This window comes from Chiloscyllium plagiosum, unplaced genomic scaffold (genome assembly GCF_037043375.1).
Source record: "Chiloscyllium plagiosum isolate Xiang-an unplaced genomic scaffold, Cpla_swu_hap1 HiC_scaffold_8, whole genome shotgun sequence".
Lineage (NCBI taxonomy): Eukaryota > Metazoa > Chordata > Chondrichthyes > Orectolobiformes > Hemiscylliidae > Chiloscyllium > Chiloscyllium plagiosum.
In genome coordinates this window covers 35978809-36039756 of record NW_028270146.1, presented here as the reverse complement: position 1 = coordinate 36039756, position 60948 = coordinate 35978809, and the positions used below count along the sequence as shown (strand labels likewise).

At 40.5% G+C, this 60948-nt stretch overlaps 1 long non-coding RNA gene across 5 annotated transcripts; it reads left to right on the top strand.

Annotated features, from left to right (window-relative positions):
* The first annotated feature begins 15931 nt into the window (after positions 1–15931).
* Positions 15932–39365, top strand: LOC122553455 (uncharacterized). Of its 5 annotated transcripts, none has more exons than XR_015757855.1 (5): positions 15932–16345; positions 17659–17796; positions 36592–36634; positions 37665–37779; positions 37862–39365. It is a non-coding gene; the product is annotated as an uncharacterized LOC122553455 (long non-coding RNA). The 5 variants fall into 5 exon arrangements; XR_015757854.1 differs by having other exon boundaries at positions 15932–16432; XR_015757857.1 differs by lacking the exon at positions 15932–16345 and adding an exon at positions 24085–24206 and having other exon boundaries at positions 17422–17796.
* Positions 39366–60948: the final 21583 nt, after the last annotated feature.

The following is a 60948-nucleotide window of genomic DNA, read 5'->3' as shown; positions in this document are numbered from 1 at the left end:
TCTCTGGGTGAAGAAGTTTCTCCTCATCTCTGTCCTAAATGGTCTACCCCGTATTTTAAGCTGTGTCCTCCGGTTCGGCACTCACCCATCAGCGGAAACGTTTCCTGCCTCCAGAGTGTCCAATCCTTCAATAATCTTATATGTCTCAATCATATCCCCTCTCAGTTTTCTAAACTCAAGGGTATACAAGCCCAGTCACTCCAGTCTTTCAGCGTAAGGTAGTCCCGCCATTCCAGGAATTGACCTCGTGAACCTACGCTGCACTCCCTCAATAGCCAGAATGTATTTTCTGAAATTTGGAGACCAGAACTGCACACAGTACTTCAGGTGTGGTCTCACCACGGCCCTGTACAGCTGCAGAAGAATCTCTTCGCTTCTATACTCAATCCCTCTTGTTATGAAGGTCAGCATGCTGTTAGCCTTCTTCACCACCTGCTGTACCTGCATGCTTACCTTCATTGACTGGTGCACAAGAACACCCAGATCTCTTTGTACTGCCCCTTTACCTAAATTGATTCCATTTAGGTAGTAATCTGCCTTCCTGTTCTTGCAACCAAAGTGGATAACCATACATTTATCCACATTAAACTGTATCTGCCGTGCATCTGACCACTCACCTAACTTGTCCAGGTCACCCTGTAATCTCCTAACATCCTCATCACATTTCACCCTGCCACCCAGCTTAGTATCATCAGCAAATATGCTAATGTTATTACTAATACCATCTTCTATATCATTAACATATATTGTAAAAAGCTGCGGTCCCAGTACTGATCCCTGCGGTACCCCACTGGTCACTGCCTGCCATTCCGAAATGGAGCCGTTTATCACTACTCTTTGTTTCCTATCAGCCAACCAACTTTCAATCCAAGTTAGTACTTTGCCCCCAATACCATGCGCCCTAATTTTGCTCACTAACCTCCTATGTGGGACTTTATCAAAAGCTTTCTGAAAGTCCAGGTACACTACATCTACTGGATCTCCCTCGTCCATCTTCAGAGTTACATCCTCAAAAAATTCCAGAAGATTAGTCAAGCATGATTTCCCCTTCATAAATCCATGCTGACTCTGACCTATCCTGTTACTACTATCCAGATGTGTCGTAATTTCATCCTTTATAGTAGACATCAGCATCTTTCCCACCACTGAAGTCAGACTAACTGGTCTATAATTTCCTGCTTTCTCTCTCTCACCTTTCTTAAAAAGTGGGACATTAGCCATCCTCCAATCCGCAGGAACTGATCCCGAATCTATCAAACTCTGGAAAATAATCACCAGCGCATCCACGATTTCTCGAGCCACCTCCTTCAGTACCCTGGGATGTAGACCATCAAGTCCCGGGGACTTATCAATCTTCAGACCTAACAGTCTTTCCAACACCAATTCCTGGCAAATATAAATTCCCTTAAGTTCAGGTCCTTCAGCCACTGTTACCTCAGGGAGATTGCTTGTGTCTTCCCCAGTGAACACAGATCTGAAGTAACAATTCAATTCTTCTGCCATTTCTTTGTTCCCTGTAATATATTCCTCTGTTTCTGTCTTCAAGGGCCCAATTTTAGTCTTAACCATTTTTTTGCCTTTCACATACCTAAAAAAGCTTTTACTATCCTCCTTTATATTTTTGGCCAGTTTACCTTCGTACCTCATTTTTTCTCTGTGTATTTCCTTCTTAGTAATCCTCTGTTGTTCTTTAAAAGCTTCCTAGTCCTCTGTTTTCCCACTTATCTTTGCTATGTTATACTTTTTCTCTTTTAACTTTATATTTTTCTGAACTTCCCTTATCAGCCACGGCATCCCATGCCTCCTCCTGGGATCTTTCTTCCTTTTTGGAATGAACTGACCCTTCATCTTCTGCATTATACACAGACATATCCGCCATTGTTCCTCCACTGTCATCCCTGCTAAGGTATTGCACCATTGAACTTTGGCCAGCTCCTCCCTCATAGCTCCATAGTTCCCTTTATTCAACTGAAATATTGTCACTTCCGATTGTACCCTCTCCCTCTCAAATTGCAGATTGAAGCTTATTGTATTATGGTCACTACTTCCCAATGGCTCCTTCACTTCGAGGTCCCTGATCAATTCTGGTTCATTGCACAATACCAGATCCAGAATTGCCTTCTCCCTGGTAGGCTCCAGCACCAGCTGTTCTAAGAATCCATCTCTGAGGCACTCCACAAAGTCTCTTTCTTGAGGTCCAATACCATCCTGATTCTCCCAGTCTACCTGCATGTTGAAATCCCCCATAACAACTGTAGTAACATCTTTGCGACAGGCTAATTTCAGCTCCTGATTCAACTTACATCTGACATCCAGACTACTGTTTGGGGGCCTGTAGATAACTCCCAAGAGGGTCTTTTTACCCTTAGAATTTCTCAGCTCTATCCATACTGACTCTACATCCCCTGATTCTAGGTCCCCCCACGCAAGGGACTGAATATCATCCCTTACCAACATGGCCACCCCACCCCCTCTGCCCGTCAGTCTGTCCTTACGAAAGCACATGTAGCCTTGAATATTCATTTCCCAGGCCCTGTCCACTTGAAGCCACGTCTCAGTTATCCCCACAATATCGTATCTGCCAATTTCCAAAAGAGCCTCAAGCTCACCCATCTTATTTCTAAGCAACATTCAAGCTTGGGCTGATAAGTGTTAAGTGTCAAGGCCGTACAAATGCCAAGTAATGACCATCTGCACTGACAGAGAGAGTGTCGAACCACCTTCCTTTGACATTCATCAGCAATAGGCAAAAGTGGGTACTGCAGATTCTGGAGATTAGAGTCAAGATTAGAGTAGTGTTAGAAAAGCACAGTAGGTCAGACAGCATCCAAGGTGCAGGAAAATCAATGCTTCGGGCAAAAACCCTTCATCAGGAATTCCTGAAATGCCAATTTTCCTGAACCATTGGTTGGAGTACAGTTACAGATTGTAGCACACCATACAGTACATTCATCTCTGAGTGTAGTGCAGCTAGTATAGAGGTTGTGCATGTGTCTAAAACGTCAATTTTCCTGCTCCTCGGATGCTGCCTGACCTGCTGTGCTATTCTAGCTCTACTCTATTCAACAGCAATATTTCACTGAATCCCTCTATCAACATCCAAGGAGTCACCATTGATCAGAAACTTCACTGGATCAATTATATACATTCTCCAGCTACCTGAGAATTTGTGTTCCCAAGAACACATTTTTAAAATGTGCATTCAGTGTGCATATGTGTGTGGAGACTGCATGTTGGGGCCAGTTTCTTCTGACTTTGGACTGAGATATGATGACAAACCTGGACTGTAACATTTATTTGTCGAAATGGAATTAGAGATGAAGTGTCAAGACTGATGTCAGAAGATTTCAACTGGAACAGAGTTTTCTGTCTTCATGTGGTGCATACATTCGAAGACAGCTATTGGTATCCATCCATGCCAAGTTACATGAAATGCTCACATGTGATGATAAAAACTGGTGTGTAAATGATGACATTGTATGGCCTGGCATAACAGGGTACTTTACTCACTACCCACTCACTAAATTCCATAAAATGTTTCCATTACTTCATAATAATGTCGTAACCAGATATTTTTGATTTCCCTTCACTGTAACCCTGGATTCAATTTACTTATGTTTTTAAAAATGTCCTCTCCAAACTTTGCTTTTTAAAAATGTTTTAGAATGTGTTATTCCCATGATAACTATTAAAAAATCCTCCTATTACCTCGAGAGGTGTACTCCTGGGAATCACAAATTAACTTGCCAGTTTTCTTTCTCCTGAAGGGAAGTGTCATCATTCTATGTAATATTCCAAATGGAAATTAAATCAAGTCTGCTGAAGCTGATTGAGATTTCATATCATTTCTAATTCCTTCCAGATATCCTCAGATTGCAGTTTGGAATGGCATATATTTTACATTCTCTCATGTTCAAATAATATGCTTCCATTTTCAAGGACCTAAGTCCCTTTTCAACTTTTACAGATGCACCATAGAAAGCATTCTATCTGGCTGTTTGGCAACTGAAGTTACAGAATTACAGAAAGTTGTGTGCACAGCCCAGACCATCACAGAAGCCAACTTCCTGTCCATGGACTCCATTTACATTTCTTGTTGCAATGGGAAGGCTGCTAGCATCATCAAAGACCCCTCCCACCCTGATAATGCTCTCTTCCAACCTCTTCCGTTAGGCAGAAAATACAGAAGCTTAACACACACACCAACAGATTCAAGAACAGCAGCTTCCCTGCTATTGGTACATTGCGAAATGAACCTAATTTCAAATAATGTTGATCTTGCTTTGTGCACCTCCTATGCTGTTGTAACTCTGTCTACCTTACTCTGTCTAAGCACCCTATGATCTTTATGTCCTTGTTTGATATGATTTGTCTGCACTGCTCACAAAACAAAGCTTTACACTGTACTTAAGTATATGTGACCACAATAAATTAAACCAAATCATATCAAATTTATGGTTGTTATTAGTTGAAATTGCATTAAAGGCAGTAGATTCTACTCATTTGGATGAATTATTTTGGTGGTTCTAAGTCGATGACCACAATAGTCTCCTGAAGACAGCTTGATTGTTTACAGGAATTGGGAAATATAAGATAGAATTCTCAAAATATCTCCAGAATTGACCTCAATTTGTTATCCAGCTGATTGCATTTCTGGGGCAGGAATGGTTTTAATGGTGGAAACAACTACACCACACAGATGGGTCCACCTTGATAGATCAACTTGCCTTTCAATAAATTTTATGTATTTGGTATAATTTAGATCAGCTAGGAAACGTTATATCCAGTCCACCAGAATTCAATTTTTTAAAGATAGATGTGACAATGTCAACCAGTGCCTTCCAGCATCGCACTTAAATACTTCTGCTTTTCTTTTTCAAGTTGCATGGTAGTGTCTTCCAACCCTGGCCTGAAAACCTCAGTGCATTGCCGATTATTACTATGTACTGTTTTGCTATTAATCTTAAGCTAAAAATCACACAACACCAGGTTATAGTCCAACAGGTTTAATTGGAAGCACACTAGCTTTTGGAGCGATGCTCCTTCATCAGGTGATAGTGGAGGGCTCGATCGTAACACAGAATTTATAGCAAAAATTTACAATGTGATGTAACTGAAATTATACATTGAAAAATTGATTGTCTATTAAGCTTTTCATATGTTAGAATACAGTGATAGTTTCACTTCTTTCGTATGTAAATCACAAAACCTTTTTTTAAAAGTTGCATTCTCGGATTAGCTGTTAACAATGGTGATAGCTAGACAATATGTTGAAGGTGTTGGCCCCCTGTGTTCTCTGTCTATGCCATGATGTTTAGATTGATTCTAATCTAAAAAGTGAGATAACGGAGTTTTACATAAATTCATGCAGTTTTTGAGCTCAGAGTTCTACATGAATGCATGCAGTTTTTAAGCAAAGTACAATGTAACTCTGCAAGTACAAATTCACCCCACAAAATATATGTGTGCATGTGGGTCTTTGTCTGACTGTTTGTGTCTATCTGTCTGGGGTAGGGGTTGTAAGTGTGTGTGTGTGTGTGTGTAGTGAGTGCAGAGTGTCTTAAGTCTGTGAGGGGGTGCATGTGTGAGTGTGGGAGTGTTTGTGTCTATACGGGTGTGTGTGGGTGTCTGTGTGCCTGTCTGTGTGTACCTGTGTCCATGTGTATGTGAGAGTGTGTGTGTGTGTAGGAACATCTGTGTGTGTACAGTGCAATGGTGATCACCTGTAATATGACATGAACACAAGGTCCAGGTTGAGGCCCTCCCTACCTGTAATGTGACATGAACCCAAGGTCCCGGTTGAGGCCCTCCCTATGGGTACCCACAGGGAGGGCCTCAACCTGGACCTTGGGTTCATGTCACATTACAGGTGATCACCATTGCACTACACACACACAGATATTCCTACACACACACACTCTCACATACACACGGACACAGGTACACACAGACGCACACACAGACACCCACACACACCCTTATAGACACACACACTCCCACACTCACACATGCACCGCCTCACAGACTTAAGACACTCTGCACTCACTACACACACACACACACACACACACACACACACACACACACACACACTTTCTCACACTCACAACCCCCACCCCAGACAGACAGACACACACAGACAAAGACCCCACATGCACACATATCTTTTGTGGGGTGAATTTGTACTTGCAGAGTTACATTGTACTTTGCTTAAAAACTGCACGCATTCATGTAGAACTCTGAGCTCAAAAACTGCATGAATTTATGTAAAACTCTGTAATCTCACTTTTTAGATTAGAATCAATCTAAACATCATGGCATAGACAGAGAACACAGGGGGCTAACACCTTCACCTCCAAACGGACCCCACCACCAAGGATATATTTCCCTCCCCTCCCCTATCAGCATTCCGTAAAGACCACTCCCTCCGTGACTCCCTCGTCAGATCCACACCCCCCACCAACCCAACCTCCACTCCCGGCACCTTCCCCTGCAACCGCAGGAGGTGCAAGACTTGCGCCCACACCTCCCCCCTCACCTCCCTCCAAGGCCCCAAAGGAAACTTCCATATCCACCACAGATTCACCTGCACCTCCACACACATCATCTATTGCATCCTCTGCACCCGATGTGGCCTCCTCTATATTGGGGAGACAGACTGGCTACTTGCGGAGCGTTTCAGAGAACACCTCTGGGACACCCGGACCAACCATCCCAACCACCCTGTGGCTCAACACTTCAACTCCCCCTCCCACTCCACCAAGGATATGCAGGTCTTTGGACTCCTCCATCGCCAGACCACAACAACACGACGGTTGGAGGAAGAGCGCCTCATCATCTGCCTAGGAACTCTCCAACCACAAGGGATGAACTTGGATTTCACCAGTTTCCTCATTTCCCCTCCCCCCACCTTGTCTCAGTCAAATCCATCGAATTCAACACCGCCTTCCTAACCTGCAATCTTCTTCCTGACCTCTCTGCCCCCACCCCAGTCTGACCTATCATCCTCACCTTGACCTCTTTCCACCTATCACATTTCCGACACCCCTCCCCCAGGTCCCTCCTCCCTAGCTTTTATCTTAGCCTGCTGGACAAATTTTACTCATTCCTGAAGAAGGGCTTATACCCGAAACGTCGATTCTCCTGTTCCCTGGATGCTGCCTGACCTGCTGCGCTTTTCCAGCAACACGTTTTCAGCTCTGATCTCCAGCATCTGCAGACCTCACTTTCTCCACCTTCAACATATTGTCTAGCTATCACCATTGTTAACAGCTAACCCGAGAATGCAACTTCTAAAAAAAGGTTTTGTGATTTACACATGAAAGAAGTGAAACTATCACTGTATTCTAACAGATGAAAGGCTTAACAGACAATCAATTTTTCAATGTATAATTTCAGTTACATCACACTGTAAATTTTTGCTATAAATTCTGTGTTACGATCGAGCCCTCCACTATCACCTGATGAAGGAGCATCGCTCCAAAAGCTAGTGTGCTTCCAATTAAACCTGTTGGACTATAACCTGGTGTTGTGTGATTTTTAACTTTGTACACCCAAGTCCAACACTGGCATCTCCAAATCAATCTTAAGCTAGTTATCATTGTTCTTTCTACTCAGCCTTGCATGAGTGTGAGTATGCAATTTACATCCATTGTTTTTGGTTCTTGATGTTCATATGAAATGTAATTAAGTTGCTTTCAGAGAGACGATGCAGTTCTGATGAGTCGAAAGGGTTCTTCCTGTGCTGCTAAATTCTACATTTATGACAATAGACAATAGACAATAGACAATAGGTGCAGGAGTAGGCCATTCAGCCCTTCGAGCCTGCACCGCCATTCAATATAATCATGGCTGATCATTCCTAATCAGTATCCTGTTCCTGCCTTATTTCCATAACCCTTGATTCCACTATCTTTGAGAGCTCTATCCAACTCCTTCTTAAATGAATCCAGAGAGTGGGCCTCCACTGCCCTCTGGGGCAGAGCATTCCACACAGCCACCACTCTCTGGGTGAAGAAGTTTCTCCTGAGCTCTGTCCTAAATGGTCTACCCCGTATTTTTAAGCTGTGTCCTCTGGTTCGGCACTCACCCATCAGTGGAAATATGTTTCCTACTGCCAGAGTGTCTAATCCTTTCATAATCTTATACGTCTCAATCAGATCCCCTCTCAACCTTCGAAACTCAAGGGTATACAAGCCCAGTCGCTTCAGTCTTTCAGTGTAAGATGGTACATGTTGTGCCCAAAATGACTTGGTGATTACCAACAGCAGTACAAAATATAGTACTTATAGAGGGAGCTGATGGCCTAATGGTACTATTGCTGAACTGTTAATTCAGAAATCCAAATAATGTTCTGTGGTCAAGAGTTCATATCCACTCCCCACCCATGGCAGATGGTGGAATTTGAATTCCATGGCCATTAAATGATTGTTGGAAAAACCTACCTGGTTCACTAATGTCCTTTAAGAGAAGGAAATGCATCCTTACTTGGTCTGGACTACATGTGACTCCACACCCACAGCAATGTGGTTGACTCTTCCCTGCCATCTGGGATGGGTGATAAATGCTGGTGATGCCTTCATCCAGTAAATAAGTGTTTTAAAGCAACTATATGCAGGTTAGGGTTGAGTGGCAATGAGATGAGAAAAGGTTGTTGAAAGATTTTTACCTCTTGTCTCACACATCCAAAAATGGTTGCACTTTCAGGAATTAGAAAAAGGCTTGCTATTCATTTTGCAGTTTTAAAAAATTTACAAGGACACATGCACAACCTCTATACTAGCTGCATTATACTAGAGATGAATTAACTGTATAGTGTGCTACAATCTGTAACTGTACTACAGCCAATGAATTGGCAATGGTTCAGTGTGTTTGGCAGTGAAAGCAAGAATATCTAAGGAAAATTGTATCCTTGGGTCAGGGTTGCAAACTTAAATGTTACAGCTGAATTAGTAATTATATGTAAGTGCAGAAAATGGGAAGTAATTTAGTTTACTTGAATTCTACACACAAATGCATTTACATCAAGCTGAGTGTATTTAGAAAATCCATAATTTTCTATTTGTTCAAATGTGAGTCATCCTTGGTATGATAACAGAATTTCTATTTGTAGCAAATGCTTACATTGTAGCTATGGTAAAATCTATCAACCTTGTTATCACCTCGTGTGTCACATCTCAGGTACAACACAGACTATCCAACTATGTACAGTTCTGAAGAGCATTTTAACTATGAAAAGGAGAACAGTTATGATTTTGTTTTAGGTGAACTAATGATTGTATCTGGCTTTATGAGGAGATATCATTCGGCAACATTGCACTTTCAAAGCTGCAGCCATGAAATGTGCTAGACATTCGGTGAACAATGAGGAACTATTTAAGGGACAACATGCTTCATAATTTATGCCAACAGGAACATTTTTAACTGGTTGTTTTAGGTTTTTGCAATGGAAATCTTCTCTACCTAAGTAAGGATTTTCCAATTCTCACTTTGCAGAAATGTGTTTGTCATTATTATAAGCTCAATCACTGAAATTGTTATTTGTTCAACTGTTGATGTTTTGATTGGCTTATTTGATCTATCATCACAGTTGTGATATATTTGAGCCATTTTTGAAATGTCTTGTTTGAATACAATTATTAGGGTTGAATGAGAAATTATTTTATCTAAAATCTTTCAAGAAACTTGAAACAAACAAATATGAAGCAGTAAATTAAAATGGAGAACAGCCATTTATCCAAGACCGACTCACATTCCAGGTTGTTTTATGAAGATAGGGCAGTAGGGATGCTGTGACTTAGTTATTGAATGTCACATAGAAGCAATAATGGGTTCAAACCTGCCATTGACCAGCTTGAGCAAGACCTTACAGTTAGTTACTATCCAGTAAATTGTGATTGGTTTAATGGAAATTGAGCATGTTTTATAATGCAAAGTTCTGTGTTTCCACTCTTAATCTTCCTTTTTCAGCTATTTGCTGCATTATTTTCAGTGAATACTAATATGTAGAAAAGGAGAAAAATATACAGCTTAAAGAATTAAAGAATTAATGGCTTTTCTATAGAACACTAGTCTGTCTGTTTATGGTCTTGAGCATTATTTTAGGTACTGGATTCATTGAAAGGAATTGGTGCCTTTATTTGATGAATTCTTTTATTAGCAGTCCTCGTACATTTTTTTACTTCATTTGACATTTTTGCTGTTTTACTACTAGTGATAAAACTACAGATCATAAAGCTCAATCCTATCTTAACAATTAAGCAAAATGTACAAAGAAATGGACACCACCATTCAAACTAATAAGGATAGTCAAAAAAGAGGTCAGAAGATAAGAATAGTAATGAGAAGCTGGCCACAGCACAACAGAAAGCAACAGGAGGAAAGGCAAGTTAGTAGAGTACTGAGGTGGGGAAAAGCATTGGAGAGACAGAAGATACAGTTATTTAATACTGAAGTTCTGGCCTGAATAATAATTGAAAATGTTCTATGATGCATAAAAAAACTGACAAAATACAATGACTGTCAGTGGCAGAGGGAATGTTGGTTGTTAAGGGATTAGAATTCCTGTTATCTGACTTGGATGGGTTCTTCACAAAAACTATGTGCAGAAAGAGGCTGGCCATGTTACCCACTGCCTTCCTCTTCCTCCAACTTCTGCTCCTGTTCTTCAACAGGTTGCCACATAGCTAGAGGCAAGGGATAGCATGGCAGAGTTGAGCAACATATAGGCGATCACAAATCTTGATATCTGTCTATTGAGCACTGCAAGACTCCTCCAAAATGGTCCAAGCAGTGAAGTCATTGCTCTTGCAAAGCAATGGTCTGCTCTATTGCATTTTATGCAACTTGACTATTATTGTACACTTACTGGGTGTGGGTATACAGTTGTCACTGAGGGAAAACAGTCATGTCATTGACGACCATCCCTAGTTGTTCAGAAGCCAGCCAAAATGAATGCATCTTGACTACTATCAGGACCCTGGGCATGGCCTGCATGATTTAACACCTATGGTCCTGCATCATCTGGAATCCCTTTTGGTTCTGGTGTTGAATAGAGTTGATATGTAACACTCAATCAGCAATACATATATAATCACCTATCACCACAGGAAAACTTGAAATCTAAGTGAAGTCACATGCTCACTCCACTTACTTCTCTCTGGCAGTAGAACATATAAGCATATGTATACATTAGGAGAAGGTGCAAGCCATTTGGCTTCTCAGCTTCCTCTCCCCATTCAATTATCTCATGGCTAATCAGATTGTGGTGTCAACTTCACATTTCCACTTACTTCCAATCACCTTTGAGTCCCTTGTTAGTCAAAAAACTACCTATCTCTGCCTTAAAATAGTCAATGAATCTGCCTCCACAGCTCTCTGGGGAAATAAATAAAAATACCTTGATTTGAATAAAGTTAAAAATCACACAACACCAGGTTATAGTCCAACAGGTTTAATTTGAGGCACACTAGCTTTCGGAGCCTTGCTCCTTCATCAGATGGTTGTGAGTAGTGACAACCACCTGATGAAGGAGCGGTGCTCTGAAAGCTAGTGCTTCAAATTAAACCTGTTGGACTATAACCTGGTGTTGTATGATTTTTAACTTTGTACACCCCAGTCCAACACCGGCATCTCCAAATCTTGATTTGAATAGACTGTCTCAGTGACCTACCTCCCTTACACAAAAGTAAATGCTAAATTGTATGTTAATGCAAATATCTCAAACTTTAGTCTAGAAGGAGCTCGATGCCTGAGGTTTCATTTTTATGGACATCTTCACAATAATGACCATGTGATTCACATTCCCTGCACTGATGGTACAGTTGTGGCTGCAGAAGGTAACAGTTTTCAGTTGCGGGATCATTAATGAAACATAAATAGTTCACATATTGTTTTTCACCGAGGTTTAGTTGTGAGAGTTGCTTCCTGAACAACAGGAATGTGTATGGCTTCTACTGAGAACCCTACTTCTTCCTCTCTCCTCTACACGTCCTGTCCCTGGAAGATTCCCTCCAAAACCTTGCCCACCACTGATGTTAGGTGCACTGTTCTATAGTTCTCTGGTTTGTTCTTACTACCCTTTTTAAACAGTGGCACCACATTAGCCAACTCCAATCTTCTGGCACCTCATCTGTGACTATTAATGATACAAATATCTTAGCATGGGGCCCAGCAATCACTTCCCCAGCTTCCCACAGAGTTCTGGAGAACACCTGATCAGGTCCTGGGGGTTTATCTACTTTTATCTACATCCAGCACTTCCTCCTCTGTAATATGGACACTTTTCAAGATGTCACCATCAATTTCCCTACATTCTATATCTTTCATGTCCTTTTCCACAGGAAACACTGATGCAAAATACTCATTTACTATCTCCTCCATCTCCTGTAGTTCCACACAAAGGCCGCCTTGCTGATCTCTAATGGACCCTATTCTCTCCCTAGTTACCCTTTTGTCCTTAATGTATTTGTAAAAATCCTTTATACTCTTCTAAGGATTCACTCGATCTATCTTGTCTATACCTGACATATGCTTCCTTCTTTTTCTTAACCAGCCTTTCCTTTCACTGTAACAGAAATATACAGTATCTGGACTCTCGTTATCTCATTTCTGAAGGCTTCCCATTTTCCAGCCGTCCCTTTACTTGCGAACATCTGTCCCCAATCAGCTTTTGAAAGTTCTTGTCAAGAGTGTGGTTCTGGAAAGGCACAGCAGGTCAGGCAGGAATTCCTGATGAAGGGGTTTTGCCCGAAACATTGATTTTCCAGCTCCTCGGATGCTGCCTGACTCTAAGCGAGTCAAACAGTCAGGGCAGACACAGACAAAGCAGAGAACAAGGTAGGACTGATAAATTAAACTGCATTTATTTCAATGCAAGAGGCCTAACAGGGAAGGCAGATGAACTCAGGGCATGGTTAGGAACATGGGACTGGGATATCATAGCAATTACAGAAATGTGGCTCAGGGATGGACAGGACTGACAGCTTAATGTTCCAGAATACAAATGCTATAGGAAGGATAGAAAAGAAGCAGGCCAGGCAGCATCCGAGGAGCAGGAGAATCGACGTTTCAGGCATAAGCCCTTCTTCAGGAATTCAGATTCTTGAAGAAGGGCTTATGCCCGAAATGTCGATTCTCCTGCTCCTCGGATGCCGCCTGGCCTGCTGTGTTTTTCCAGCACCACATTTTTCAACTCTGGTCTCCAGCATCTGCGGTCTTCACTTTCTCCAAGGATAGAAAAGAAGTCAAGAGAGGAGGGGGAGTGGCATTTTTGATAAGGGACAGTATTACATCTGTACTGAGGGAGGATATTCCCGGAAATACATCCAGGGAGGTTACTTGGGTGGAACTGAGAAATAAGAAAGGGATGATTACCTTATTGGGATTGTACTATAGACCCCTAATAGTCAGCAGGAAATTGAGTTATGTGTAAGAATAATAGGGTGGTTATGGTAGGGAATTTTAACTTTCCAAACATAGACTGGGACTACCATAATGTTAAGGGTTTTAAATGGAGAGGAATTTTCTGAGTCAGTATGTTAATGTTCCTATGAGAAGTCTGTGGGAAACTAGGGAAGTGATTGCTGGGCCCCTTGCTGAGATACTTGTATCATTGATAGTTGCTGGTGAGGTGCCGCAAGACTGGAGGTTGGCTCATGTGGTGCCTCTGTTTAAGAAAGGTGGTAAAGACAAGCCAAGGAACTATAGACTGGCGAGTCTGATGTCAGTAGTGAACAAGTTGTTGGAGGGAATCCTGAGGGACAGGATGTACATGTATTTGGAAAGGCAAGGACTGATTAGGGATAGCCAACATGGCTTTGTGCATGGAAAATCATGTCTCCCAAACTTGATTGAGTTTTTTGAAGAAGTAACAAAGAGGATTGATGAGGGCAGAGTGGTAGACGTGATCTATATGGAATTCAGTATGGCGTTCGACAAGATTCCCCATGGCATACTGGTTAGCAAGGTTAGATCTCATGGAATACACGGAGAACTAGCCATTTGGATACAGAACTGGCTCAAAGGTAGAAGACAGAGGGTGATGGTGGACTGTTGTTTTACAGACTGGAGGTCCGTGACCAGTGGAGTGCCACAAGAATCGATGCTGGGTCCACTACTTTTTGTCATTTATATAAATGATTTGGATGAGAACACAAGAGGTATAGTTAGTAAGTTTGCAGATAACACCAAAATTAGAGATGTGGTGGACAACGAAGAAGGTTACCTCAGATTAAAACGGGATCTTGATCATAGGCCAATGGGCTGTGGAGTAGCAGATGGAGTTTCAGTTAGATAAATGCGAGGTGCTGCATTTTGGGAAAGCAAATCTTAGCAGAACTTTGACACTTAATGATCAGGTCCTAGGGAGTGTTGCTGAACAAAGAGACCTTGGAGTGCAGGTTCATAGCTCCTTGAAAGTAGAGTCGCAGGTAGATAGGATAGTGAAGAAGGTATTTGGTATGCTTTCTGTTATTGGTCAGAGTATTGAGTACAGGAGTTGGGAGTTTATGTTGCGGCTGTACCCAGGATATTGAATAGGCCACTTTTGGAATATTGTGTGCAATTCTGGTCTCCTTCCTATTGGAAGGATGGTGTGACACTTGAAAGTGTTCAGAAAAGATTTACAAGGATGTTGCCAGGTTTGAATGATTTGAGCTAAAGGGCGAGGTTGAATAGGCTGGGGCTGTTTTCTCTGGAGCATCGGAGACTGAGGGGTGACCTTACAGAAGTTTATATAATCATGAAGGGCATGTAGAGGATAAATAGACAAAATCTCTTCCCTGGGATGGGGAGTCCAGAACTAGAAAGAATAGGTTTATGGTGAGAGGGGAAAGATATGGTAGAGACCGAAGGGGCAACTTTTTCACACAAAGCTGCCAGGGGAAGTGGCGGAGGCCAGTACAATTGCAACATTTAAAAGGAATCTGGATGGGTATATGAACAGAAATGTTTGGAGGGATATGGGCCGGGTGCTGGCAAGTGGGACAAAAATAGGCTGGGATATCTGGTCGGCATGGACAAGTTGGACTGAAGGGTCTGTTTCTGTGCTGTACATCTCTATGACTATGTATTTCGCAGTGCAGAGTTAAGAGAGGGATTTGTTTGGATATTGAGTTCTTAAATTGCATCGTTGCTGTTGAATTAATGTGACATGCTGTTTCATGTCATGACGACCCTACTCTGTATTGTTCTGATGGATGCTCACTGTACACATGTTAAAGCCAGCAAAAGTCTGGCACTCAACCGTTCTGACCCTTGACAGGGTTTATGTGCCACAGATACCAACTTGAAACTGTAAGAGAACTAACTAATAATGCAAAATAAAAGCCAATGAACTTAACTTTTCGCCCTCAGGATAAAAGCAAAATACTGTGAACACTGGAAATCTGAAATAAAAAAAAAACAAAGTGCTGGAGAAACTCAGTTGGTCTGGCAGTATCTTTCTTTTATCATGTCCTCCCCTGCCCCATCACAGTTACTGTCCTTTCAAGTTTGGCAGAAGACACACCATTGTTCTGACATACTCACATCCTGGTCTGAACTAATAATATCTTTTTTCTGCCAGCAGCCTACACCCACTATCCCCACCCCAGACCCCCCACCCCCCAAATAATAGCAAAAATGTTGTCCCCTTCACACTTCAGCTCTGATGAAGAGTCATCTCGACGAAACATTAGCTTGCTCTCTCTCCATGGATGGTGTCTGACGCGCTGTGATCTCCAGCATTTGTTGTTCCCTGTATGGAAATAAACTGGGTCAACACCTCGAGTCCAATCTGACATTTCTTCTGAGTTCATGTATTCTCACCCCCAGGGTTTTAATTTTAGTGCCCAACTTTACCAAAGTGTGAGGGGGAGGGGGGGGGAAGGTTATTTAGCCAGTTTGGCCCCTGTGCGCGAAGAATCCTACCCTTGCCACGAAAGCTCCTGCTGCAGCTTCAGGGAAGTGCAAGATGGTCAAGGAAAGATCAGGCTACTGCAGTGACAAGGTGAAAGCACCGTGGGGCTGAAGGCGAGTCTTTGCAGCTGACATTTACTTTAAGAAAAAAATCGGCGATCTAAATCATACACTCGACGTCTGCCCTTTCTGGAGTTGAAGTTACAGGTGACAACTGGAACGGGCTCAGACAGTTCCACTGGATCTTCATTACTTGCTTGCAGCGGGAGAATATATACAGAGAGAGAGACAGATTGAAACATCAAGTCAGGAGGTGAATGTATTCGAGGTGAATGTATTCTTTCCTTTGATTGAAAACGAACCCGCCGAAAACAAACAAACAAAGGAAAACAGACCCAACGGGTCGGCTGCACCCCCGGATTGAAGCTGCAGAAGGGTCTGAGCCCGGGTCAGTTGGTGTGGTGGAGGCTCAGGGTGAAGGTCAACCTCCGCGAGCGTCAAGCGGGCGCCATAGCAACGCGCCCTTGGAAACCAGGCAAAAACCTGCGCTCGCGCTCACCCGGGGGGGCCAATCGGTGGGGCGGCCGCGGTGTCAGGTGGGGGGAAGCGGCGGTTACTGACGGTGTGTGTATGGGGTGGGGGTTGGCGCAGGGCGGTTAGTGGGGGAGGGGTATGCTGACCCGGCTCTCTGCCCGGGAGCGGCCTCCTGGACTAACTCCGCCCCCCCCCACCCCACTACAAGCGGCAGCAACATTGGTAGCCAGGACGGCAATAGAAAACAGTGGGATCCCATCCCCAACACTATCCAACCATCAACTACTCTCCCGCTCCCACCGTCCGATCCCCAACTTTAGTGTTTGTTTTGTTTTGGAGGAAGGTGTGTGGGTGGGGGATGTTGTTGTGTCTTCTCCAACCCTGCCTCTCTAATCCCCCCTCTCCCTGCCCAAGATCGAGTGTCGTTCACAACGAGATTATGGAGGGAAGGGGGGAGGAGGTGGGTATGATGGAGAGGGAGATGAGGGAGAGAGGGAGATGATGGAGGAGGAGGGAGATGATGGAGAGAGATGATGGGGAGGGAGATGATGGAGAGAGGGAGATGATGGGGAGGGAGATGATGGGGAGTGGGAAATAATGGAGGAAGGAGGGAGATTATGGGGAGAGAGAGATGATGGAGGGAGATGATGGAGGGGAGAGGGAGATGATGGAGGGAGAGGGAGATGATGGAGGGGAGAGGGAGATGATGGAGGGGAGAGTGATGATGGAGGGGGAGTGAGATGATGGAGGGGGAGAGGAAGATAATGGAGGGGGAGAGGGAGATGATGGGGAGAGGGAGATGATGGAGGGGGTGTGAGATGATGGAGGGGAGAGGGAGATAATGGAGGGGGAGAGGGAGAGTATGGGGGGACAGGGAAATGAAGGAGGAGAGGGAGATTATGGGGGGTGTGGAATGATGGGTGGGGGTGGGGATGATGGCGAGGGGAGGGGACGGATGATGCCTGATCAAAATAATTAACTCGACTGATTTAGTGAAGAGGTGAAGGGAAAGCGGGTGGGTTGGAAAACTCCGGAAAGTTGCCCAGTTTGCTACACTTGATTTGGACTTCGGATACTGAAGCCTTCTTGTCTGGTCCGTGATCTACCACACGGGCTTAATTTGTTTACAAATAGCAGTGTTGTTTGTTTTTATGGTGTGTGCGTGTCTATTATCGGGACTTGGGCCACATATTGGAGTGAGATTGTGATTGCGAGGTTTTGATTTAGTATTTTAGTTCCCTCCCTGGGCTGTCGATCTGGGTCTGACGGCTAGTCAAACGCATTCCCTGGCATCGTTTCCAGCCCCGGACTAATTTCCAGCTCTGCTCGTTCATGTTGTCAGCTGGATCTTTCGGTTCTCGTAAGGTAAGTGGTGTTTATCTTGGGCGGACAAAGAAAGGACATGACTGTAACAGAGGGTTTTGTTTTCTATTTGTAAACCGGTGGCTACCTTATCTCAGTTAGTCCAAACGCACGTTTTATTCCAATTGCAAAGATAACTGCAAATTGTCTGACAACTGTGTCGGCTTAAAAAAATCAATTCGAGCCTCGGTGCGTTGTCAAGCGGCTTTTTGATCAAAGCGGGAGTGCAGTACAATCCACACACTTTCAGTTAATTTGAATGAATGAATTGAATATTTCTGCTACGTTATATTCGATTCACTTTTCTCCTACTTGCGGTTTTATGGCTTTCTTTTTAAGAACGAGTCATTTTGATCTATTTTATTTCTTGCATATGATTCCAATTTATTAATTTAACTTTCTGCAACTTTTAAAATTTGAATTGGCGTTTAGGCGTTGAAAGTCTTGTACTATCGACATTACAACTTGTTTTCAAAATGCGCCTTTCTTTGCAATCAGCTATTTTACAAATGAATCTATCCATTAATACAAAATAGGAACGTGAAAAGTGATCGATTGAAGTTGCATACAAGCTGGCGACGAGATAATCGAATCATGTCAACCCAAAGTCAGCTTTGAGCTTTAAGATTCACTAATACTGTTCTTTCAGCCACGCTATATCTGACAGCTTGGGAACTGGGAAGCCAGTTATTGCTCACATAGTGTAGCCCGATATCCAGTACTCTCCAAGTGGAGAGATCGAACTGTAGGACTCACGATGGTAACTTTTCGTTGTGTTGGCGTCACTAACGTCTATATTTCTGTCAACTTTTTTTTTTATTGCGAATATGGTTGACACTATGATAATGACCAGATAATTTGTTTTTGTGATGTTGATTGAGGAATATATATTGGGGGATATATGAGGGATAACAGCAGTGCTGTTTGAAATAGCACCGTGGGATCATTTATGCCGACTTGAACAGGCAGATATGGTTTAATGACACTACATCAGGTTATGGTAGGAGAGAACAGGCAAACTGTTTCCAGTGATCTGAAGATCAAATATTGGAAGTAATCCCACATTGCAGCCTCTCGTTGGTGACAGGCTTCTAATATAAGCTATCAGCCTTTGGTATAACGTATTCATTACTTTGTCAAATGGTTGCTGTGAGTTTGGAGATGAGCTGATGACCTGATCTTGGGGTAAAGTGAGGCAAGTATTGCATCAGAGAAACAAGACAAGAATTTGGGATTGGAGTTTTGTATTTGTATCAGTGGCTACCATATTTAATTTGCCAAAGAGGACTGAGAAAATAGCAATCTCAAGCAGGAGAAGAAGATAGGAAATAGTAATTTCTTCATCTTGGAATATGTGAAAGAATGCAGGAAAACGGGAATCCCCATAATCTAAAGTGGCCTATATTTGTATCACCTACCATGAGTTCCAGGCCAAAGGAGCAGTTAAACCACAAGGTGAGGTGTTTTCTTTTAGTGCTTGTGCTCCATTCTCACAAAATCCTGGAGGCTCTTTTTCATCAGTGGCATAGCAGGACTTAGCTGATTGTATTTTTAGGGTCACTGATTCCTCATTGATGGCTATGTAGCATCAACATGGCCAACAATCACATTATATGTAGTAGCCACTGATTGCACATACAGCAAATATGTTCGGATTATTATTATTTAGAAGAATGCCATGGCTTTCTGGGGAGATGGACCACAGTTATTAAGATTTTGTGCCAGTAAGCCAGGGTCTGGGTGATGTATGCTCAAATACCAGCATGGCACTTTTTTGAATTATGAAGTTACCAGTAGCAACGGAGACCATGAAACCACCAGCTAGTCAAAAAAAATCTACTTCATTGTGTCTTTTAGATAAATAAATATGCCATCCTTGGACAGTCTGGCTTTCATGTGACTCCAGTCCCACAGCAATATGTTTGAAATTGAAATGGCCAAGCAAACCATTCAGCTGGATTCAAGCATGTTACCCATCACCACATTCTAAAGGGCATTTAAGGATGGCCTTTCCAGTGATACCCATACCTTATGAATGAATAACTAAAGCCTCTAAGTAATCCTTGCAGGGTGGGTTCTGTTGATCATGGAATCCGGATGGTAGATCTTTGAAGGAAATACTGCATTACAACTCATCAAGACATAACTCAGAGCTTACTGTGAAATTCTTACTGAGATGAAAGTTTACTGTCATTAGTTGGACTGTTCACTTATCCTTCGAAAGTCTGATAACCAATAATAGGTGGTCTGGTAGAAATTTATGTTAGAATTAAAGGTGACATTCAATAAAATTCATTTGAATATTGATGTTTCTTAATTTTGGCACTTAGTTGCATGTATATTCTTTTAATTAATGTTATACTGCTGTATCACTGTAAATGATTGAAATATGATGATGCATTGTGTTAAACTCCAGTGGGCTATCATTAAGAAGGCTGTGTCTCCTATCTGCTGCTGAACCAGTTGTTTATTTCAGATTTACAGTTATGAGTGAAGCTCACTGGTGTCAGCTCTGATGTGTGATGGTCTTTTGATCTGGAAGCTCTATCGACAGGAAAATGTATAATTTATTTAAAATAGCTGTGGAATCTGCAAATGTTTATGGGATTATTTGAAAAAGGATTTAAGAGTTTTCTTCAAAAGTAAAAGGATCAATTATCATTTCCTTGGGTGCAAATCCTTGACCTGGAAGCACTGCCAGTGGAAAAGAAAGGTAAAAAGCTACGTAAACAGAACACAAAAACATTCTGCAGGAGGGTCAAAGAAAATATAAACAAAGAATCTACTCCTGTAAAGAACAAAAGACAGCTGGAATCAGAAGGCAGTCGCTTTACAGATGCACATACATAGAAAGCAGACACAGACAGAAAAGTGAACCCATATTCATGTCTTCAGTCATAATTTAGATACCATAATTGTCTTTTGGTAGGGTCATCTGTTGCACGGTTGGACTTTATCTCTCAGTTCATATATACAGCAGAGGTTTGTAGGCAGTCAGAAGGCTGACTAAAAAATCTTACCCCTTATGGCTTGGGCCTTTCTACGATACCTTCAGGTTGTCTTTTAAAGATGTGTGTTCTTTGTACTGTTCATAAATGGAAGGGATATTGTTTCCAATGAGAGTTCCTTTTGAGTAAATCCAATGGGCGATGTATCACTCTGCCTGTTTCTCTAGTAACTTTAGCTGGTGGTGTCTGTTCACTTTTACATTTGACAAAGCAGTTTGAATATATCTCTTCAGGGACTGCTAATCTCACTGGCATTGCTATTTTACAATAGCTGCATTGTGTGCATGCTAAGGAACCTATAGTTGTGAGTTTTCCATGTTTTCTAATGTATGAGTTAAACCTGTTAATCTTCATTAAAAACTATATGGATTTTATATTGGGCTTGCATGAGAGCAAAGAGGTTCTTCTGCAGCTGTACAGGGTCCTCGTGAGACCACACCTGGAGTACTGTGTGCAGTTCTGGTCTCCAAATTTGAGGAAAGACATTCTGGCTATTGAGGAAGTGCAGCGTAGGTTCACAAGGTCAATTCCTGGAATGGCGGGACTACCTTATGCTGAAAGACTGGAGTGACTGGGCTTATATACCCTTGAGTTTAGAAGACTGAGAGGGGATCTGATTGAGACATAGAAGATTATTAAAGGATTGGACACTCTCGAGGCAAGAAACATGTTTCCGCTAATGGGTGAGTGCCGAACCAGAGGACACAGCTTAAAAATACGGGGTAGACCATTTAGGACAGAGATGAGGAGAAACTTCTTCACCCAGAGAGTGGTGGCTGTGTGGAATGCTCTGCCCCAGAGGGCAGTGGAGGCCCACTCTCTGGATTCATATAAGAAAGAGTTGAATAGAGCTGTCAAGGATAGTGGAATCAAGGGTTATGGAAATAAGGCAGGAACCAGGATGCTGATTAAGGATGATCAGCCATGATCATATTGAATGGTGATGCAGGCTCGAAGGGCAGAATGGCCTACTCCTGCACCTGTTGTCTATTGTAAATTTGAGTTCAGTGGGTAATCTTCATGTGAATTCTTTGAACTAACCTGCTCAGTAATCTGTCTGTGAAACAAGCACAGGGATCCTACTAAGCACAGACAGTTGTGAAATTGTTAACTTTGTGTCACTGTTTTTTAAAAAAAACTGGCTGTGTTGTCAGCCAAATAACTTTTCATCATTGCTTTGAAAGTTATCAACCGTGGTCCAAAAATTAATTTGCAACATGAAGCAATCACATGACTAACTGAAGGATATTATTTACCTGATGCATTACATTGCAAGATAATATACCAGGTGATTGTTTGTTTAAGTTGTAGGATGCAGTTCCCAGTAATATGTTGCAAATCTGTGGTTCCGCACCTGTTGACAAGAGCTAGAGAATGTCACAAATGGAACATGTAACATCTCTGAAACAATTTATATGGATTGTTGAACTGAAATTGGGACTGCTCTATTCAGAGTGATAACCTTGTGTAACTTCAATAATTAATAATCTGAATAATTCTGACAAGATTAGTGTGCTTTATTAATCTTAAATGTGAATTGCTTGCAGATGCTTCACTGGATTTGGATCTGTATCAATTGATTTGCTGCCACCTACAGTGACTTATCTTGATTGCTTATTCATTCAAGCATATTACCTGTTTGTTTAGACTGTAGAAAATAATGCATAGTCCAAACACAAACTGCAGGTAAATTAAGAATAAAAGCAAAGAAGTTCAAATGCTGGAAATCTGATACCTATATGGACAGCGCTGGAACAGAGTACAGGTTTTGCATCAGTGACCCTTCTTCAGAACAGAGACCCTGTGCTGATGGGTCATTGGAAATGTTTGCTCTGATCTGTGTCTGTTTTTTTTCTCTCTGAGATATATTTATATATATATATATATATATATATATATAATATGTATGTAGATACTATCAAACCTGCTGAGTTTCTTCAGCTTCTGTTTGTGTGGCATGTAAATTAGGTAGATGTGGATTATGTGGATTATGCATTAGCTGTGTCTTTCCTGGTATTGTCTTTAAAATCCTTGTAAAGAATTAAGAAAGATAATCAAGTTAACTGTAATATTGACCCAACTTCTATTCCTGATTCTCAGGTTAGCTGATATTATTGGTGGTTCTCCACAGGTTATGTGCCCCTCTCCTTCACACCCATCATTGCTCTTCTCAAAAAGGAACCTTTGACCTCACCATTCTGCCAAACTACACCTCCATCTCTAAATTCTCTTTCCCCTCCATAGTTCACAAACATGTTGCCACTTCCTGTCTTTGTGCAAATCGTACTTGAACTTGACATCTGTGTCCCACCAATCTGGTTTATACCCCTGTCATAATATCAAAACTGCTCTTATCAAAGTCACAAGTAACTTCCTCAGTGACTGACAAAAATAAAATTTTAAATCACACAACACCAGGTTATAGTCCAACAGGTTTATTTGGAAGCACTAGCTTTCAGAGTGCTGCTTCTTCATCAGGTGGTTGATGACAAAAGTAAGCTATTGCTTAAATAGACACACAGAATTGCAAATCTGAGACAAAAACTGAGAATTCTGGAGAAGCACAGCAGGTCTGGTAGCCTCTGTTGACAGAAAAATAGTTAATGTTTCGAGTCCAGTGACCATTTGTCAGAAGTATTGCTTCTAGCCCTTCACGACCTGTCTGTGATTGGTTACATCGTCCTCCTCCAGCACCTCAGGTGGGGACTGCATTTGCTTGGTTCCACTTTCATTGTTTTAAAATTCTCATCCTTGCCCTAGTCTTCCCAGTCTCTGTTATCTCTTCCAGTCCCAGAACCTACCAAGATATCTGTACTCCTCTAATTTTGAGCATCTCTGATTTTAATTACTGCTCCAAACATGACCGTTCCTTCAGCTGATTCCGCCCTAAGCTCTGGAATTTCCTTCCTAAAACTTTCCACTTTTCTACCTCACTCTCCTTCTTTTATGATACTCCTTAAAACTTACTCTTTTGACAATGCTTTTGGTGATCTATTCTAATATCTCCTTTATGTAGTTCAGTATCACAGATCTGAGCCAAAACGTTTGGCACTGGAAAAGCACAGCACTTCAGGCAGATCCAAGGAGCAGGAGAGTCGATGTTTCGGGCATAAGCCCTTCACCAGGACTCGTCAACTCCCCTCCTCCTCGGATGCTGCATGACCCGCTGAGCTTTTCCAGCGCCTACTTTTCGACTCTGATCTCCAGCATTTGCAGTCTTCACAATACTGAGCATTGACTATCCAAATGTTAGAAATTGGAAGCTATCTTCATCTTTCCACAGTAACCAAGAAACTGCATCAAGCACCTGACCATACGAAGGTGGTGGGAGATTTAGACTGGACAGTCAAATAGCTTATTAGTCAAGTGGAAGACTGAATGGGATTGAGTGAAGAAGCTATTAAGGTTAGTGTTTGGGCTCAGCCTTTTACATGACCAAGAAGTTCAATATGTCTTAGATACACCTTTCTACATTACACGGAATAACTGAACATTAATTTTAAGTCTCATTCTTCCAACAGCCTGATTTTAGAAATTCATTGGGCATTTCCTTTATTTGCTGTATCTCAGCATATCTGCCCATGTTTTGATGTGGGTAATATGGTTAATTATCACCCTTACACTCTGCAACAAATAATTATAATAATATTTGCTTCAATCAAATTAAAAATGTATTTCAATACTGTGGCCTAGCTAGTGTTTTATTCAGTTGCAGTATTTCACCCAACTCTATGCTTCAACTAATACATGCAAGGATCCTGAATGTCTTATTGATCAGCTTCTCTACCTGTACAGTTGTCATCGAGGATTTCACATCCTATCATTTGTTGTTTATTCCCTTGCCTTGTTAGTGTCCTCCAAATTACTTACAATGCTTCACATATGTTCTTATTGAACTCCTTTTGCTAACCTTCAACCTACTGGACTGATCCATCGATATCTTCATGCAGTAATCTGTATTATCATAGGTCATGGATATTTTTCCCAATCCCTCAGTGGATATAAATAATCATTTATTTATATCAATATAAGTAAAATGATGGGACAGCCGAAACTGTTGCCACCAAATCCTGTACCACAGAAGAACTGGCGAGGTGCTTCATTTATCTTGCATAAACATCTATGTAGGAAGTAGTTGCAGTTGCTTGAACTCAATTCTGGGCTTGCACAATGCAGAATCATTGCAAGATATATGAGAGATTGAGAATGTTCTGGATTGTAGATTCCAGGACTTGGTTACCCTGGATCTGTAGCGGGTTCAGGATGATAGCGGCCATTTGAAAGGGCAGAAAGAGACAGGCAGTGAAGGAATTCTTTGGGTGTTCTCAAACTGATTTGAATACAGTGTTTTATACCAAGGAAGGTGAAGATACCTCAGAAAGTAGACATTGACACATATCCTGGCACCATGGGGAAAATGGCTGTGCACAGAAACATGTATAAATACAGTGGTCATAGGAGGTAGAATGACATTCTTGAAGCCATTTATACGAATCCCACATAGTCTCTTGTCTCCCTAAAGGTAGTTCTGAACATTTTCAGCAGGAAAAGGGAACAGCCAGACATCATAGCCCATGTGAGAACCAATTTTTAAAAATTTCAAAATATACTTTATTCTTAAAAAATACCTTTATATACAGTACATACATAGTCACAAATACAGTTTGGTTCTGAACATTGGCATATCAAAGAAACAAACAAACATTTGAGTTTCACTCTATCGAAACAAACTAAAGCAACTCTTACATGAATAAGACTCTATTTACATGTATTTGAGGCACTGAGAGGGTTTGATAACTGAATAGACCCCAATTTAATTTCAGTAGAAGACCTCAGACAGCAGTCTTTCCCCACTGCGCCTTAGTGGCAGCTGCCAAGCTTTTGTGCATCCCTCAGCACAAAGTCCTGGGCCTTGAAATGTTCCAGTTTGCAACACTCGTTCGAGGTCAACTCCTTGTTCTGGAAGACAGACAGGCTTTGGGCAGACTAAAGATCATCTTTTACCGAGTTGATGGACCAGACACAGTCGGTGTTTGTCTCAGTGTGCGTCCAGAGAAACAGACAGTGGAGCATAGAGTCCTGCCTGCTGGAGTTGCTCGGGACGAACTTCAACAAAAACCACTGCATCTTTCTCCGGACTTACTTTGCAAAGGCACACTCCAGAAGGAGATGTGTGACAGTCTCAACACCCCCAGCTGCTTTGAGGGCAGCATGTGCTGATGCTGACCAATCGGGCCTACAAGAAGGATCTGACAGGTAATGCCCTCCTCACCAACAGCCAAGTGATGTCTTGGTGCTTGTTGGAAAGTTCTGGTGATGAGGCGTTCTGCCAGATGACTTTGACAGTCTGCTCAGAGAACCGAATGACACGATCAACTCTCTCCTTTTCCTGCAGGGTGTTGAGGATACTACGTGCTGACCATTTCCTGATGGATTTGTGGTCAAAGGTATTTTTCTTTGCAAATTTCTCCATGAAGGATTGTTAATAAGGAATGGTCCAACTACTTTGAGTGTTTGGCGGCATCGAGGCCAGTCCCATCCTTCACAACACCGAGGACAGGTAGAACCTCAGTATGTAGTGACATTTGATGTTTGTAAACCGAGGGTCTTCACACAGCTTGATGCAGCCACACACAAAGTTGGCCATCAGAATGTGGGCAGCATTGGGTATTTTCTTCCCCACCCTTATCCAGAGTTATTTCCATGGTGTCCCTGTGGACGTGATCCATCTTAGACCTCCAAGTAAGTGGAAGATAACTCTGGTGACTCCAGTGGCGCAGTTTAGAGGAATGGGTCAGACTTGCGCCACATAAAACAACCAACAGTAATCATCTTTAATATTGCCTGGTGGTGATTTTTCAAGCCAAGGTTCCAAGTCTAGCCTGTTCTGAATGCATCCATCAAAGAAAGCCAGGGAGTGAATGCAATGGATAGGATGTTAGGTGGTTGAGGGAGGTAGAATTAGAATTAGGTTTATTATGTTACATGTAACCAAGTACTGAAAAATAGTGAAAAGTCACCATTCTGAGCACCATTTCAGGTAGACAGGTACCTAGGTACACTATCTTAGATACAAAATAGAGCAATAAAGAAATAAGTTAAAAGTTCAACATCATAGTCTTTCTATAGCCAAGGATCTGCAGTCATCACACTGGGCTTTCCCATCAAGGGCTCACTATCCCCAGCACTGGGCCCACGCTTCCCATGAGGGCACCCTCTGCCTGCATGATAGGGTGCCAGGGAAGTGAATGCGAGCTAAGGGTCGATGACAAGGTTAGGTGGGGGGGTCATTTTGATTATTTTAGAGGTTTATTGATGGTAGGGGGTGTTGCTGTGAGGAAAGAGGGGGGAGGGACATGTGCATACATTGAATCTGGCACAGTCATGTTGAGCGGGATGTCAGGTTTGGTGAGGTGGGTTGTGGACACAAGTGTAGGTTCCAACAGGATTGCATCAGAGGGATGTGTGAATCAAGTATGAGGGAGGGCTGCATGGTTTGGGTGTAAGTGGGAGAGTAAGTGGTGTGTTGGGGATTCAGTTTCCTCATTACCTAAAATGTTAAGCAGGTTTTAATATTCTAACTGTTCAGGGGCAACTATCAACCTTAAGAGAGTCAGAACCTTCCTGCTCAAGTTCTCTGTTTTTAATTGGAGAGTTCCAGATCAGTGGAATTGCTGATTGGAGTTTCACCTTCCTGGGCAAGTCCTATAAAGTTAGCCCTTTTGGAGAGCTTGCAAGATCCCAATGCACAACCCAAGTCTATGCTGGTCCAACCAGCTATCTGGCCATTGAAACATTTTGGCCTTGAATAAATAATGAGTGACTGCTCTCAGTAGTAGTAGGATTAATAATCAGAGGACACAATTTGAAGCACTTGCCTAAAAAAAAGCAGAATTGGCAAGATAATACTTATCTTCCCCTGAGCTAGTTGTTGTGACTTGGAAATGTTGGTGATAGCAAGTTCAAATGTGAAGCAGACAAAGATTGAATTCGAGTACATGCGTGTTGATGCATGATTAATAAACAATTATCAAAAGAAACTTGGGTAAATATTTGAAAGAAAAAGTTAAAATTACCAGGTTATAGAGAGAAAGAAGTGAAGTAGAATTAGTTGGAAAGCTCAACCAATGATCCAAGCACAAAAGAAAAGGCTTCCTCTGTGCTGTATCACTAGGGTTCTCAAGATCCAACTAATAAGTTATTCTTCTACTGAGAACTAACACAATTCAATCTAAGTACCCACATTATTTTTTGTTCTTTGAATCTTTGCACTGTATAAAAATGCTTGCAAATAAGATGAACATGCAATATTCCAAATTATTCCTTATCAATAAATAATATTCAAAAATGTTGGCCTATTTTGAGGCTGAAATGTTCCTATTTTCAGTTTTGCTGAGTGAGATTTATAACACCCAGTCTGTCTCGATCAGCAATTTTGCTCGTGCAATATCTTGTTCTTTATCTTATTAATTATTCAATTGGGCGGTGGGTGCATTTTCCAGGTATAATATTGCTTCAGAGGTGGAAATGCCCAGCATTTAGGATTTTGGTGCTGTATTTAAACTACAGAATCACAGCAGTACTATGCCACTCCTTAGCCAATTAGCCCAATTTATCAAGATCCTGTTGTAATCTTAGATAATATTCTTCACTTCCACTCTACCACAATTTTGGTATCATTCGCAAACTTACTAACCATGCCTCCTAAATTGTCATCCAAATTATGTATGTAAATAACAAACAACAGTCAACCCCTTTGAAATACTGCTCGTCACAGGCCTCCAGTTCAAAACTCTCCATCATCACCCTCTGTCTCCTACTGTCAAGTCAATTTTGTAGCCAATCTACAAGCACCTCTGAATCGCAAGTGATTTATCTTTACTAATCAGTCTTCCATGTGGAACCTTGTGGAAGAGTTCAAAACTAGGCGGAATATTTTTAAAATGAGAGGAGAAAGATTTAAAAGGGATATGAGGGGTAATGTTTTCACACTGAGGATGGTTCAGGTGTGGAACAAACTGCCAAAGGAAGTGGTAGATGCAGGTACAGTTACAACATTTAAAAGACACTTAGTCAGAGACATGAATAGGAAAGATTTAGAGGGATACGGGCCAAATGCGGGAAAGTAGGATTAGTTTATTTTGGGAAATATGGTTGGTATGGACAAGTTGGATCAACAGGTCTGTTTCTGTGCAGTATGACTATAATTTTTCATTCAGAGCAAAAGCTGTTTCTTGCGTGCATTTCAGCACTTTTCCCACTCTTTCATTAAGTTCAGATGTGGCGAAACTATGATTTAATACAACACCCATGTGGCAGGTAGCACCTTCTAATCCTTCAAGACCTTTGTCACTATTCTTTGAAACAAATCCAGTGTTGATGTAATGTCAAAGGGTAGATCATTAAAGAAATATCTTCTAAATGCTGTGCTGAAGTAGAATTAGTTGGAAAGCTCGACCAATGAGCCAAGCACAAAAGAAAGGGCTCCCTCTGTGCTGTATCACTAGGGTTCTCAAGATTTAACTACTGAGAACTAACACAATTCAATCTAAGTACCCACATTGTTTTTTGCTCTTTGAATCTTTGCACTGTATAAAAATGCTTGCAAATAAGATGAACATGCAATATTCCAAATTATTCCTTATCAATAAATAATATTCAAAAATGTTGGCCTATTTTGAGGCTGAAATGTTCCTATTTTCAGTTTTGCTGAGTGAGATTTATAACACCCAGTCTGTCTCGATCAGCAATTTTGCTCGTGCAATATCTTGTTCTTTACCTCATTAATTATTCAGTTGGGCGGTGGGTGCATTTTCCAGGTATAGTATTGCTGCAGAGGTGGAAATGCCCAGCATTTAGGATTCTGGTGCAGTATTTAGACTACAGAATCACAGCAGTATTATGGCATAGAAGGAGACCATTTGACCCATTGTGTCTGCATCAGCTCTCAAATGGGCATTATGACTTAGTTCCATTATCATATCTTTTTCACATATCTTTGCATGCTGCTTCTATTTAAATAATGAAACAATGACCTCTTGAATGTCTCATTTGAAACTGCCTCCATCACACCTCTAGACAGTGCCTTCCATACCTGAACTAGTTATTGTGTGAAAAAACGTTTTCTCATTCGTGTTTGTTTCCTTTGCAAATCACTTTAAATCTGTGTTCTCTCATTCTTGATCCTTTATGAGGTGCAGCAGCTGCTTTAAAGTCTGCAAGCCAGGAACAAATTTTTACACTGTGGTGCTCGAGTCTCAACATTCAGGATGTGAGTAATAAGAAAGGAAAACTCACTTCCCACTTTGTGAACTTGGACAGGAGATCCTGATGGATGCGGTAGTGAAGAGGAGTGTAGTCTTTTTTCTTGCTAAGTGCCCTAGTTAGATGCACTAACAAACACAGCCAGCCTGGACTCAGATTACTGGATTAATAGTGTGTCATGTGTGAAGCGGGAAGATAACTGATCTGCTGAGCTCTGCAACCTCATATTTATGGGCCAGCACTCTGCTACTGCGCACACATACCATTAAGCTTTTTGGATACAGAAATGGCTCAAAGGTAGAAGACAGAGGGTGGTGATGGAGGGCTGTTTTTCAGATTGGAGGCCTGTGACCAATGGAGTGCCACAAGGATTGGTGCTGGATCCACTAATTTTTGTCATTTATATAAATGATTAGGATGTAAACATAAGAGCTATAGTTAGTACGTTTGCAGATGACACCAAAATTGGAGGTGTAATGGACAGCGAAGAAGGTTACCTCAGATTATAACGGGATCTTGATCAGATGGGCCAATGGGTTGAGAAGTGGCAGATGGAGTTTAATTTAGATAAATGTGAGGTGCTGCATTTTGGGGAAGCAAATCTTAGCAGGACTTATACACTTAATGGTAAGGTCCTAGGATGTGTTGCTGAACAAAAAGACCTTGGAGTGCAGGTTCATAGCTCCTAGAAAGTAGAGTTGCAGGTAGATGGGATAGTGAAGAAGGCGTTTGGTATGCTTTCCTTTATTGAGTACAGGAGTTGGGAGGTCATGTTGGGCTGTACAGGACATTGTTTAGGCCACTTTTGGAATATTGCCTGCAATTTTGGTCTCTTTCCTATCAGAAAGATGTTGTGAAACTTGAAAGGATTCAGAAAAGATTTACAAGAATGTTGCCAGGGTTGGAGGATTTGAGCTATAGGGAGAGGTTGAATAGGCTAGATCTGTTTTCCCTTGAGCATTGGAGGCTGAGGGGTTACCTTATAGAGGTTTATAAAATCATGAAGGGCATGGATAGGATAAATAGACAAAGTATTTTCCCTGGGGTGGGTGAGTCCAGAACTAGGGGGCATAGGTTTAGGGTGAGAGGGGAAAGATATAAAAGAAATATAATATAAATGGTGGTACGTGTATGGAATGAGCTGCCAGAGGAAGTGGTGGAGGCTGGTACAGTTGCAACATTTAAGAGGCATTTGGATGGGTATATGAATAGGAAGGGTTTGAAGGGATACGGGTTGGGTGCTGGCAGGTGGGATGAGATTGGATTGACATATCTGGTCAGCATGGATGAGTTGGATCGAAGGGACTATGTCCGTGCTGTGTATCTGTATTACTCTATGACTCTATAACTGTCAGTGATGCTTGCATTCTGACCACTGAACAGCCTTAGCCACTTCGTCCCCCCAACCTACTAACTCACCCTGCCCTTATGTTGTTAGCCTTTTCACTGGGGACACCTTATCACCTCTTCTACTCATGGATCATCACTAACTGCTCGTCCATTCACTTCCATCATATTCAGTCTCTCTCTTTATATCATTACATAAAAATGTGCCCAACCCCCATACTGATGTCTTCGTCAGAGCACCTTGACTCAACTACCTGTAATCCTTGGACTGTTTGCACTGTAACCTGTAGAACCCACTATGGCCCAGTCCCTGAACTGTGAAGACTCTGTCAGAATAAGTGCTTGATTGACTGTGGCCAACCCCTTCGACTGGAATTGGACGAGCCTCTTGACTGAATGTGACAGTAACCCATGACTAACCACAGTCCTTCTTTACCCAGCTAAATCAACATGGCCATTTTCTTGAAGCATATGCAATAGGTTTACTGCAAACATTATTGGCACATGCTGTAGGTGTGATGTTGGCTTAGCACCCTGGCACACAGCAACATGTGCCCTCGTTGACTGTTCAATGCTCTCCATTATGACAAGCTGCCTGTCTCTTACTTTGTGCTAAGAAGAGCAAGACTACTCTGGCAGTCTGTAATAGAGCAATAAAGACACTTTGTGCTAAGAAAGCGTTACAAGTTACACAGAAGGTGGTAGCCATAAGTCAGTACAGAGGTCAGTTAAGAAAAGAATATCAAATAGACAGAGACTGGCAACCTCTAAATTGCAAAGTGAGTGAGCACTAAGAAAACAAGCTAAGAACTATAAGATGCATCCTGTGTAGGTACACGTATGTTCCTGTGCACGGTGACCTGGCAAATGCATCCAAGTCAGAGATGTCCTTGAACTCCAAACAAAATGTTTAAGGGTTGAAATGGTGAGAAAGTTGGTTTGAGACTAGGCATGATCATGAGGTTTGTAGTTTGCCAATGCTGACCTGCATGAATGAAGTGTTGAGGAGGAGGATGGCCATGAAATATGCAGGAATAATGTTGTGAAGAAGCAGTTACTTGATTGGGAGAAGCACTTGGTGAGTTGCAACTACTAGCTACCTACTCTGATTTGCATGTTGGGAACTTGTGCAGTTTACTTTCTTAGTGGAGGAGAGAAGAATTGAAAATGGTATTTAAACAGCATTGAAGTATAATGGGGCGGCACGGTGGCTCAGTGGTTAGCACTGCTGCTTCACAGCACCAGGTATCTGGGTTCAATTCCTGTCTTGGGCAACTGTCTGTGTGGAGTTTGCACATTTTCCTTGTGTCTGCGTGGGTTTCCTCCAGGTACTCCGGTTTCAGTCCAAAGATGTGCAGGTTAGGCAAATTGGCCATGCTAAATTTCTTGTAATGTTAGGTGCACGTTAGATGCAACACCTAGGTGCATTAGTCAGGGGTGAATGTAGGGGAATGGGTCTGGGTGGGTTGCTCTTCGGAGGGTCGGTGTGGACTTGTTGGGCCGAAGAACCTGTTTCCACACTGTAGTGAATCTAATCTAATCTAAATAAGGTTAAGTCGAGGCTTTAATGAGACCCAAAAGGTGAATTGCACCACTCAATGGTGAGATTCTCAAGTTGCATTTCAGATTTGAGGTGCAAATTGGAAATTTTCTTTATGTTCAGATCTTTTCGCTCTGCCTGTATTTTCCCACCATTCTCGTCATGCTTATGCCGCTCAATGGAGGGGAAATTTGCCATAAAAATACATCTTTTGCCTTCATTGTACTTTGTGACAAGGCCTATATAATACAGAATACTTCTAAACCATGTACAAATATCTTTCTATCTTAGCATTTGTTAAGGAAACCCTGTCATGACTAATTTTTATTTCCTGTACCAGTAAAGCTTATTTTATATTTTTGCTTAAAAACATTGGCAAAACATTCTTCAAACTATGTTGTGCTGTTCATTTGCTGATATCTTGTTTGATGATGTTGGCAAATTTGCTGATACTATTAAAGCTTTGAAAGATGAGATCAGTATTATGTTTTTGATTCATTGAATTAGGCAAATAAAATAGAAAGCCAAAGAGCAATTTTGAAACGTCATTGCTCTGGTCAAGGTGGCCAGAAGATTATTATCTAATTAATAAAATAAAGAATGGTTTTATGTGCTAGAAGTTAATTATGCTTCTGTAAATGAAAACAGATAGACTAATACCTAACCTATAATATAGACTACCGATTAAAACAGAATAACCGGTCCACTAAGTAATAGAATTAAAAATAAGTCATTGATCTGTGTGTAAGATTTTTGAGGAATTAATTTGATAGCTAGAAAGGAAACAAATAGTTATGTCAGGTTTTCAAATATAGCTATGTCGTGAATGTTAATGGGTAAGTTCAAAGTTTCACAATCACATCGTCATTCTCCTCCTCCACTTATATAATTTCAGAGTGTTAGTTTCATATTGGTCATCTTATACCCCTTACTATGCACCAATCCAAGAAACCATGTATATGTTCTAACATAGAAGAGAATGCAGAATATAGTGATACAGTTACAGAGAAAGTACAGAGAAATATCAACTCTAATATATGAGTGGTGATAAACACCTCAAAAGTGAGATGAGGAGCTTGATACTGTCTACGAGAAGAAAGGTTGAAACACATGGGAGGTCTTCTAACCTCAAATGTACACAAGAATGGCCAAAGGCGTACAATATTCAATAAGATCCTGAAATTTGTTCTTATTTATTATTTGTTCTTATTTATTATTAATGACAAAAGTACTCGTTTGTCTATACCAAATTTTGAAGGTTTGTTTTGAAGTTGTATAAACTGCATTAAGGGATAACTGGGATATCACTTAATGGACTGAATTTGTTGGGGCAAAGATTGCCCTGAGGCAGGCTGGAAAGCTGGAAGGAACTCAACCTCAGCTGCTTCTGGAACCTTTCTCTTACATTCAGGTAATTAACTGTCTAGTGTTGATACTCCTGTACCATTTCCAAGAGCTGCTAACTAATTGGAGGGGTTGGTCACTGCTGGTATTGCACCTAGCCTGAAACAGCGTGGACCCTCTACTTGAAAATCAAGGTAAGTGAAGTCACTAGTGCCAGATAATGAGGAAAGGGTCCATGAGGGGAGACTTAGGCAGAGGCTAGTTGATGATAGCAGTGGCGTGTTTCTCTGGGGGCAGCTGATTACAGAGGGCCATGATCAGAGGGCCTCCCAGTTAGCCCACTGAAGGTCTGCTCCATAGCTGGTCAAATGCAAGCAAAAGCACAAAGAGGCCCTTAATTTGCCATATAATGCTGCTTGTGAAGACTGTTCTGAAGCCCTTATGTCAATGTATGGAATTGGGAAGGTGATAGGGAGCTTGCCCTCCACCTTCAAAATTCCCCTCTCTCCCATCTCTAAAATCACTCTGAGGATCACAGTAAATTCCACCTAGTATTTCTCAATATTTCTGAAAACACTTCAGCAAAATTCCAACACGTTAAGTATAATGTTCTTTGCGTGCGAGATTGACAATAGAATGTTCCAGGTCTCAAGGAAGGAAAAATAACTTGCATTTATCTCATATCTTTTCAACCCTGAGAAATTCTAAATTTATTCATAGCCAACAAGTTATTTGAAATAATTGATTATTCTATATTGGGTGGTTCTGGCTGAGAGAAAATTGTTGTTTGGGAGAAACTGTTTGTCCTTCCTTAACTTGTAGCTTGGAAATTTTTACATCCACTTGAAAAAGCGTGGACTGAATTTTCAAACCTTGCCGGGAGCCTGATGTCAGCATAATTTCTGGGCCAGATCCCATGCCATAACTGCATCACTCATGTGATACTATCATGGAATAGAAAAGCTTAATTGGACCAAAGGCAAGCTTGGCATCAATGTAATGACAATGAGTATGACCAAGAGGCGGGAGCTGCCTGAGAGCACAATTGATTTGATCTGATTTGATTTGATTTATTATTTTCATATACAGAATATGATGAAAAGTTTTGTTTTGCATGTTAACCAGACAAATGAGTCCTTACATTAGTACTTAGGATAATAGAAGAGAATGCAGAATATAGTGTTACAGTTACAGAGAAAGTACAGAGAAAGATCACATCTAATATATGAGAGGTGATAAACATTTCAAAGTGAGATGAGGAGCTTGATACTGTCTACGAGAAGAAAGGATGCAGCACATGGGAGGTCTTCTAACTTCAAATGTACACAAGAATGGCCAAAGTGTACAATATTCAATAAGATCCTGAAATTTGTCAATATCAAACAATAATTTGACTTCTGCTTGAAACTGAACTGAAAAGCTATGCATTGAAGTATATCGGACTGTTCAAGTTCAGCAATTTCAACTTTGAAATTGGCCTTTCCATGTCCCCAACTCAGTAACAAGGTTCTCAAGAAGATTAATGGACTCTTAATTGGGGACAGACGTTTTCTATTCCCTCTCTGTCTGTTCTCTCTTTGAAAATTGCATCACAATTAGAGAATGCCTACAGTGTAGAAGCAGGCCATTGTGGCCAATCAGGTCCACACCAACCTTCTGAAGAACATCCCACTAAGACCCAACCCCACATTCCTGTATTTCCGATAGCTATTACACCTAGCCTGTATATCCCTGGACACTACGGACAAACTAGCACGCCAATCCACCCAACATTGCACATCTTTAGACTGTGGGAGGAAACCAGAGCAACTGGAGCAAACTCATGCGGACATAGGATGAATGTACAAAATCCACACAGTCACCCAAGGCTGAAATTGAACCCAGGTCCCTGGCGCCGTGAGGCAGGAGTGCTAACCACTGAGCCACCATGCCACCCCACGAGCTGGTGGGATCCACTGACATTATTTGGGGAAATGATTGTTAAAATATGCAGGCATCCTTTCACAACCTGAAAAAGAAACCTGATTTGATGTTGCATTGAAAGTAAGTCATTTCCAGTAATGTAGCCTTTCCTCAGTACTAAAAATGTGTTGCTGGAAAAGCGCAGTACTCAGTACTACTTTGACATGCCACTCTGAATGAAGTAAGTGTTGTTAATGGTGCTTAATCTGATGATGTACATGAATTTGATTACAAGTTGTGTTAGGCCATCGTCAGAGGTTTCTCTTACTTCATGAAGTGCTATTTTTTGGAACTGTTTCATGAAAGGCATGTCACCTACTCTCTTTGTTTCAGGATCTGCAGAAGTGTTCACAAGCCACCTGGTCGCAAATCAAAGGTAGGCCCAAGCTTAAGGTAGTGATTTAATAATTGTCTGTCAGGAGGTATTACAGTCACCGGTTGGCCAAAACACACTCTGACTGCTTGAGGAGTAAGACTTCCTCAGATATAAATTGATAGATCATATCTGGAAGTCAGTAGTTGATCCCCGTATTTAAGAGCTGCAAAGCCATTTTATTTAAAATATTTGGCCTATTATAACCCCCTCTAAGGAATGGCAGAAAGAATTTACAGTACGTGCATTTCAATTTAAAAGTATATGTTTATAGCAAAAGTAACTTGTGTCTTTGTTTTTATATCAAGGAATGAAACTTGTTTTTTTTTGTTCCATCCACCTTTTCTTTCATTCATGGGATGTGCATGTCACCGGCTCGGCCAGCATTTATTGCCCATTCCTAATTTGCCCAGAGGGCAGTTAAGAGTCAACCACATTTCTGTGGGACTAGAGTCACAAGTAAGCCAGACTAGGTGAGGATGGCAGATTTCCTTCCCTAACAGACATTGGTGAACCAGATGGGTTTTTTTAGCAATCGACAATGGTTGCATGGTCATCATTAGACTCTTATTTCCATATTATTATTGAATTCATATTCCAACATCTGCCATGGGTTTCAGGATTAATATTCTAGGCCATCAGCTTTTGCCCGAAACATCGATTCTCTGATGCTGCCTGACCTGCTGTGCTTTTCCAGCACCATACTCTCAACTCCACTAGGTCATTGCCTACCTTATCCATGTTGCTTTATACATTTGAAGAAAGAAACCACATGTTGATGGGTGATATATTTCAGTAACTGATGTAAAAGTTAAGAGTCTTTTGCTATGATTGCTGCTAGATATTAGGTAGGAGAAAGTGCACTGCAGGTTACAGAGGGTGTGAGACCTATTTATAGAGTCACTGGCACAGCTGGTGCTTACATAATATTGAGTGTAATAAAGTTCATAATTCAGTCTTAAACTTGTGGTTATTGTCTAAGGTTTCTATTTATTCTTTCAATAAGAATGTTTTCTTTATTGTTCTCATACAGAAGATTGACAGAACTTTGTTCAATTACATTAACAACGTCGAAAGTAGCGTACTTCAAGAGAAAATATGCAGAAGAAGAAGATTTGCATAAAGTTTACAATGGGTACTTTCCAAAAGTAAGCATTTTTTGACATTAGAAAAAAAATTGGACACTTTTGCACTGTTACTTTAAACACCTGAGTGTTCTTTCTTTTTAAGAACCTGATCTTTCCAGAAGATCGAACATGTATTCTAAGGCTTTCACTAGAAAAACTAAGGATTCTTGAAGACCCTGAAATCTATCTTCGAAGGGCTGTTTTAATAAACAATTTATTGAGGAAAATCCACATTGAAACAGAGAAAGAAGTGTATGACTATGCTGAACAGTTTAATAAGGCTTCAAAGCATCTCTATTCTGATGCACAGAAAAGAGTGAAGTATATGATCAAGGATTGTAATGAATGTTCCGAATCTTTGTATTATGACGAGATTGGTTCATATTCCATTGTGCCTTTTTCTTCAAATAATGTCATCTATGGACTTGGTTATCCAAATGACTATTTGGGAAAAAGTACTTTCTAAAATGGAATTCCAAAGAGGATGATGACTCGTTAGATTTAGACCTCTGTCATTCTGTGCTTGGCAGAGATGAAGCTTTGGAAACCAACATATTCATTCACTGAAAAATAACAGTGAATCTGCACACAAGATCTAATGGATGTGGTCTGGTTGGAAAATTGGTGACTTTATAAATCAGTAAAGTGAGAGCACTTATGTTAATCTTTGTTTTTGATCAGATCTGTTTGGAGCATCATGTATTAATGTGCAGTGTTTTTTTATTGCTAAGTATGGACTATGTAGAGATTATCTTAATAGAACCAGTACAAAATGGTGATTTATTGATTTTACTCTCTATTTTTATTTTGTCATCTCATTTCTTCATTATTTCCACTATTTCACCCCTTTCTGTGGTTGGGTAACAGGATGAAATGGAAGCTTCACTGCCATTTTTAATGCTGCTTCCTGGAGGCTGGGTTCTGCCAGCTTTTTCTTGTTGCTGGTGATGCAGTACTCAGTCATATGACTAGAAATTAATCTTACCCAAGTAGAGGTAGGCACGCTTAGGTAACCATTGAGGCTGCCATTTTGAACAATAATCTCCAAAGGAGGTTTAGATGCTCCACTTCTGGGGCTTTTTGGGTCAACATAAAAATAGTGCTATGGTGAGTGTTTGTCAGTTAATACTTCACATAGCTAATCTTTTCAGTAAGGGAGATTGCTTGAAAGCTGTATCTATGTAGAAATTGTGACGTACATTGTAATATTAATTTATCAGTACACAATAGATTATTTTGTTTAGATAAAATCTCCAAAACAGAGTTATGAAAAAAGCTTCTTGAATGGTCATACTTTAAAAGTGAATTAAAATCCAAAGGCAGGGTAGTGTAAAATGAAGATAAATAATCAATTGTGCAGGAACTTTACAGACTAAAACAACTGGATTTGATTCCAAAATCCTTTTTGAATGGAGTACAATCACCATTTATTAGTCACTTGTAAGACTGCTAAGTGAGTTGTCATTTTTAGCCATCTAATAACAACTTCAATAGACTTTTATACTTTTATCATCTCTTCAGTTGTGATCCCTTATGGAATTGTTGTCAACAAATGTATTTGATGTATTGTACCTTTAAAGATAATAAGAACTAAAACTTGTACCATGGACCAGCTTGAGTTCTTTACTATATCTGCTGCAATTTGGAACAGAACCAAGCTCCTGAAGTATCTGATATGGTATAGAAACAATAGTGGTTGGATTATATTTGTGTGTCACAGAAGGTTACTGCCAGAGATGTAATTGAATTTAAAAGAAAACCACAATTAAATTTGTTAGACTATGCCTTTTCTGCAAAATAGAAACTTAAATGGTGGATTGAGTGGCAGTATTATAACTGTAGTACGTATAGCTATGGCTGAGTTGAGTAATACATTCAAACTGGTACATCATTAAGTATCTTAGGCACAAATTAGCTCCCAAATTTGCTGATGGCATTATTATTACTAAAGAAAGCTCCATTAGCCAAATTATATTGCCAATTTCACCTGCAACTTTCCCAAGATGTTGCAATAAAATTTCTACGACTCATCACAAAGTATGTCTCTGAACATGTCCACATGTTTTCTCCGTTGTGCAATCTGGAAAAGACTGCAAATTAATTAGATACCAATTTTATGAACATTTTATATTTACTCATCATATCAATTACTTCATTTTCTGGTTAACTGGACACTAAAGTTAATTAATTCCACTGCACTAGTCCTTAGCACAAGCCAGGGGTAAATGTGGCACAGCTAAGACCTCCAAGACCATGCTTTTCCATTCAGTACAGTTAATAGTGGGTTGGGAATGAACAACTTTGCAATTGGCACTCATGAGCCAAGGATTGATCTAGCAGAATTTGCACCCTAGAGTTCTCCATTCATTTGCAACTTCTGAGTTTTCATTTTGTAATTGGACAGTGTTCTGTGAACTTTATTGTGAATCTCCTTTTATGTCTGTTATACTGTTTTCTCTCCTCCCATGTCCTAAAATTGTTGGGTTCCACAGTACTCATAGTCCTCTGCTATTTCACCAAGTTTGATATTATTCATGTGTGGGTCTGTAGTGACAATGGGCAGAATCACATTTCAATCCAATCCTTGTCTTCACTCATGGTGTAATTTCCAGCAGAAGTCATTAGATAGCAGTCAGGGCCAGGAATCTGAGTTGATTTTCTTTCTATCTCCTAGGGATGAAGGTAGCATGGCCAGTTGTGGTGTTTGAACTGAAGTCCAGGAAAAGCTGTTTCTTAACAGCCTGCATTTATTGTCATCATTTAGTGAATGTCAATGGATAATAGGTTCAGAAGGAACCTATGTTTTACACGTTGCTTGTATAAAACAGTATGATACTAGAGGATGCAAGGTTTTTCTAGGTCCTCTCCCTCCTTGATGCAACCAATGATTTCCCATTAATAAAGTGAAAAGCCTCCATTTACAGTACCTTGTGCTTTTCTGGGCCTCAGAAAGTCCCAAAGCGCTTTACAGCCAATTAAGTACCTTTTCAATTGTTTTGATGCTGCAAATTACAATTAAAACTACTTTAGACTTTTAAAAAATTAGTTTAATATAATTAAATTTCATGCAATAATGTGTGCTCAAGTTAAAATTAACCACATAAATAATTTGGGACATAGGAAATATGGCAGGAGAAATTAAAGTCATGGCCATCCTCTGCATCTGAAAATCAGACATCTGAAAGTCAGGAGGTGGATGTCGAAAGAGTGGAGGTGCATCTGATGCCACATGCAGCTTAAACTGTAAATAGGTAATCATCATTTTCATAATGCAGGTTATAGGGTCATGATGAAAATAATCATGAATAAATAAGTAGATCACACAAGCTGTTCCTAGTTGCACAATGTCTTGGATAGCCTAACCAATTGATTGGCAATAGGATACCATTTGCTGCCTCAGCCTGCTGCTTCTGCTCAAAGAGGGCTTACACCCTTTGGTTCAGTCCTGAGGCAAGAATGGACCAAAATGCCCAGTTTGGATGCAAGTTGAATTTCTACTTGCAATGCTTTTAATTAACATTTAAGGTTGGATTTAAAAGGTACCAAATTTACATTTTGAGGATTATAACAACATCTTGAACCATTTTCTTTAACATTCATCAATCTTTGCATTTCTTCAAATAAATTTTGTACTGCAGAAATCATTAGTATTTGTGACATGCTATATGCATTTTAAATGCTTGTTGTCTTCTCAGAAGATTAATGGTCTGGCCAGAACTAAATATACAGCTGCATCACCATGGCAGTTGCATTGAGAATCTGTTCATGTTTTACTTTTGTTTCATCATTGTCTAAGTCTCAGGTCTGACATTTATGTACTCATGTCTGAAGCCAAAAAGTTTCTTTTTCGTTTCCAGGAATTTTCTTTCAAAGAAAAGTAGAAAATCTGCAGGCACTTTGTGGCTTGGATTCAGCTCTGAAGTTTTTCAAAGCGTAGTTACTTTTGCACTAGCTTTACATTGCTATCTTAACATAAAACTTACATTTATTCTCAATTCTGATTTCTCATTTTGTAAGTTATTATTGCAACATTATGCAATGTTTATGCAAATTTTATGTAAAAAAATCAAGATTTAAAATGCTGATTTACAAGACTGCCATCCCAGTAAGCTGCCTTTGGACTTTCTCGACTGTACAACTCTAGTGTTAGTAGAACCACCACAGACTCATTTGTACTGCTAAATTTAATGTAAACCTATTACCAACATCATATGATGGACTAAAGAAATTATTACTTGGCTGAAAATTCTGTAACTTGGTCTTTTTTCATTATAATAAATATTCTTATCTTCCACTGTAATCTAACAGTGTGGTTCTCATAAAGGTAGTCAAATAGTTCTAGTAATTCTTCACACACTCCTATTGATCTAATGAGTCTACTTGGATTATAGGCATCAGTTTGCCATATCATTGTAAGTCTCTGAGTTGGCTCCAAACTTGTATGGCCACAAAGACTCAAAATTCTTGAGATGAAGAGACCTTTTTTTTACAAATGCTACTTATATATTTAGTGATAGGATACTTAACTCAAAGCTTTAAAAAAATGGGAGTTCTTCAAGTTTGCTCCATGATAGTTGTGGTTATTTTAGTCAAAAGGAAGCAAATAGTTTGATACAATCTCCTTAAACACCATTTCTGTTAAATTGAGTTGGGAAACAATCACTATATAAACTTAGGAGTTCAAATGCAAAACTCTCTGAAGTGGATAAAGTCATAAAAAAGCAGAGATAATAAACTTTCAAGTTAATGATTAAACCATTCTTGTAGTATTTTATGCATTTTAGCTATTCCAACAAAATAAAACTACAATAAAGAGTGCACAGTGTATATCCACCAAGATAGCCTCAGAAATGGGAAATTATAAATATTGGGACAGATTCTAATGTAGCAGAGAAATTGAATAGGTTTAAGTGTGTTTTTTTGTAAATTATGAGAAATTTTGGGAAAAAACTAAGATTATATTATTTTCTGTAGTTTATGGATCAGTGATGTGGGGTTTATCTTCTTCAAACTTATAATGCATCAGGATAAAGTTTGTATTTACAGTCATCAAATCATTACTTACAGATTAGAATACTTACAGTGTGGAAACAGGCCCTTCGGCCCAACAAGTCCACACTGACCCTCTGAAGAGCAACCCACCCATACCCATTCCCTTACATTTACCCCTTCACCTAACACTACGGGCAATTTAGCATGGCCAATTCACCTAACCTGCACATCTTTGGACTGTGGGAGGAAACTGGAGCACCCGGAGGAAACCATGCAGACACGGGGAGAATGTGCAAACTCCACACAGTTGCCTGAGGTGGAAATTGAACCCGGGTCTCTGGCGCTGTGAGGCATCAGTGCTAACCATTGTGCCACCGTGCTGCCCACATCATGGATTGTTTTGCCACAGAAAATAGTTGAGCAAGAGAGCATTGTATCTAACAAAAGAAATGATAACTATATAAAGTAATGAAAATAGGAAGGAGCTAAGCAATAATATTAATTTTAAATTAATCCAGCTGGCATAGACTCCATGACTGTCTGTCTCCTGTGCTGTATGCTTCAGTAGTTTAGATTCTATTATTTCTGGAGTAAAATCTAAAACATATCTGGACCATTAGTCTTCATTATTGCTTCAGGTTGGTGCAACCACTTCAGTTAGCCATTTGTGATTTGGGATCTGCCTTCTTTTAGATCATTTTTGCAGGGTCCAGGTTCTAATGTGGTCCTCATTTTAAATGTTGAACTGGTAGTTTTCTGCACTCTGAAAATAAATTATGCAAATTTCACTTTCTGGTTTGGAATCATATGAAGAGAAATATAGATAAGGAAGTCTATTCAGCCACCACAGAAAAATCTAACAGCTATCTCAATTTGTTCTTGATGTTTGTAGGTTTTTTTTTGCATCTACCATCCTACCATTTTATCTGTTCCATGTGTTGCTTACACTTTGTGAAAGGAACATTCTTACATTAGTCCCAAGTTTACATTTTGTAATGTTAAACCCTGTACTCCATTATTCCTGATCTTGTTTAAATTGAGTTAGCGCAGTGGGTCTACCTTTTAGCTTCCTTTCTTATGCCATGGCAATCTGACAATGGCATTGATAGTTACTGCAGGATTATCTGCATTTTAGACAATCCAAAACTCCCAGCTATAGTGGGGAAATTGAAGTGTCAATTGTGAAGATCGATAATGGGAGATGGGATGAGCAGGAATAAAATAACACAAATCAGCCATTTTTAAAAAAGCGTTTTCTATAAAATGGTAATTTGGATTCTTAGGCCTTTAAGATTTCACTGAATTCAGGTAGTTTTATCTTTTGCTTGAAAGGGAGCACTTGATCTCAGCTTAAATATTTTAAAGATCCAAAGTAAAACATTACAATTAATGTAATTTCTTCAGAATAGTTTTAAAATTGTAAAACCAGTGTGAAAAGCATTTCAACTCATGAATATAATGTGATGTATTGGGGATCTGCATAAGGTGCTACCCCTTCTTGTGTTGCCTCTTCATTGAAATTTACATATTCTTAGAATTACTTGTATGTATGCAAGCAATGTGTGCATTACCACATTAAGTGCTGAATAATATTGTTTCATGATGAAAAGTTTTCTGTAAGCTTTTATTATGGCCAGCGTGCTTTCTGTAACTGATGTGCACGACCTGTGTTGCATATGTTCTTCAGGTATGGTAATGTTCAGTACTTTGCTAAAGTAAATGTGCCTTAATGTAATGAATGTGATCAGAATTTTTTTTTGTGTGAAATGTGCACAGTGGCATAACTATGTGATGAGAACATATATAAACCATGTTTTGTTAGTTTCTCCTGTGTTAGTTGTTATTTTCACATATTGTGAAGTGTTATCAAGATAACTATTCCTAGAGTAATTGTAGTATTTGATGTTCTAAATAATGTGTTCTTTAATGAAAACTTATCACATCAAAAAATAAAATATATTTTTGTTCAATGTTAGAGTCTATTCTGGAACTGGAATCATATTTTTCTATCTGTATTAAACTTGGTTAATAGCTCAGGTACAAATATATTGGAAGAAGTACAAGTGTCCTCAACGTTCTTGCTGTTGTGTACAAGTACAGGATACTGTTTGAAGGTTATAGTTGAGGCAACTTTAAAAGGGGTATTTATCTCAGCTTTTCTTGCTATAGGAATAGGGGGATAGAGCAGATGAATGCGGGGCTGAGGAGCTGGTGTTTGGGAGAAGGATTCACATTTTTGGATCATTGGAATCTTCTGGGGTAGAAGTGACGTGTACAAGAAGGATAGATTGCACCTGAATTGGAAGGGGACTAATATACTGGCAGGGAAATTTGCTAGAGTTGCTTGGGAGGCGTGGTGGGACCCAGGAAGATACTGAGGAAAGAGATTAATCTGAGACTGGTACAGCTGAGAAAAGAAGTGAGTAAAACAGTCAGGACTGGCAGGAACAAAGCAGAGAATAAGGTAGGACTGATATATTAAACTGCATTTATTTCAGTGCAAGAGGCCTAACAGGGAAGGCAGATGAATTCAGGGCATGGTAAGGATTTTAGGATTGGGATATCAAAGCAATTACAGAAATATGGCTCAGGGATGGACAGGACTGACAGCTTAATGTTCCAGGATACAAATGCTATAGGAAGGACAGAAAGGGAGGCAACAGAGGAGAGGGAATGGCATTATTGATAAGGGATAGCATTACAGCTATATTTAAGGAGGATATTCCTAGAAATACATCCAGGGAAATTATTTGGGTGGAACTGAGAAATAAGAAAGTGATCATCACCTTATTGGGATTGTATTATAAACCCCCTTATAGTCAGCGGGAAATTGAGAAACAAATTTGTAAGGAGATCTGTTATTTGTAAGAATAATAGGGTGGTTATGGTCAGGGATTTTAACTTTCCAAACATAGACTAGGACTGCCATAGTGTTAAGGGTTTAGATGGAGAGGAATTGTTAAGCGTGTACAGAAAATTTTCTGAGTCAGTATGTGGATGTACCTACTCGAGAAGGTGCAAAACCTTGACCTACTCTTGGGAAATAAGGCAGGGCAGTGTGACTGAGGTGTCAGTGGGGGAGCACTTTGGGGCCAGCGACCATAATTCTATTAATTTTAAAATAGTGATGGAAGATGATAGACCAGATCTAAGAGTTGAAGTTCTAAATTGGAGGAAGGCCAATTTTGACAGTATTAGGCAAGAACTTTCAAAAGCTGATTAGGGGCAGATGTTTGCAGATAAAGGGATGGCTGGAAAATGGGAAGCCTTTGGAAATGAGATAACAAGAGTCCAGAGACAGTATGTTCCTGTTAAGATGAAAAGAAAGACTGGTAGGTATAGGGAATACTGGATGACTAGAGGAATTGAGGGTTTGGTTAAGAAAAAGAAGGAAGCATATGTCAGGTATGGACAGGACAGATCGAGTGAATCCTTAGAAGAGTATAAAAGCAGTAGGAGTATACTTAAGATGGAAATCAAGAGGGCAAAAAGAGTACATGAGATAGCTTGGAAAATAGGATAATCCAAAGGGTTTTTACAATTACATTAAGGACAAAAGGGTAACTTGGGAGAGAATAGGGCCCCTCAAAGATCAGCAAGGCCGCCTTTGTGTGGAGCCACAGGAGATGGGGGAGATACTAAATGAGTATTTTGCATCAGTTTTACTGTGGAAAAGGACATGGAAGATATAGAATGTGAGGAAATAGATGGTGACATCTTGAAAAATATCCATATTACAGAGGAGAAATTGCTGGATGTCTTGAAACGCATAAACGTGAATAAATCCCCAGGACCTGATTAGGTATACCCTAGAACACCTTGGGAGGTTGGGAAGTGATTGCTGGGCCCCTTACTGAGATATTTGTATCATTGGTAATCACAGGTGAGGTGCCAGAAGACTGGAAGTTGGCTAACGTATCATTATTTAAGAAAGGTGGTAAGGAGGAGCCAGGGAACTATAGACCAGTGAGCCGGACGTTGGTGGTGAGCTAGTTGTTGGAGGCAATCCTGAGGGACAGGATTTACACATATTTGGAAAGTCAAGGACTGTTTAGATATTGGCACAAGTGAGGACTGCAGATGCTGTAAATCAGAGTTTAGACTAGAATGGTGCTGGAAAAGCGCAGCAGGTCAGGCAGCATCTGAGGAACAGGAAAATCAATGTTTTGGGCAAAAGCCCTTCATCAGGAAAGATTAAGTCTTTCAACATGGCTTTGTGCGTGGGAAATCATGTCTCACGAACTTGATTGAGTTTTTTGAAAAAGTAAGAAAGAGGATTGATGAGGGTTGAACGGTGGACGTGATTTATATGGACTTCAGTAAGGCCTTCGACAAGGTTCCCCATGGGAGACTGGTTAACAAGGTTAGATCTCATGGAATACAGAGAGAACTAGCCATTTGGATATAGAATTGGCTCAAAGGTAGAAGACAGAAGGTGGTGGTGGAGGATTGTTTTTCAGTCTGGAGTGCCACAAGGTTTGGTGAAGGGGCCGATACTTTTTGTTATTTATATAAATGATTTGGAAGTGAGCATAAGAGGTATAGTTAATAAGTTTGCAGATGACACCAAAATTGGAGGTGTAGTGGACAACGAAGAAGGTTACCTCAGATTACAACGGGATCTTGATCTGATGGGCTAATGGGCTGAGAAGTGGCTGATGGAGTTTAATTCAGATAATTGTGAGGTATGCATTTGGGGAAAGCAAATCTTAGCAGGACTTATACACTTAATAGTAAGGTCCTACGGAGTGTTGCTGAACAAAGAAACCTTGGAGTGCAGGTTCATAGCTCCTTGAAAGTGGAGTCACAGGTAGATAGGACAGTGCTTTCCTTTATTGGTCAGAGCATTGAGTACAGGAGTTGGGAGGTCTTGTTGCAGTTGTACAGGACATTGTTAAGGCCACTTTTGGAATATTATGTGCAATTCTGGTCTCCTTCCTATTGGAAGGATGTTGTGAAACTTGAAAGGGTTCAGAAAAGAATTACAAGGATGTTTCCAGGGTGGGAGGATTTGAGCTATAGGGAGAGGCTGAATAGACTTGGGGTTATTTTCCCTGGAGCATCCAAAGGCTGAGGGGTGACCTTATAGAGATTTATAAAATTCTGAGGGGCAAGGATCGGAAAATAGACGAAGTTTTTTCCCTGGAGTGGGTGTGTCCAGAATTAAAGGGCATAGGTTTAGGGTGAGAGGGAAAAGATATAAAAGGGACCTAAGGGCAATGTTTTCATGCAGAATGTGGTGCATGCATGGAATGAGCTGCCAGAGGAAATGGTGGAGGCTGGTACAATTGCAACATTTAAAAGGCATCTGGATGGGTATATGAATAGGAAAGGTTTAGAGGGATATGGGCCAAGTGCTGTCAAATGGGACTAGATTGGGTTGGGATATCTGGTCAGCCTGGACAAGTTTAACCAAAAAGTCTGTTTCCGTGCTGTACGTCTCTATAATTCTATGTAAAGGTACTGATGAGTTATTGCTCATTTGTGTTCTCTTTCTTTTTGGTTGATAAGAACCATGGGGAGTTGAAGTCTGTTGCTATGCTGCAGCATAAGATGTTGGAGACATAATACACCTGGAGTGCTTGGAGCCTGATGTGTGGTTCCATAGTCTTAGTTAGAAGTCAGAGATGAGCCCCATGTGAATGAATGGCTTTCACTGTGAATATTCAATGGTTGATGACCCTTGGTCAGAGATGGATATTCACTTCTCACGATGATGAAGTCCTGCCTTTCATCCTAGTCATGTGCCTGTGATTGTTGCCACTGCTGATCTGTGGCAAGATAGAGAGGGAGGTGTTTAGAATTGGAGGTGTGGTGTCCTTGGCATCTGGGCTTTCATCTGGGTCAGGCTGTTAAGTCTCAGTGATGGGTTTAGTTGTTTGGGGTTTATGGAAGGATGTGGAGGGAGTTGATTTCCTTTTTGGGGGGACTTCTGATGGCCATGCTTCACCCATCAAATTGGCACCCCTTCAGCACAGTACCTCGAAGCCTGGTGACCACATGTTGTTTCTTCTTGTTGTGGGTAAAATCCCCATGGTAGTAGGAAGAGGCCTACTAAATATCCAAGGATACATGTCCTACCAAAAGGACAGGCAGATGCAGAGGGGGTGTGGCTGCTGTGTTAGTATGAAATGTGATTAAATTGATAGCAAGAACCGATTAGAGTGTCAAAAAGTGTAGAATCTGTGGAAGAATTGCAAAGGAGAAAAGACCCTGATAGATGTTAAGTACAGGCCCCTTAGCATTGGTCAAAAAATAAATCAGGAGGTAGCGCCTGTCTTACATTGTCATTTCTATTACAATAATCATGGGGGACTTCAAAGTGCATGTGGACTGGGAAAATCAAGTTGATAGAAGATCCCAAGAAAAGAATTTGGTGTAATATCTACAAAATGATTTCTTGGAGCAGTTTGGAGTTGGTGATGTGTAATGAGGCAGACTTGATGAGGAAACTTGAGGTAAAGGAACGTGTAGGGCTGTGACTATAATATGATAGAAATCATATGAGAGGGAGAAGGTTGAATCAGATGTAACTGTAATATAATTGAGCAAAGGTTACCATGAAGACATGATGGACGAGCTGGCCAGAGTTGATTGGAGGAGGAGTTTAGCAGGGAAGATGGCAGTCTGCAAAGGCAGGAGTTTCTGGGGTAATTCAGGAGGCACAGCAGAAATTCATCCGAAGGAGAAAGAATCATACTAAGGGGAGGACGAGGCAATCATAGCTGACAAGGGAAGTTAGAGACAGCATAAAAGCAAAAAGAGCAAGCAAGCAATGTGGTGAAGATTCGTGGGAAGTCAAAGGACTTTGGAAGCCTTTAAAACTAGCAGAAGACAACATTTTGGGAAAAAAAATCAATAAAAGGAGAAAAGATGAAATACGAGGGAATGCTAACTAGTAATACAAAAGAATATTACAAGAGTTTATGTGGATCTTAAAGATAAGAGAGAGGCAAGGGTGACTGTAGTGTTTGGCACTAAAGAGAAGGTGCAAGGGAAGGTTTGAGTTGAATAAATCATCCAGACTAGATTGACTTCACCCCTGAAGGAGAAGCTGAGGAAATTGTAGAGGCATTGGTGGTTATCTTTTTAGGAATAACTGGTGTCAGGGAGGGTTCCATAGCACTGGAAAATGGCAAATGTAACATGCCTACTTAAGAAGGGAGGAAGACAGAGGACACAGAAATAAAGGCCCGGTTAGCCTGACCCTGATTGTTGATAAGATTTTAGAGTCCATTATTAAAGGGTCCATGATATTGTGGAGTATTTAGAAATACATGGCAAAATAGGGATGAGGTAGCATGGATTACATTAAGGGGAGGTCATGCCTGACAGCTCTGTTAGATTTTGAGGTAATGAGCAGTTTAGACAATGGATGTCAGACAGGAAACTCCTCAATTAGATGAGAGTCCATCATGTTAGGGAGAAGGTACTGGCATAGGTAGAAGATTGGTTAACTGAAGAAGACAGAAATGGGATAAATGTGTGTTTTTCAGGATGGCAGCTGGTGACATAGAGTTTTGTGGAGGGTGTCGTTGCTAAGTTTGCAGATGCCACAGAGATAGGTGGAGGGACAGGTAGTGTTGAGGAAGTGGGGAGGCTGCAGGAGGACTTGGACAGACTGGGAGAGTAGGCAAAGAAGTGGCAGATGGAATACAATGTAGGAAATTGTGAAGTCATGCACTTTGGTAGGAAGAATGGATGCATTGATCATTTTCTAAATGGGAAAAGACTTCTGAAATCTGAAGCACAAAGGGACTTAGAAGTCTTAGTTTAGGATTCTGTTAAGGTTAACATATAGGTTCAGTTGGCAGGAAGGCAAATGTTAGCATTTATTTCGAGAGGGCAAGAATACAAAAGTAGATGTATACAGCTGGTTGGGCAGCATTTGGAATATTGTGAGCAGTTAGTTCTGGGCCCAGTATGTGGAGTGTGCTAGCGGTGGAAGGGGTCCAGAGGAAGTTCACAGAATGATCCCAGAAATGAAGAACTCTGAGTCTGAACTTGATGGAGTTTAAAAGGATTGGGGGTTGGCGGGGGTGTGAGGGACTTGAGAATCTCATTAAAATTTACAGAGTACTGAGATGTCTGAATAAAATGGATGTGGAGAAGATGTTTCCATTAGGACCCGAGGGCACAGCCTCAGAGTGAATGTATGACCTTTTAGAATCGAGATGAGGAGGAATTTCTTCAGCCAGAGGGTGATGAAAATACCCATTGCCATGGAAAGTTGTGGAAGCCAAATCATTGAGTGTCTTTAAGACAGGGATGGATAGGTGCTTGATTATTACGGGGATCAACTGTTATGGGGAGAATGCAGGAGAATGAGGTTGAGAAACATAATAGCCATGATTGACTGGTGGAGCAGATTCGATGGGCTAGATGGCCGAAGTCTGTTCCTATATTTTATGGTCTGCTTTTCACACCTGGGAGAGAGTAAAATTCAGCCCCTGGGGTGGAACCAATGGCCTTTGTAACTCACAGCTAAATCACTAAGAATTGTGTCATGGCTGACATATACTTTGAGATATTGGAATTACTCTCCTTCGAGCAGGGGAGATGGATAAACCTCTTTATAATCACAAAGGGTTTTGATGGTATAAATGAGGAGAAACTGCTACCAGTGGCAATACGATCAATTTATGTGTTTTGTACTTTCATGCATTTTCTTCTCCTTTTGGCTACAGTGGGGAAGATTTGCGAGGGTTAGTAGGCTGATTACTAACTTGCCCATGACCAACAAGCCCTAAAGTGGAACGTGAACATGAAGGCAAGTATGCCACCTATTTAGCTACAAGACCTCCAGAAAGTATCAGAAACTAGAGACTGAAAATTAAGATGATTGTCTCTGGTTCCATTCCAACGTGCAGAAAATAAGGGTAGAATTTTCTGCTCCCTTGAGCACATGGGAACGGCAAGATAGTTGAGAAAACAACAAAAATTGAAAACTCAGGTTCCTGTCATTGAGAAAAATGTTCTCATTTTCCCCTTAGTATTTAAACAGCAAGCTCTGAATCTTGCTAATGAGCCGCTCTTAACGCTCTTTGGAAGGTTAACGGATGCTCTGATCAAAGCCTTCAAGATATTACTGGGAAAAGGCTGGGAAAATGAAGATAAACTGTTTGAGGATTTTGGAACTAGGGGGCATAGTCTGAGAATTAGAGCCAGACCGTTCAGGAATGATGTCAGGAAGCACTTCTCCACACAAAGGTTGGTAAATGTTTGGATCTCTCTTTCACAAACAGCAGTATGTGCTAGATCAGTTGTTAATTTTAAAGCAGAGACGGATAAGTTTTTGTTAAGCAGCATTATTAAGGGATGTGGACCAAAGGCATGGAGTTTGGACACAGATCAGCCATGACCTGATTGAATGGTAGAACAGGTTTGAGGTGCAGAATACCCTACTCCTATTCCTAATGCTGTTGTCTCATTATTAGATAAACTCACTTAATTTCTGTGCAGTTCCCAGACAACAGCAATTCCCAATGGGAAAGTCAGAGCAGTCGCCTGGTTGCAGCAACCTGCTGTTTGCTTTGCCAGGCCTTTGACAGCCACAATATTCCAGAATGCTTCATGGACACTGTCTTTCTTCACCCTTGTCCACACAAATGGGCCTTGACAAAACACCAGCTTCAGCATATCATCATGGCTGCTTTGCAAACGGATCAGACAGCACTTCAGGATTTCATATCGGAGCTCAGGTACGCTTATGACTTGCATTGGTATGGCACGCTTTGGATTGCAGGGACAGACACACATATACCTCATGCATCTCTGCTGGAGGCATCTAATGCACTTAGCACGCATTCATTTTGGAGGTTTGGAGGTTTCCAGCCGATACAGCTTGTTATTTTTAGTACAGAAAGAAAGGAAGGCAGCTTGCTGTGGTTTGGAGCACTGAACAGTCAAATGGATGGAAATTTATTACTGCACTGTGCTACATGAATTTCACACTGAGAGAAGTTGGTATCATTTTACACACTGCAACCAAATGGCCATATCTGAAAGTCAAAGGAGACCTGTTTTTGGTGGAATCAAGGAGTCCATGCTCAGTCAGAGGGTGCAATCACAGTTAAGGGAATCATCTGATTCCAGTCTGGGGGTTGGGCATTGGTCCTCCTCCATCCCAGCAATCCATGTCCTTGCAGTCTAGAATTAAATGCAACCAGTCTGGATATTGCAGGTATGTCATGGAATGCTGTACTGACATCAATTTGAGGGTGGATGGAATTTGTGGGCCATTTTCCTGTAATGAGATAAAGGGAAGGACTGAGTTTGATAACAGTGAATAGAATCATTTGTTGGTGATGCCTGAGTGGAGGGGAGATAAACTGTGGTACCATCATTCATATGGGCATCTCAAACTAGGCAAAATAGTTACAGGATAAGGGGGCACTCACTTAAAACTAGGATGCGAAGTAATTTCTTCTTCCCAGCAGGTAGTGAATACTTGGAATTCTCAATCTCAGAGTGTGGTGGCCTCTAGGCCACTGAAATAATTTAAAGTGGAGGTTGGCAAATTGTTTAAATGTTGAGAAGTTGTGGGTTATGAGGAACTGGCACAGAAGAGGATTTGAGGCCGAGGGGCTGAACAGCCAGGATCTTATAGAATGGAGGGATAGGTTGGTAGACTGAATGGCATACTCTGCTCCTATTTCTTATTTTAGACCATAAGACATAGGACAGAAATTGGGCCATTCAGCCCATCAATTCTGCTCTGCCACTCTGGGATATGTTTCTCAATCCCATTTTCCCGCTTTCTCCCCATAACCCTTGATCCCCTTGATATTCAAGAATCTATCTATCTAAGTCTTAAACATACTCAATGATCTGGTCTCCTCTGCTTTCTGTGGCAATGAATTCCATAGATTCACCACTCTCTGGCTGAAGAAGTTTCTCCTTATCTCCATTCCAAAAGGTCTTCCCTTTACTCTAAGGCTGTGCCCTTGGGTCCTAGTCTCTCCTACCAATGGAAACGTCTTCCCAATATCTACTATGTCCAGGTCATTCAGTATTCTGTATGTTTCAATTAGATCCCCCCTCATCCTTCTATACTCCATTGAGTATAAACCCAGAGTCCTCAAACTTTCCTCAAAAGTTAAGCTTTTCATTCCGGGGACCATTCTCATAAACCTCCTGTGAAATCCAAGGCCAGCACATCCTTCCTGATGTATGGGGTCCAAAACTACACACGACACTCCAAATTTAAATGACTAGAGCCTCAGAAGAACATCCTGGCTCTTATATTCAAGTTAGAGAGATGCACAGCACGGAAACAGACCCTTTGGTCCAACTCGTCCATGCCACCCAGTTATGCTAATTTAATCTCGTCCCATTTGCCAGCACTTGGCCCATATCCCTCTAACCTCTGCCTATTCATATAACCATCCAGATGCCTTTTAAATGCTGCAATTGTACCAGCCTCCATCACTTCCTCTGGCAGCTCATTCCATACACGCACCACCCTCTGCGTGAAAAAGTTGTCCCTTGGGTTCCTTTTATATCTTTTCCCTCTCACCCTAAACCTGTTCCCTCTAGTTCTGGACTCCCCCACCCCAGGGAAAAGACATTGTCTATTTATCCTATCCATGCCCCTCATGATTTTATAAACCTCTATGAGGTCACCTCTCAGCCTCTGACGCTCCAGGGAAAACAACCCCAGCCTGTTCAGCCGTAGTTCAAATTTTCCAACCCTGGCAACATCCTTGTAAATCATTTCTGAATCCTTTCAAGTTTCCCAACATCCTTCCGATAGGAAGGAGACCAGTCCTCATTGCATTTGCCTTCCTAATTACTGACTCAACCTGCAAGTTTACCTTGAGAGAATCCTGGGCTATAACCCTCAAATCTCTTTGCACTTCAGACTTCTGAATTTTCTCCCCATTTAGGAAATAGTCCATGCCTCTATTTTTCCGAACAAAGTGCATGACCTCACACTTTCCCACGTTGTACTCCATCCGCCACTTCTTTGCCCACTCTCCAAATGTGCCCAAATTCTTCTGCAGCCTCTCTGCCTCCTCAATGCTACCTGTCCCTCTACCTATCTTTGTATTGACTGCAAACGTAGCTAGAATGCCCTCAGTTCCTTTATCAAGATTGTTAATGTATAAAGTGAAAGTTATGATCCCAAAACTGAGTCTTGCGGAACACCACTTGTTACCAGTTGTCATCCTGAGAAGGACCCTTTTTATCCCCACTCTCTGCTTTCTGCCAGACAGCCAAGCGTCTATCCATGCTTGCACCTTGCCTCTAACACCATGGACCATTATCTTACTCAGTAGCCTCCTGCGCGCCATCTTGTCAAAGGCCTTCTTGAAGTGCAGGTAGATAACATCCATTGGCTCTCTATATTCTTATGAGACATTATACTGAGAAGTTAGAAAGTCTCATTGGTGAGCAGACTTATATGGACTTGTCTAGGACTCTTAGAGAGGATAGATACAATACTTCAGAATGAAGATTGGATAGAATTTCAGGCAGAATTTCCAAAATTATTCAAAGGTTTAGGTAAACCTAAGCAGGAGTATCTAATCACTCTGCAAGAAGATATTAAACCCATGTGTTTATCTATTCTCAGTCAATTCTTCATCCTTTGATGGGAAAGTAGAATTTCAAACAGCAGAATTGAAAGGATGGTCATATCAATAATGTCAGAACAAACACAGTGGTGTTCAGAGCTAACTATTTCCAAGAAAAATGGAGAACTAAGATTGTCTGTTGACTTTACTCATTAAAACAAAAGAGTTAAGAGGGATGTCCATCTCATTTCGTCAATCGACAATAGCTTGACAAAATTTGTAATCAACATGTTCTTCACAAAATTGCATGCCAATAAGTTCTGGCAGATATCTCTAGAGTATGTGTTAAAATTGCTGATGACATTTATTACGCCATTCAGGCTGTATTACCATGTATAAATTACCATGGTAAAATCATTACCATGTATAAATCTCCTCTGCACCAGAGACTTTCCAAGGAGCAATGCTAGAAATGCTGAGAGGGAATCATTTGACATACGCATGATATCCTCACATGGAGTCATACAGTCAAAGAGTCATACAGCATGGAAACAGACCCTTCGGTCCAACTAGTCCACGCTGACCATATTCCCAAACTAAACTAGTCCCACCAGCCTGCATTGGCCTATTTCCCTTCAAGCCTTTCCTATTCATATAGTTATCCAAATGTCTTTTAAACATTGTACCTGCATCCACCACTTCCTCTGGAAATTCATTCCATACACAAAACATCCTAATTAAAAAAGTCTTACTTAAATCTTTCTCCTCTCACCTTAAAAAATGTGTAGTCTTGAAATCCTTGGAAAAAGACACCTGACTTTCACCTTAACTATGCCCTTCATGATTTTATAAACTTCTGTAAGGTCACCACTCAACCTACTATGCTCCAACGAAAGAAGTCCCAACCTCTCCTTATAACTCAAACTGTCCATTCCTAGCAACACCCTGAATAACTCTTTTCTGAGCCCTCTCCAGCTTAATAACATCCTTCCTATAGTAGGATGACCAGTACTCCAGAAGATGCCTCATCAACATCCTGCACAATCTCAACATGATGCCTCAACACCTATACTCAAAAGTCTGAGCTTTTGAGGCAAGAATGCTAAACACCTTCTTACACACCCTGTCTATCTGTGATGCAAATTTCAAAGAATTATGCACCTGAACCCTTTGGATTCTCTGTTCTACACTGATAATAATATGTTTTGTCATGACCTCCCATGTCTTTCAAAAAAAAGAGAAAAGGCACAGGCATGTTATCATAAGGAGAAAGTGCAGATTATAGGGAAAGTTGCCTATAAATTGTCAAAACATTGTTGGCAGAGATATGTCTGTCCTCTTGCATGAAAGAGTAATAAAAATAACAATAAATCTTCAGGTCAGGCATTATTGTAATGATATGTATTGAATAAAATGTTCTGTCTTATGACGTTTTGAAAATATTCCTAATGAAATGCATCAATACTCCAATAATAGGGATAACCTATCTCCAGAAATGCTCTTCAGACAAACTTCTTGTGGCATTACAATGTCTGAAAATGTTGAATGTCATTAGAATTGAAAGAAATTTCCCTTGTTTCTTCTAACCTGTCTTTTGCCTGTCATGTAATGTATTGACAGTATTGATACAAAAATTGATTTTTTTGTGTCAAGAATGCATAATCAAAATTCACATTATTTCCTGGGCAAGAATAAGACATTTCCAAATATTGCTCACTTAGCACAAGAAAAGAGTGAATTATTACCTATCAGTGGAATTCAAGGATTTGGGCAATGTGATGAGGTACTCAATATTGTTCACATAATGCTTCACATAATTCAAATTGCAATTATATTGTTAGTTTGTAGCTCCTCTGTATTGATTTATTCATTTTTCTTTTCAGTAGTGGCACAAGTCTTCAAGTATTGTATGTGCTGCATTTTTCATAATCAATTTCTATTTTTGTGGTTTGCAATTCTGTTTCACATTATACAATTTTGTGCCACTTGGGTTTTATATATATAATAAAATTGTACTGTCATTCATTGAGATTTATCTGCAGTGTTGACATTGACACTTAATATGAAACTTAAATCACAATTATTGCAAACACGGATTATCAATTTTATGAACTGAACCTTTCACAATTTTACAATTTTGGAAGCAAATCAAAAACTGTCAGTTAGGATTGTGGTGTGCCAGTGAATCTAGCTATGATTTATTTGCAAAATGTACTTCATAGAATGGAATAGTTTCAGATGTCAAACTTTAGCTGTCCAAACAGAAATCAATTCCGAAGAATCACAAAGAAAAATCAAATTGGATTGGTTGTTAGTATTCATATTGACTGATTATTGTTGAATAGAGTTTAGCTGATGTTATCATTAGAGATACGTACCATGAACTTTCCATTTAATATAAAATCCAGTTTATGTAATCTTTGTAATCTGCTGCTTGAGGGGCAAGTTTTAACCTTTTGTTTTGCCAGTGCTTCATTCAGGAGGCAGTGGAATTCTGTTCCGTCAAATAAGTGAAATTGTTTGTCTCAATTAGAGTATTAGTTTGATATAGGTTTTGCCTTTGCAATGAAAGGAAGAGTTTGTTTTGTTTCTTACAGTCAGAATATAAGCATACCTTTAAGCAAAACAGTATGCCAGTAGGGACATGCACATGATATCATCACTGTATCATGGCATATAACCTGAGGGAATAAAGAATATAGTCACCATCTTGCTAGGGATCATTTGAAGAATGACAGTCTATTGAAAACATTGGTCTGACACAATCTCATGTTGTGCTATTATAATGAAATAGCTGAATAGCAGACACTTCTATGCCTGTGAGTGTAATAATTATACATAATTGCCAATTATACTAATATTTGTTAGATTCTTCAATACCATGTCATTACAGTTAGATTCTTATGTTATGAGAATAATATAAGCATTGCCGCATGAGGCAAGGATACCCTGTTGGATATTTTATTTGTGATCTGAAAAATATTTCTTCCCTTAAAATTTCCAGGGCCATGACAGATCTGTAAATTTTCAAAAGTTTCAAACTTTCTTTTATACCTTCATGACATGAAGTTATTACATGTAATGAAATCTTGAGCTAGATGGATGCCAGCTGGATTCTACCACTAATCATAGCTGGAAGAACTTGTCACTGCCTGTAGGGTTGGATTTTATGTGATGATTAATAGTTAAATAGTAAAGTTTACATCAATTTGAGAAATAGAGAAGAAAGCTTGCTCTGATCATGAGCTCATTATTTTGGTGGAAGAGTGAAATGGTACTAAAAAGGGGTTAGTGAGATAGTTTGAAATCCAGGTTTTAACATAACATTTTAGCAGCCATCTACTTCCGAATGTTCAAAAATATTTAGTTTTCTACTTTTTGCCGAATTGCTGGGTTATTACCATTTTAAATTGCTTGGAGTTGGTAAAACAGGTACCGGCAGGTTTAGCAAAGAAGTGCTGAATAGAAGCAACATCTGTGGAGTATCTTGTGTGAGCTTGACACACCCATTTCCATTAACGGTGTGGGGTTGGATTTATGTCAAATTACAAAGGTGTCAAATGCGTGACTGCCCACACGCATTGGAAGATGTTTGATTTTTCTTTGCATTTTCAGCCAATGTTCCCTGTAATCTCTGTGTGTATGTGTGTGTGTGTGTTCAGCCCACGTAGCTGGGGAAATGAGACCTTTGTACACCCCATGTTCGTTTATGCACTGGAAGGCCTCATCCAAACTGCCAATGAAGGAATCCTCCAGATCTCCATGTAGCATATTCCTAGTGGCGATGTATGGACAGCCCATGAATCCTAGGATCCTCCAATCATCAGAATAAAGCCCAGGCCTTCAGAAATCACTGATCAGCCACACATTCATTTCCATTCTCCTAGACAAATTGCCGAAACAGGCTCTGAGAATGGGAAGAAGCCAGATCACATCACCTCCAGTCGGGGACTCGAGTTGAAAGCTGTAGGAACAGGATTGGGGAATCCTCGGGAGTTTACAGATATCCCTGCAGTATCTACTTGCTTACTATGATCTGCCTGTACTACTCGCAAACAAAGCTTTTCACTGTACTTAGATAGATGTGATTGCAATAAATCAAATCAAACTGGACCCACATCCATCACTTCCTCTGGATGGTCATTCCATACATGAACCACTCCCTGTATAAAACAATTGACCCTCATATCTCTTTTAAATCTTTCTCCTCTCATCTTAAAAATATGCCCCCAAGGTTTGAAATCCCTGAACCTAGGAAAATGATATTAGCTTTACACCTCATGATTTTATAAATCTCTATAAGGTAATCCCTCAATCTCCTATGCTCAAGTGTAAAAAGTCCCAGCCTATAACTCCAGCCCTCCATTCCCGGCAACATCCTGGTAAATCATTTCTGAATCCTCTCCAGCTTAATAATATCCTTCTATAACAGGCTGACCTGAACTGTACATGATACTTCCAGACAAGGCCTCACCAACATCCTGTACAACAACCTCAACATAACTATCAACTCCTATACCCAAAGGTCTGAGTAATGAAGACAAGTGTCAAATGCCTTTTTAATCACCCTGTCTGCATGGGACGCAAACTTCAAAGAATTATATAGATGAATCCTTAGGTGCTCTGTTCTCCAGCACTACCCAAGGCACTACTTTTAATTGTATAAGTCCTGACCTTGTTTGTTTTATCAAACTGCATTACCTCACATTTATCCAAATTAAACTTCAACAGCCACTCCTCCACCCTCAACCCATTTAATCAAGATCTCTTTGTAACCTTAGATAATCTTCTTCACTGTCCATGATACCACCAATTTTGGTGTCAGCTATAAGCTTACTAACCATGCCTTCAATATTTCATCTAAACCATTCATATAAATGACAAACAAAAGTGGACCCAGCACTGATCCCCTGTGGAACACCACTGGTAATAGGCCTCCAGTCCAAAAAACAAACCTCCACTCTCTCTCCTGCCATTAAGCGGATTTTGTAACCAATTAGCAAGATCACCCTGAATCCCTTGTGATCTAACTTTACTAATTAGTTTGCCATGTGAAACCTTGTCCAAGGCTTTACTAAAGTCCATGTAAATAATGTCTACTGCTCTGCCTTCATCAATCTTCTTGGTTACTTTCTCAAAAAGCTTAATCAAGTTTGAGACATAATTTCCCTCATACAAAACCATGTTGACTAGCCCTAATAATTATTTGCCATTCCAAATACATATAAATCACATTTTTCAGAATCAAACAACTTACCCAGCACCGAAGTCAGACTCACAGGTCTATAGTTCCCAGGCTTCTCCTTAAAGAGCACACTAGTCATTCTCCAGTCATCTGGCACATCACCCACAGTTTAGATGGTAGAAGTATTTTCACAAGGAGCACCCACAATTTCCTCCCTGACTTCCCACAACCTCCCAGGTAACACTGGATCAGGTCCTGGAGATTTATTCACGTTTACATTTTCTAAAATCTCCAGCACTTCCTATTCTGTAATGTGAACTATTTTCAAAGATTTAATATTTATTTCCCTGAGTTGTCTAGCTTCAATTTCTTTCTCCACAGTAAAACTGACTCAAAATATTCATTTAACATCACTCCCATCTCCTGAGGTTCAGCACAGACGACATCTTTGACCTTTAAAAGGCCCTAGTTCTCTTCATAGTTATTCTCTTGCTC